Source organism: Sorghum bicolor, chromosome 1 (genome assembly GCF_000003195.3).
Source record: "Sorghum bicolor cultivar BTx623 chromosome 1, Sorghum_bicolor_NCBIv3, whole genome shotgun sequence".
In the NCBI taxonomy this organism is placed as follows: domain Eukaryota; kingdom Viridiplantae; phylum Streptophyta; class Magnoliopsida; order Poales; family Poaceae; genus Sorghum; species Sorghum bicolor.
The window spans coordinates 23,129,972-23,202,060 of record NC_012870.2 but is presented as its reverse complement, the minus strand read 5'-3'; the positions used below and the strand labels follow the sequence as shown (position 1 = coordinate 23,202,060).

General features: G+C 41.7%; 1 protein-coding gene across 1 annotated transcript; it reads right to left on the bottom strand.

The window, feature by feature from the left end:
- Positions 56,892-64,824, bottom strand: LOC8059300 (ethylene-responsive transcription factor ERF096). The gene is made up of 2 exons (XM_002464511.2): positions 64,424-64,824; positions 56,892-56,970 (listed from the first exon to the last, which is right to left on the bottom strand). The coding sequence occupies exons 1-2, from the start codon at positions 64,822-64,824 to the stop codon at positions 56,892-56,894; spliced, it is 480 nt and encodes a 159-aa protein (XP_002464556.2).

Genomic DNA, 72,089 nt, shown 5'->3' with positions numbered 1-72,089 from the left:
GAACTAAAAATGTTGCACATCTCACCATTGGAAGTTGATAATCACAATCATGTAATTATACAATATGCTGAGATAGACTGTCCTTCCACAGTGATCTGATCTGCCAAAGATTTTAATGCTACACTCATACTCATTGTCACCCATGTAATAATGAACAAATCTTATAGACAACAACTTTGACTTTCTCAATATGCCTAAGGCTAGAGATAAATGAATGAACTCTTGGTTATGTTGGTGTTTTCCTACCAACAGAGCCCATGCAGTTGATCTCTATCTTGTCTTTATGAGCATAACACACTTTGAGAAAAAGATGGAGGAATTTATCAATTCCTCAAATCATACAAGCGATGTCCCTGCTTACGAACATGCACACTGAGCAAGACGTTGGATGAACTAAGAACATAGGTGACATCATATCAAGAGGTAAGGTCATCGAAGTTTCCACCCTTGGGACTAGATGGTGCACCTAAGGAGCGAACATGATAAGAAGTCTTATTCGAAGGACTTAAAACTTTGGATCCTCGCCGGGAGGTAAACTCGGTAGTTATCTCTAACTTTTCAATATTGCATTAGTTTCAATTGCATAATTATATTTCCCTAGCATATTTACTTCTCTACATTAACACTTGCATTAGAAAATAAAATAAATATTTGTTTGTTTTACTGCATCATAATTCTTAAGCCCCATGTGAATAATTTGTGGCGTGTAAAAACCCACAAGACTATTCACTGTGGTGGCATAAAAATAAAAATAAATATGCATTCATCTCAATAGACACTCTTTACATCATAGAAAATACAAAAATACTGAGAAAGATATCCTAGCGAAACTCTGCTTAGAAGAACAAAAGAAACAATCTCAAAAGCTCTAGACAACTAAGTCTTGGATGGCCAACCACTAACGCCTAATCTGTTCCACAAGCTTTGTTGTCTATTTGAGTTTCATAGGATTTGAAGTACCATGAGGAGCTGACAAGCAAGTGGATGTTCTTTCCACTGTTGGAGCACTGTTTCCATGAGTCATCAACACCAATGCTCCACTACAGGAAGAACATCACCACCGCTAGTCCACAACCTCACAAGAACGAACGACTATGTCAACATCTAGCTTGGGGGAGTGCACCTCCATGTATCCAGCTAAGTATTCTCTTCCCTCCATTTTACTTTAGTCCTTGTTGAGTTTTCTTAATTAGTTATAATAATCTAAAACAAAATAAAAATGTGTGTTTAGTTTGCTTGATTTTGGGTTTAAAGAAGTTGTTAATAAAAAAAGACTCTATGAATAAAACCCTTGCATGGAAATGATGAATAGTTGCTCTACCATAATTCCTTTCAAGTACCTAGTTTTCAACCTCGAACTCTCCCAGGTATTAGACACAACTATTATGATCTAAGATTTGCTCTAAACGTGAAACTTGTGGGTAACATTGCTTGAACCTAAGTCTAGGTAGTTGGTGGATATGATATGGAAAGTTTTGAGCTACTGTTTATCTTGTCCTTTGAGTTGCTAGAGTTCTAGAGAATTTATCTTTGAAATAAAATAAAAATGCTGCATGATGAGTTCTTGTATGACGAGAGCTTGAATTCCTACCACAGCCATATATACATGCTTGTAGACTAGGAAAACTTCCACTCATATTTACTGCTTGTGAGAATTGAGTAGACTCAAATTGTGTTGACCCTTAGAGACTTGTCATGCGGTTAAAATCAAGATCACGTACACTCCACCCACATATGTTGCTTCTACACTGGAAGTACGCATCCACGTCCACTCCATCTAGATCCACCTAAAATTGTTCTACTCCTACACTGGGAGTGAACAACAAAAACAAACTTCCCATCCATACACCCATTTTATCCATTGCCATCCAAATAAAGCTCCCAATATTCCAGTTACTACTTCTCATCAATATATCCAAAGAGGCTTGTGAAAGGTCCAAATGGCTACAGGGGGGTGAATAGCCTATTTAAATTTTCTACAAACATCAACTAGAAAAGTTGATTAGTAAAACAAATGGTGAAGCTATTCTAGCACTAGCACAACTAAGCTATGCAAGCCACCTACACAAGTCTAGCAAGAAAGCTAAACACTAAGTTACTACAAGAAAGCACAACTAGAAGCTAGCTACACTCCTAAACAAGATAGCTAAGCTAAACAAGCTACACGACTAGCAAGGTATGCACATAAATAAAGGAGACGGGAGTGATTGTTATACCAACGTTGTAGAGTAGATATATAACCAATCAATCAATCACAATTACAAGAGAATCCTTGGCAAAAGATGACACAAGATTTTTTACCAAGGTTCACTTGCTTCCCGACAAGGTAGTCCTTGTTGTGGCGATACACCCACTTGATGGATCACGAGCTAATTGGTAATCCAAAGCCAAACCCTTAGCGGGTGCCACACATCCACTCACAATATGGGGATCCTCCAAGCCACGAGCAATCCACTAGAGTAGCCAATTGCAATCTCCTACGGGGAAGGCTCTAGAACCCCTCACAAATCACTTGGAGAGGCTCGAAACAATCTCCAATCACGAGCTCAACACCTCCGCTACTCCAAGCCATCTAGGGCATTGGGAAACACCCAAGAGTAACAACAAATCCATAGCAAACTCAAGGATCAAGTGCCACTAGATGCAACTCTCAATGCGATGCACTTGAATCTCACTCAATCTCACTAAGATTAGCAATCAAGCAAGGAGATGTGTGGAGGGAGTGTTCTCTAGCTCAATGTATGTCTCAAGTAATCAAATGTGCAAGAGAGAACCTCCCAAAGCCGACCATCTCCTATTTATAAGCCCCCTAAAGAGATAGAGTTGTTGGCTCTGTCACTAGGCTGAAATCGGGGGCACCGGACGCTCAGGAGGGAGCCACCAGATGCTTGAACCCCTGCATCTGGTGCTCTGGAGTTAGCCATGTGTCCACCTTTGAATCTCATGTGTCAATCTCTAACGGTCACCTGCGAACCACCGGATGTGACCAAGTGAGCACCGGATGCGTCCGGTACTCACCGGTCTCGTGCGCAGAGAGGTTGTCAAACTTACGATCTCACCGGACTCGGAGCACTCACCGGACTCATGCACAGAGAGGTCTGCAAACCGCACTAACACCAAACACTGAGCACCGGTGAAAGGTCCTAATATGGCTAGAGGGTGGTGAATAACTCACTAGAGCAAGAGGTTAGTGAACAACAAAGCGAAGCTTTTTGCTCTAGCTCTAAAGGGGTGTTTGCAAGCCACCTATCCAACAATTCTAGTTGATATAATCACTAGGCACACAAGAGCTATGTCACTACTTACACTAGAAAGCTACCTAAAGTTTCTATACAAGTAAGTAAGCTACTCTAGTTTGCGGTAATGTAAAAAGAGATGGTTTGATCTTTATACCACCGCGTAGAGGGGATGAACCAATCAATAATATGAAGTCCAATCACCGGGAGAAATCCAATGAACAATCACAATGGAGACACACAATTTTCTCCCGAGGTTCACGTGCTTGCCGGCACGCTACGTCCCTGTTGTGTCGACCAACACTTGGTGGTTCGGTGGCTAAGAGGTGTAGCACGAACCAAGTCCTCAATAGTTTACTGCAAGAACCTACCCACAAGTGAGGTAACTCAATGACATGAGCACTTTACTAGAGTTACCTTTCGGCTCTCCGCCGGGGAAGGTACAAGACCCCTCACAATCACTAGGAGATGGCCACAAACAACCACCAACTCGTGCCAATCCTCCTGCGCTGCTCTAAGCCGTCTAGGTGGCGGCAACCACCAAGAGTAACAAGAAAACCACAGCCAAATCGATCCCCAAGTGCCACTAGATGCAATCACTCAAGCAAATGCACTTGGAATCACTCCCAATCTCACAAAGATGAATAATCTATGAAGGAGATGAGTGGTAGGTGTTTGCTTAGGCTCACGAGGATGTCTAGTAGTCAAGAATGCCAAGAGAGTGAGCCCTAAGCCGGCCAACACGTATTTATAAGCCCCTCAAACAAATAGAGCCGTTGGCTCTTTCACTGGCGAAATATGGGGTCACTGGACGCTCAACAGGAGGCACCAGACGCTCAACCCCTGCGTCCGGTGCTCCGGAAACGGCCACGTGTCGCCTTTTGAATCTCATGCGTTGGAGTTTAACGGTAACCTACAAAGCACCGGACGCAGTCAAGTTGGCACCGGACGTGTCTGATGCACACCGGTCTTAAACACAGAGAGGTCTGCAAAACCCTAAGCCACCGTACGCACACGGTGCTTCCAGTCAGGTTTACTCGCAGAAGTCAGATAGCACCGGACGCATGAACAGGAGTCACCCTGCGTCCGATGTTCATCGTTCGGTGCTTAACCCTAGCACCACAGCACACCGGACGCACAGCCTCTGCGTCCGGTGCCTCAACGGCCAGTGTCCGGTGAGTGTTTCTCAGTGAGGAACACTCTCACGACTTCTCCGAATTTCCCATCGGTGCAATTGAAAATATGCACTTCATTTTCTCAAAAAGCACTGAATCCCGCCTCGTAAGCTCGGTGGGAGGGAGAGAGGAACCCATCATCTCTCTACCCTTCAAACTCCACCTCCTTCTCAAAGTGTGCCAACACCACAATGTGTAAACCAACATGTGAACGTGTGTTAGCATTTTCACAATCATTTTCTTCAAAGGAGTTAAGTTAGCTCACTAGGTTCTAAATGCATGCACATGAATAATGACATCTAGTGGCACTTGATAACCGCTTAGCCAAAGAATTCCCCTCTTTATAGTACGGCTATGTATCCTAATTGTGATCACACCCTCTATGGTGTCTTGATCACCAAAACCAAAACCCTAAGCAATACCTTTGCCTTGATCTCCATAGGGTTTTGTGTTTCTCTTTCTTCTTCTCCAAGTTGAGCACTTGATCATCTTGTGGTCATCACCATCATCACCATGATCATCACTTGCTCCATTACTTGGCATGTACCAACCTCATTAAGTCTACACACACTTAGTATAGTGGTTAGTACTAGGGTTTCATCAATTATCCAAAACCAAACTAGGGCTTTCAATCTCCGCCTTTTTGGTAATTGATGACAGCCCTTTTTACAAAGATTTTCAATAAAATTTTCTTGGATTCATGTTGCTTGCCCAAGCATTTTACCATGTGGAAAGATTATGGACAAGTTTCATAAACCCGAATTGGTAGCAATTGCTCCCCCTACATATGTGCTAAGAGTTTGGATTTGAAAGCTTGCACATATGCTTGAATAGGAAATATAGGAGTCAATTTCTACCAAATGATGCTAAGGTGTAAAGAATGGACCTTTGAAGTGTGATACCAATCGGAGTTGCCAATATACACCATCCTTAGCACCATTAGTAACTAGACATTCACAAAACTAGAACACCTCATGAAATCAACATTATAAGCAAGGTTCGAGTACCACTTGTGAAACAACTAAAAGTCTAGTTACACTACCTATGCATGCTAGTTCTTCATTTCATCAATCAAACCTATAACTAGCATACACCACACAAGCAAGGTATCAGAGAGAAAGCTTCTAAAGCTAATGCTAATGCAAGCAAACACATGTGATGCACATTCAAATGCAACATACAAGTTTATGAGCTTGCTCCCCCCTACTTATGTGCTTGAAAAATTTTAATTGACCCCCTTCTTTTATCATGTTTACTTCCCTATCTTTGTATTTCTTTGTGATTTCTATCCCCTTTAGCAAATCTTTGGGAAAATATCTCCCCCTTTGTCATCAAAGACCACAAAAGGTGAGCTCAAATTTTAGATAGGTTAGTGTGAAACCGTGTGAAGTGAGATCATTTTCCCAAATTGGTCCAATCTAGATTACTTGCCTAAGATATTTAACTCGGTTTGATCCAAGGACAAGCTTCTTCACACCTCCAAATAAGGGTTATCTTGTACCATGTTGAGTTAAACACTTATAGCTCATATTCTAGATCAAACACTAGGTTGCAAGCCCAAAAAACATGTCATATGCTACCACTAGATCAAGTCAAGCATAGAAGCAATTGTGGTACCATATAAGCATCAAATTCATTTGATTTTCTTGGATGATCCTAAGACATGTAAGAAATGACTAGATGCACTAAACAAGTCCTTAGCATAGGATGGATGACATGTCAACCAATTTTACCTTGCTTTGCTCGAAGGAGAGGGATGTCATATAATGGGGGTGCATCAACACATATTTGAGAAGTTAAGTATGTTCAATTCATTCCTTAGCTTGCAAAACCTCTTCTCATCAAGTGGCTTGGTGAATATATCGGCAAGTTGATCATCGGTGCCTATACTCTTAATGCAAATGTCCCCTTTTTGTTGGTGATCTCTTATGAAGTGATGGCAGACATCTATATGCTTTGTTCTTGAGTGTTGAACCGGATTGTTGGTGAGCTTCACGGCACTTTCATTGTCACATAGCAATGGCACTTGTTTGAAGTTTATTCTGAAGTCCTTCAAAGTTGCCTTCATCTGTAGGATTTGTGCACAACAACTACCGGCCGCAATGTATTCCGCTTCGACGGTTGATAGTGCAACACTATTTTGTTTCTTGGATGACCATGAGACAAGTGATCTTCCCAATAGTTGACATGTGTGTTGATATTTGGTAACGCCATCAGGAAATGATCCGCAAGCGCATGGATATCGGTGAGCATTTCACCCGGGAGGTTATCCAGAGTATCGTATTTATATTTTTACCACTGGGAGAAAGCGTGCATCTGACTAACCAAATCTATTGCTACTACCCTTTAGGCTACAAATAATGTGATTCGATGTGAGCGATGTATAGAGAAGACTACAACCGCACTCTCGTTCTAACCTTGGTAAGGTGATCTACTGTTCTAGTGGGGAGGCTCACGGAATCTAGACACCACAAAGGACGTTCGACCCGCACCTATAAACCCTACCCATCCTGCTAACGAGATGTGGGCTGCAAAGGTAACTTGGAAATGTCACGTTCCTCGCTACTACCACGGTCCAGCTAGTCACGGGATATCTATGAGTACCCTGGCCCAAACACCACGTTTACGCTAGCAGTGATTACTCTAAACTCAACCAGAAGAGATTAAAGTAAACTCATAAACCAAAGAACAATAAAACAAAGAACTTACTAGAATTTAGAAGTCGAAATACTGAAGAATCCTAGGAGCAAGCCTCGGGTTAGGAGACTTGATCCCGCAGGTACAACCTTGGAGTAGACACCGACAGGCCGGGCTTCCTCTGATCTACACCTCCACTCTATCTCTCTCAATCTAGAAGAACTTAGAAGAACTAATTTTAATCTCACATTGGATGCTAAGCCCTAATTCTCTATAGAGGAAAGGTTATCCTTCGAGGGCACCTCTCAACTCTATAATGATGTGTTAATGAATAATGGGATTGCTTCCTCCAGGGGCCAGGGGGTCTGCTTATATAGTCCCCTCAAATGAACGTGGGCCGTCGGATCAAACCGACATTGATTAAACGGTTATCCTTGATCCTTTAGGTCAGTAGAGCATAATCCGCGAGATTGATCGTGATTGGTGGAAACACCTGGGTGGGCACCCAAGGGGGGAGGGCGGGCGCCCTGCCCCCAGGCCCGTTCGGCCTCTCATTCGTTCCCGTGGCTTCTGGACTCTTTTAGATGATAGAAAATTGCGCGGCACATTAATATCTCTATGTAAACCCGATGTGTGGGCCTTTCCTCCATATTTTCTGATAACCCCCTGCAGAAATAGACAAACACCAAAACTTGTGGAATTCTGTCACATAAAACCCTAAGTCTAGGTGTTGGTTGTATTTGGATCCTTTTCTTTATTTATTTGATGATTATATTTGGTACTTAAGGACTGTCAACAACTCCCCCAAGCTTACCTCTTGCTCGTCCCTGAGCAAGGATAGACTCAAGAGTTTCTGCAGTGGTTTCATGCCTTAAAGGTGCACATGCATTCAAGCGAGATCTCATCTCTGAGTTAGAGTAAACTGTTAAGACTTAAAACTTACTCATTTTACCTTTGACCATGGGGCTTGCAACCGTCACTTGTGTCTTGAGCAGTTAAAAGATAGAACAGTCTAGTCAAGCGCCATGTCTCTTGTTCTTTGATCAACTATAGCTCTGGAGTTTTTGCAGATTTTCAAATAAAACTCAGAGATTCCTTGTATGATTCTCCCAAATCTCTCTTTTGTGGTATTTCTGGATCCTTTCCAAGGCAGTAATGGTATATGCCTTCTCTCAAAGTATGTGGTATTTTTGGTATGAGGCATAGTGATATTGCCTTCTCTCTCACCCTACTCTAATAAGGTTTTGATATCTGGAGCTCATAGGTGGGAGACAGATAATACATACTTACAAGACATTTATTGCATAATCAAACCATGGATCCAGAAGAACAAGTCAATAAGTCAAATCAAGATGTGCATGTGTGGCGAGTGAATAGTGTATGGTGATGATGGTGATAATAGTGGTGAAAGTCTAATTCTACTTTTGCTCTTTTTAGGGGATACATACCTTTCTTGCACTTTGAAGCTTTTTGAGGAGAATGAGATGCTCTATATTTTCTTTCTCTTTTCTCTCAGGTGGGTATCTTCTACCCCTAATTCTACTGTCGGACACTTGTCCATTTTTACCTCTCGTCTCACTTTTTCTTTTCTTCGAGGTTCCGGGCACTTCCCCCTTTTTATTTCCTCGTATTTTTTCTTCTTCTTTTTTTAGAGCACTCATCTCCTGAAATAATATAGCAAGTGGTAGTAACCAAGATAACTCGAGCATTTATTTCACAGGGAATAACAGGGATAGGAAAATATATTTGGCTATTCTCTTCTGGATAGGAGTAGAATACTTTTGGGTGGTTCTGGAGATGGAAATGAGTGGATATATGAGGATGCGTACTTTCAGAGTAGAAGCAGCATGTGTGAGTGAACGTGCCAGTGAATCTTGATTTTAACCCCATGACAAGCTCCTAAGGGTCTACAAAGCTTGACCACACTCAATGCTCATAAGCAGTAAAAAGTAAATGCATGGTTCATAGTCTAATAAGCATGTATATATGGCTGTGGTAGGATTTTAAACTCTCATCATACAGGGACTCATCATGCAACATTTTAAAGATTTTCAAAGATAAAATTTTCCAGAATTCTAGTATCTCTAGGAATAGATAAACAGCTGCTCAACCTTCCCATTTCGTATCCGTTAATGACTTAGACTTTAGATCAAGTACTCTTCCCACATGTTCAGGTTTAGAGCAGGTTTAAATTATAACAGTTATGCCTAAACTTGAGAGAGAGCTCAAACTTGAAAACTAGGTACATGGCAGAGCAACTATTTATCATATCCATATAAGAGTTTATCATTTAAGTTCAGTTTGGCCTAGACACTTTATTTATTTATTTAGCAAACTAAGCAAAGAGATATATATGCACAAAAAAATTTATTTGGGTTTTCATGATTATGCATCTTTTTATTATTTGAGTAAAGTATAAACGCGAGTAGAAACACTTAGCTAGATAAATGGGGGTGCTCTCCCCCAAGCTGGATTTTGACGTAATTTCTTCTGATGTAGCTAGCAGGTGACGGAGGTGTGTTTGAATGTCGGCAGCACCCTGACAACGATTACTATGTCCTCCGCCGGCTAGTCTTCTTTGATCCTTGAAATCTGTGGAGCTCAAATAGACAACAAAGCTTTGTGGAACTGGTTAAGTGTTAGCATAAATGTTACTCTCTTTGGTAGGATCACAATCTTAGTTTTATATTTTTATTTTTATAGAGCAGAAAAAATATTTATTTTATTTTTATGCCACCACAGTGAATGTACTTATGGGTTTTATGCCACTAGTATACTCACATGGGGCTTACTGTTTTTTAACATTTTTATTTTCTTTTCAAGATAGTATGAACCCGATTAACTAAACAAGCTATAAATAATTCAAGGGAAGGTGACAACTACCAAGTTTACCTCTTGGCACGGTGTTCGGTGTTTTTAAGTCCTCCGAACGGGACTCTTTGTGTTTTCAGTCGTCCTAGGATTCCAGCGGCGCCTCCTCTTCTAGGACAACTCTCTTCTCTATCCACACCTGATTTGGTGCTATGGTCTCCTCTGGACAATCCTGTTCAAGATGTATATCTTTGGACCTTATTACATCTCCTTTGTAGTTTGCCCATCTGTCCTTGATGATTTGCCTCCTCTGGTTTCGGTTGCGTCGCCTTCTTCTCATCCTGATCTGCTTAGAATCTTCAACTATATAGTTAGAATCATTAAAGTAGTGGCGTACCTTCTCAAAGGGGAAGTGCATGTGGACTTCTCCGGTTCCAATGATAGTTTTGATAGTGTTGAGGAACGGTCTTCCAAGGATGATGGGTGGATCGTAGTCGTCTTCTCCCATGTCAATGACTTGAAAATCATCTGGAGCTGAATGTATGTTGGTAGTAGGGGTATGGTTCCATGCAGGAGCTGATAAGTGACTGCAGCCATTATGTTGACATCAGATCCGGTGTCGTAGAGTGTCTTCTGAAAGGAGTATCCGTTGATTGTGCACTCGATGCTTGGAACACCAGGGTCGTCCTTCTTGATCAGGAAAGGCGACTTGAGTCGACGATCTTGACCTCTTTCGGCAAGGATCCAATGTTTTAAGTCTTCTGGACAAGACTTCTCATCGTGTTCATCCTTTAGGTGCATCATTTGATTAGGTGTGGGCCTTGACATCTGCACCTCTTACCCATGTTCTTCATTTGTCTAGCAGTTCGAGGTGCGGCATTGGCAGCATCCTGCTCAGTGTGTTTGTGCTCGTAGATCCAAGTCCTTCACTTGGTGGAATCTGGGAATTGTAAAACTCCTTCAGGTTTTGCTCGAAGTGTACCTGCTCATAAAGATAAGGCAAAGATCAAGTGCATGGGCCCTGTTGGTGGAAAACACCAACAGAACCAAAAGTGTATTTGTTCTTCTCTAACCTTAAGCATAGTGAGCAAGACAAAGTTAATGGATAATAAGATTATGAGTGTAGCATTTAAAACATTTGTCAGATCGTATTGCTCAACCTTATGGAAAGATAATCTATGTCTTTTTCTTTATATCTTCTCAAAGATTGAATGTGCAACATTTTAGCTTATATGATTAGGGGTGTGGGATCACGAAGGTAGTACTAAGAACAAAGATTAAAGGACTAAACATGTTGAATTAATTGGGTTGGTAAATTTAGAGTTATTAATCATACATGTTTGTTTCTTTATTTATGTGAATGCCAGAACCAAGGAGAAGCTTATAAAAGTGATAGTCACATATCTTAAGATGTTACTTTAATTAAAGAGTGATGGTACCATCTCACCTTGTGGGAGCTTCCCATTCATAGTGGTTGTGTATCTTGTTTATGTACTTTGTCTCCTTCCATGGATCATCTCTCTATGATGAATGAGCTATGTCCTCCTTGTGCAAATTGTTAAACTTCATGTGTCTACTTTGTCTCCAATGTGAGTTTGTATCTCAGGACTTCCCAGGTTGATATTGAAAGTTTTCCTATAGGGGTTAGTCCGACAAAATATACCATTGTCTACTCAAGTAGCTGTTGACGGTTCTTAAGTACTAAAATTAATAATCAAATAAACATGAAAAAGGATCAATATGAAACAAACATCTAGAATTAGGGTTTTATGTGACAGAATTCCACGAGCTTTGGTGTTTATCTATTTCTGCAGGGGGTTATCAGAGAATATGGAGAGAAGGCCCACATGTCATGTTTACAACGAGATAATTACGTGCCGCACAATTTTCCTCAATCTAGAAGAGTCCAGAAGCCACGAGAACGAACGAGAGCACGATCGGGCTCGGGGGCAGGGCGGCCGCCCACCCCCCTTGGGCGCCCGCCCAGGGTTGGAACCCAATTGGGACTCTGCTTCGGGACAACACTCCACCGACCTAAAGGATCAATCTAAACCATACAATCAATGTCGGTTTGATCTGACGGCCCAAATTCACTTGAAGGGACTATAAAACCAAGGCCTACCCCCCCTTGAGGAGAGAGGAGAAGAGAAGAAATCATTATTCAGAGGTAGCCATCAAAGTTAGGGTTTAGAGCTTCTCTCCCACAGAGAATTAGAATTAGCTACTCCCTAATCCTTCAAGTTTAGAGGTTTGATTAGATAGCAATTAGAGAAGTAGCGCACTACGCTCTGGATTCGGATCTTCGGTAATAAAGATTGGTATTATTCATATCTTTCTCTATTTCTTTGTTCTAATTGCATTATGTCTCTAATTATTATGTTCTTAGTTTGATCTATTTCTATATTTGATATAGTTATGATTCATAATGAGTTTATGTATAAGTTTGCAAAGCGCTTAGCTCTTAACGCGAGGGAGTTAGGTGATAGATCACATGTGAGCGTGGTGCTTAGATGTTATTTATCTGCAAATGTATCCTATTGGCCGGGTCGTGTGGTAGTTCGCGATAGTGACAGCTTCGTTGATTCTTATATAGTCCACCCTCCGTTGATAGGACAGGCAGAACCGGTATTGTGGAGTAAGTCATGCGATGCTCTGATTTACTTTATCAATGTTCCTTATACATGAATGAAGAGTCTTTTATGCTATACATAATCTTGTAGATAATTAGAGTAGATTATGACTTAGTAGTTAGTAGATAACTTAGAATTCATTCTCTAGCTAATCCGACATCACCTACATATATGAGGAGTAGTCTATTTTCTAATCGTTGTGTTATCTATCCCATAAACTTATAATTCATTATCATTATCTTTATGGTTTACCCCCTGCTTAAGTATGTGACTGTGTGACGAGTTTCTCATTAGTAATCATGTTCTTGCAAGTTTATCTCTAGTCTATGCCTTGATAGATTTTGCCCTTAATTTAATCTCCTTAGTTCTCCCGAGCAAAATTATAAATAATGATACCTGGAATACTTATCCTGGTGAAATGCTACAATGAGGTGTTTTATCTGTGCACTTGCGGATAGAATAGATTATTTTCTAGAGAGCCTTTACATTTATAAATACCTTTGTACACTCTGGCACCATGCTGGGGATGACAACCTAGTATCTAAGTAGTGTTAGCTAGTGTCAACAAGCATTTCTGGTGCCGTTGCCGGGGAGTCTCATGAATAAGTCATAAAGGGGAACAAAAGGGTAATACTTAGGAAGTCAGAAAATCAATCAAGGTTATTCATATAAAATATTAGACTAGACTATAGAGAAATAATTGCATAAAAACAGCTACTAAGTGAGAAATCATAACAAGGCACCTCTGCTTTGGCAGGTTCACCCTGTTGTTTTTCTATGTTTATATTTTTATAAAGGGAATATCAGGATTGACTTTGGGTGCATTCAACTCATCATCATCAGAACCAAAGCAATCAAGAGAAGAAGCTAGCTACCAATTGCTGAAGCTATGGCACAAAAGACCTTGCAAGAATTCTCTGCTCCAAGTCTTGAGAACATTCCAACTGGTCCAAGATTTGCAGTAGAAGAAGGAGTACCCGAGTTTGAGCTAAAGTCAAGCCTCATCAATTTGGTGCAAGCTACACAATTCAGTGGAAAGGCACATGAAGATGCTAGTACACACTTGCAGAATTTCTTAGAGATTGGAAGCACAATCCACATCAACGGAGTTGACAAAGACGTCATACTGCTTCGCCTTTTTCCATTTTCACTAGAAGGGAAAGCGAGGAAGTGGTTCTACACTCATCAAGATAACATCAACAACTGGACGAACTTGTCAGATGCCTTTCTATCAAAGTTTTTCCCTATAGGCAAAACAACTGCCTTAAGAGGAAATATTGTCAGTTTCCAACAGCAGAAGACAAAAGCCATTTTAGAAGCATGGGAGCATTTTCAAGGATACATATCAGATTGTCCTCACCATGGAATGGCCACATGGTTACTTATGCAGACCTTCTACCATGGATTAACCTAGAAGGCTCGTGAGTTCCTAGATGCATCTGCGAAAGGATCATTCTTGGAGCTTACAACTGGAAAAGCAGAGATACTTTTGGATAAGATAGCAGAAAACCAAAGCTGGTTCCAAGATAAAACTCAACAATGTCATCAAACTGAAGAAATACCAGAAGAAGTAAATGCATTATCAACTAAGATGGAAAATTTGCTCTATTGGATTGACCAGAGGGCCAAGTTCAAAGAAGATCAAAGGGCCATTGAGACAACATACAAATATCAACCAACTTTGAGTCAACCCAATAGCAAAGGTATGAATTCAGGTAATACTTTCAAGCAACTTTCACTAAAAGAGATAATTGCTCAACAAACCAAAATTAATGATGAAGTTAAACAAAGGCTAGATACAAATGAATCATCTCTAAAAGATATATACAATAAAATGGATTTTCTACTAACTGCCTTTGATGAGCAAAACACTCTTAATAAAAGGGTAGAGCTTAAATTAATAAAGATAGCTGCTGCACTGCCTGTTGCTACTAACCTTGAGCAGGTAAAGAATATAACTACTAGAGGAGGAAAAGCTACCAGAGATCCCCCATACCCAAAAGAGAAACAAAGAACAACAGCACCAGTGCAACCAGCAGTGATAGAAGAAGAAAGCCCAGTTGAAGCAGAAGATCTGCTCCAACCACCAAGAACTGGATAAATGAGGAAAGATTTTTACGACACCAACTATTTGCCATTTCCCAGAAGAAACAGAGGACTGCAGTCGGATGAGCAGTTTGGTAAGTTTGTAGAGGTCATTCAGAAATTATATGTCAACATACCTCTCCTCGATGCCATACAGGTACCTACATATGCAAAGTACATCAGAGATATTCTTAACAAGAAAAGACCACTGCCACCCACTGAGGTTATCAAGCTAACAGAAGAATGTAGTGCGGCCATCCTCAACAAACCACCAAAGAAGAAGGAAGATCCCGGATGTCCCACTATTGACTGCTCGATCGAAAATCAACACTTCAACAATGCACTTTGTGATCTCGGAGCAAGTGTCAGTGTAATGCCAGCATCAGTCTACAAGAAGCTTGAGCATGCAACCCTAGAACCAACATCAATGTGCCTACAACTAGCGGATCAATCGGTTCGACACCCGTTAGGCATCGCCGAGAACATTCCAGTCAAGATCAGAGATTTCCTGGTGCCAGTAGATTTTGTAGTACTAGACATGAGTCCTAACTCAAAAGTGTCCATCATCCTTCGAAGGCCATTTCTGAGCACTGCCAATGCCCACATTGATGTCGGGAAAGGAGAAATCAAGTTCAACATAAACAGACAAGAAGAACACTTCACATTCAAACCCAGACCAGAGAGAGACTCTACAATGAAGGAAGTTCATGAAGAACCACTGGAGACACCATCTCCGGAGGAAGGTAATTTAGAAGATTAAAATATTTGGAGGTCCAGCTTGGGGGACCTAAAAATCCCAAACCCTCACCGGGAGGTAAATCGGTATTTATCCGTATTATTAATTTTCTCATATTTTAATCCTTGCATAATTAATTCTTGCATTAGTCATATATATTCATAGCATAATTATAATAATAAAAAAGCCCCCATATAAATAATATTCATGGTGTGTAACAACCCATATTTATTAATTATTGTGGAGGCACAAAAATATTTTCCATTATCATTTTAAATAATTTTCATAGATTTTTCTGCAGTATATTTAATTATATTAATCTTCTAGAAGCATGACCCACACTCTTTGGGTCCCACATGTCATACACTTCACCTCACATACATCCCATCACATAATTTCATCCACCAATATGTTTCCACTCACCAGACATCTTTCCACCGTCCACCACCAACACAATATTATTCTGTGTGAGATCAAAGCAAGGAAGCAAGTGGAGGAGGCACACCCAGGATGGGCATCACAAGTGGGCGCCCGCCCACCTACCAAGGGCGCCTGCCCTGCCCCTCTTCCTCCTATAAATAGCCACCTTCTACCTCCATCCTCTCCACACAGGCACTCCAGAAAACCACACAAGTTTCAGTTTCCCGAGAAGGAGCTCTTGTAGTGAAGAGAAGAAAGTAGAGAGAAAGAGAAGAGTGGAAGAGAAGGTTGGGAGTTCTTGTGAGAGAGCGATTATCACCTAGCAAGTAGTGATCCCGTTGTCCAAACGGAAGTAAAAGTTGTTTAGGGGGAGGCTCTACCAAAATAGAAACTTGTCTTGAACGATTAACCCCTGGACTACTGACACTCCGGACAGCTGACCACTAACATTTTCTCTCACATTTTCCACTAGTTGTGTTTTTGCCAACTTTTGTTTGTAGGATGTTTAAGAAGGTGAAGAATGCAGGGAAGGCTCTCAAGAACATTGGTACAAGGAGTTCAGCTCGACACTCCTCACAGCCATCAGAGATGAGCGTCGATCCGACACCCACACAAGCTCCATCATCTTCATCTGGTTAGCAAGTTAAGGTCCTTCTCAAGATAGGAGACCTAGGACTGAAGACCCGAAGGGAGAAGGAAGTCTATCAGCAATTGAAGAACAAAGATTTCATTCACACCCCTACTCTTGATCCAATCTTACTACAAGAAACAGGTATGGATACTGAATTTGACTTAATTTTCCAGATGATAGGTTGGACAAATTTTTGGAATATAACTGAGCTGGGTTCTCGTCTTCTCACCCTCGAATTTCTTTGCACTTTACAATACTATGAGGGGGGAATTGTTTTTCAGATGTTCAAACAGGAGATTATGTTGTCTTGGAGAAAGCTGAGCGACCATCTTGGTTTCTCTTCAAGATGCATCCTGAACATTGACTCCAACTTACCTAACTTTGAGAGACACCAGTTTTGGAGAGAAATATCTAGAGATAATTTTTATAGTCAAGCCCGAACCAGTGACATAGAACACCCCACCCTTAGGATGTTCCACAAATGGCTTGGGTACAATCTTTTCTATCGTGATGATATTAGGAAAGTAAGAGTAGGAGATTTACAACTTTTATATGCTGCTATTAGTAAAGTACCCACCTCACCTGTTATACTATTAGTTTCTCATTGGCTTAGTGTACCTAGTCTTCAGGGACCAGTAGGATGTACTTCACTTATCACTCGTCTAGCCTTTAATCTTCACTTACTAGAAAACTCATCATTGGACTTCATAGATGAGTTAAGAATTTATCATGGCTATGACACATTTAGACAAGCTCGGATGTTAAAGAAAGAGGGGAATATAATGTATATGCTATATGATGATAAAGGCAAGATTCGGTTACCTAACCCGAACCTTGGCCTCTACGTTGTTCAAAACTTTTTGATTGAGATTGCAGCAACACCAGTGAACCAGAGAACTCCACAGCGAGTGGCATCTGAAAGGATGACCACTCACCGAGAACGCCCCTGGTATGGAGCTAACCCTGGACCAGAAGAAGCAGCACACCTCCATTATTGCGATTACAACCCTCGAGTCCTTCGAGACCCATGGGTTCGACATGCGCAACCACAAGAGCCAACAGAGGAGACATGGCCGGAGAGCCAAGATCACCAGTGGACAAACCCGCCTTTTCATACGGGCAGGTACTCCACTGATCCATATGGAGCTTCAGGATCCAGACCTCCACCCCAATTTGACGCAGGACGATACTCCGACGCCTCCTACGCTTTCACGAATGACTACTACCAAGAGGTCGGTGCTTTCTTCACTCGTACCGACAACACCCTCCTCAACATCCAGAACACGCAAGCAGAACATGGAAGACTTCTGGAAGAGCAACAAAAATGGAACCAGGACCATGCCGCTGCAGTACAAGAGCTAAGACAAGATACAACAACAATGAATGACAACATCACAACCATGATGCGGTTCTGGAACATCGGGTAAGACCGACGTCAACATCCAGCTTGGGGGAGTTCCTCCCCAATTTATCAAGTAAGTCTTTATTTGCTCTTCTTATTTATTCTATTTTGTCTAGTGTTTTATTTATCTTATAAAGAAAAAACTTAGAAAACCAAATAAATATTTTCTTGCTTTAATTTACTGCACTTTATAAACATGAAAACAAAATAAAAAGAGTGTGTAGATAAGTGTGCTTTATTTTCCTGCTAAGTTTAATCTCTAGAAAAATAAAAAGAAAAAAATGCATGATGGAAATAATGAACAGTTGCTCTGTTTACTTACTTTCAAGTACCTAGCTTTTATATTAGAGTTCTTCCAGGAATTACTAAAACTGAAATTACTATCTTTGGGAAGCATAAAACTAAAGTCTAGGTAAGAGAAAGGCATAATACAAAGTTTGAGCTGCTGTTTATCTTGTTCCTACTACACTAAGTTCTAGAGATTTATTTTGAAAAATTGCAAATCACATGATGAGTTCCTAGCATAACAAAACTACCTACCACAGCCATACTTACTATAACATCTTTTACTATATTTACATTGAGTTTGATCGAGCTGTGTAGACCCTTAGGAGCTTTTCATGTGGTTAAATTAAGATATTCACTTGCACACATCTACCACAGCATTCATCACCAATCATTAAAATTGCTAAAAATATTATCACTCACTGTCCCGAATATTGTTATTCTCTCTCTCTAAAAAAAGATTCAATGCAGAAGAGGCATGGGTTATGCAAAAATATACGAGGAAATAAAAAGGGGCAAGTGCCCAGAACCTCGAAAAAGAAAGAAAAAGAGTGAGACGAGAGGTAAAAATGGACAAGTGTCCGAAGTAGAATTAGGGGTACAAAGATGCCCACTTGAGCGGAAAAAATGGACAAGTGTCCGACAGTAGAATTAGGGGTATCTACTACCCACCTGAAAAAAACAAAGAAAAAAGATAGCCCATGTTCTCCCAAAGCAAAGATCAAAGAAGAGAAGAGATAGCAATATGAGGAGCAATGAAAACCAAGTTTTATTATCACTTATACATTTTTACCATCACTATCATTTACTCCATCACACATGCACATTTTGATTTAATTATATGCTGAGTTCCTTTGGATCCATAGCTCGATTAGACAACATATGTATGAGCTGTTTTTCACTCCTATGAGCTCCACTTAAATATTCCATTAGCTATAGGTAAGTGACATTTTGGTAAGGATCCACAAATACCACATATAGAGAGACTTGAGAGATCATTGTTGGGAACTCTGAGTTTTATTTTAAAAACTTATGAAAAACTCTGGAACAAAGGTGAAGTATAGACAGGAGGGATAGTGCTTGACTTAACTATTTTGTCTTTCGATTACTTAAGATTTAAGTGCAGGTACTAAACTCCATAACACTTCACTCTAATCTGGATGAATATTTTTTATGTAAAAGCATGTGTGCCTGTTAGGAAAGAAAACATCGAAGCAACTTCTGATTCGTCTAAGTTTAGCTATTTGCTCAGGGACGAGCAAAGGGTAAGCTTGGGGGAGTTTGTTGACGGTCCTTAAGTACTAAAATTAATAATCAAATAAACATGAAAAAGGATCAATATGAAACAAACATCTAGAATTAGGGTTTTATCTAACAGAATTCCACGAGCTTTGGTGTTTATCTATTTCTGCAGGGGGTTATCAGAGAATATGGAGAGAAGGCCCACATGTCATGTTTACAACGAGATAATTACGTGCCGCGCAATTTTCCTCAATCTAGAAGAGTCCAGAAGCCACGGAACGAACGAGAGCACGATCGGGCTCGGGGGCAGGGCGGCCGCCCACCCCCCTTGGGCGCCCGCCCAGGGTTGGAACCCAATCGGGACTCTGCTTCGGGACAACACTCTACCGACCTAAAGGATCAATCTAAACCATACAATCAATGTCGGTTTGATTTGACGGCCCAAATTCACTTGAAGGGACTATAAAACCAAGGCCTACCCCCCCTTGAGGAGAGAGGAGAAGAGAAGAAATCATTATTCAGAGGTAGCCATCAAAGTTAGGGTTTAGAGCTTCTCTCCCACAGAGAATTAGAATTAGCTACTCCCTAATCCTTCAAGTTTAGAGGTTTGATTAGATAGCAATTAGAGAAGTAGAGCACTACGCTCTGGATTCGGATCTTTGGTAATAAAGATTGGTATTATTCATATCTTTCTCTAATTCTTTGTTCTAATTGCATTATGTCTCTAATTATTATGTTCTTAGTTTGCTCTAGTTCTATATTTGATATAGTTATGATTGACAATGAGTTTATGTATAAGTTTGCAAAGCGCTTAGCTCTTGATGCGAGGGAGTTAGGTGATAGATCACATGTGAGCGTGGTGCTTAGATGTTATTTATCTGCAAATGTATCCTATTGGTCGGGTCGTGTGGTAGTTCGCGATAGTGACAGCTTCGTTGATTCTTATATAGTCCACCCTCCGTTGATAGAACAGGCAGAACCGGTATTGTGGAGTAAGTCATGCGATGCTCTGATTTACTTTATCAATGTTCCTTATACATGAATGAAGTGTCTTTTATGCTATACATGATCTTGTAGATAATTAGAGTAGATTATGACTTAGTAGTTAGTAGATAACTTATAATTCATTCTCTTGCTAATCCGACATCACCTACATATATGAGGAGTAGTCTATTTTCTAATCGTTGTGTTATCTATCCCATAAACTTATAATTCATTATCATTATCTTTATGGTTTACGCCCTGCTTAAGTATGTGACTGTGTGACGAGTTTCTCATTAGTAATCATGTTCTTGCAAGTTTATCTCTAGTCTATGCCTTGATAGATTTTGCCCTTAATTTAATCTCCTTAGTTCTCCCGAGCAAAATTATAAATAACGATACCTGGAATACTTATCCTAGTGAAATGCTACAATGAGGTGTTTTATCTGTGCGCTTGCGGATAGAATAGATTATTTTCTAGAGAGCCTTTACATTTATAAATACCTTTGTGCACTCTGGCACCATGCTGGGGATGACAACCTACTATCTAAGTAGTGTTAGCTAGTGTCAACAGTAGTTTTTTTAGTTCAGTAACCAAACTAGACTCCATGTCTAATCAGATTAAGGAAGGCTATTTAACGTAAGCACCACGCTTAATTTAAAAGCCAATAGAAGTATGTGCAGTACTTCCAAACTAACACTTACTAGGATAAACAAAGGTAGCGTGATGGCATTTATAGAGATCTACTCAAGTGGAGGTGAAGTAGTGTGATTAGTATTTAACGAATTGAGCATGTCTCAAAGGTAGGGCCAACCAACATAGCAACATGGCAAAGGATGTTTTTATGTAAGGTATTTCCCCTAAGCTTGAATTTTGCAAAATTTAGGATTGGATGAATTTAATTCAATGTTGTATGATGATTGGTTGGACATACTTTGTGCTTGTCATTCCTCGGATCTTCTTGCTCCAATCCTACAAAGGTTAGTGACACAAATACCTGAAGGAATATTTCTACAATTATCTTTATATGCTCAATACACAAGGCAATGTTGCAAATAATTAAAAGTTCATGTTACGATCTGATAAGTGCTTATTTTAGGACACTAAGCTTATCCTTGGGAAACCATCAATTTATGTCGGTGAAGTGGTTTCCCCTCCAACGCTGACCTATATCGAGATTAACTCAACGAGATCTGCAATATTTATTATAGACATATACATCGACAACCGCCCTTTTAAAGTTTTTATAAATAGAAAGGAAGAGGGGGTTGGAGATATCAAATGTGGTAAGGTAGGAGAGACCAATTGATTGGGGAGATGTTTTATATGAGCAAGGACTTGGTGAGGTATTTATGAAATAACTTCCATGCTCACTGTTGTTTCTCTCAATCTTAAACTCCAAGGATGATTCTTCATGAATGCTTAAAATTCCTCTAGGATTGTCTCTCAAGTTTGTTTTATCCATCCATTCAATGGTGATAGCACATGGATTTTTAATGTCCTCTAGCCATTGATGTTGCTCTTCTCGATCCTCCTTGTGGTCTTGGTGACTCTTATGCATGGGATGTCTAGAGAGATTCATAGGATCATCGGGAGGTTCAAGAGAAAGAGCATAGTAGAAATTATTAGGCTCAAGGATGGGTTTAAAGATAGGTTCGAATGAGTCACCAAAAGTGGGCGTAGAAGGGGAGAAGTTGAGATTGTCTTCTAAATGGCTTCGCTCTCCTTCTATTGCATCACTTAAGATGCCATCCTTGAGTCTTTCTAGATGTCCATCAAAGGGATTGGATTTGAGATGCTTTCTAAGAGATCCCTTCTTAGGAAGGTTCAGACTATATGCACTCAAAGGTCTCTTATGAAGCAGGAAGTTTAAGCTCATCCCAAAATGAATTTCCAAAGGTAGAATTTCTTCTTCCCTTAGATGATTTTGGAGCACTACTAGTTTGAGTTGGATAGCCGAATCATGGGATTGAAATGTTTGGAAATCGGGTATTGAAACTTCCTTTCCTCGTCTGTGAGATGATTCCTTCTCTATCTCTAGGATTTTTTTATGAAGACTAATGCAAGAAGGATGTCCATGAATGAAGACATACCTTGCTTTACTAATAGATAAAGAAAGAAAAACTCTACCAAAGGTTATATGATTAAGACCAATGTGAAAATATCGAGGAAAAACATGGTCTTGTAGGGCTAGGTTTAAACTAGAATTTATAGAAAGATTAAAAGATTCCCTAGGTGTAGCTAAAAGTTCATTATCTTCTTGATTAAAAGATAGGACCTCGGCTATAGAAAAGGGTTGGTTTTGACCTATTGCAATCAACTCCGAACACAGATCATAATTAGGGGCAAAGAAAGGGCTTGTTGACTCCCATGATCTATGGCTGGTCTCCGAAGGTGCAAAAAATTCAATAATAGGTATGGAATTTGAGTTATCCATAAAGATGGAAAAAATAAAAAGATAAAAGAATAAAAGAATAAAAGTATAATACAAGATAATAGCAAGACTTAAAGTTATCTCAGCAAACCGTCTTTCTCCCCGGCAACGACACCAAAAATGCTTGTTGATATTTGGTAACGCCATGAGGAAATGATCCACAAGTGCACGGATATCGGTGAGCATTTCACCTGGGAGGTTATCTAGAGTATCGTATTTATATTTTTATCATTGGGAGAAAGCGTGCATCTGACAAACCAAATCTATTGCTACTACCCTTTAGGCTACAAACAATGTGATTCGATGTGAGCGATGTATAGAGAAGACTACAACCGCACTCTCGTTCTAACCTTGGTAAGGATGATCTACTGTTCTAGTGGGGAGGCTCACGGAATCTAGACACCACAAAGGGTGTTCGACCCGCACCTATAAACCCTAACCATCCTGCTAACGAGATGTGGGCTGCAAAGGTAACTCGGAAATGTCACGTTCCTCGCTACTACCACGGTCCAGCTAGTCAGGGGATATCTATGAGTACCCTAGCCCAAACACCACGTTTACGCTAGTAGTGATTACTCTAAACTCAACTGGAAGAGATTAAAGTAAACTCATAAACCAAAGAACAATAAAACAAAGAACTTACTAGAATTTAGAAGTCGAAATACCGAAGAATCCTAGGAGCAAGCCTCGGGTTAGGAGACTTGATCCCGCAGGTACAACCTCAGAGTAGACATCGACAGGCCAGGCTTCCTCCGATCTACACCTCCACTCTATCTCTCTCAATCTAGAAGAACTTAGAAGAACTAATTCTAATCTCACATTGGATGCTAAGCCCTAATTCTCTATAGAGGAAAGGTTATCCTTCGAGGGCACCTCTCAACTCTATAATGATGTGTTAATGAATAATGGGATTGCTTCCTCCAGGGGCCAGGGGGTCTACTTATATAGTCCCCTCAAATGAACGTGGGCCGTCAGATCAAACCGACATTGATTGAACGGTTATCCTTGATCCTTTAGGTCGGTAGAGCATAATCCACGAGATTGATCGTGATTGGTGGAAACACCTGGGCGGGCGCCCTGCCCTGCCCTCAGGCCCGTTCGGCCTCCCATTCATTCCCGTGACTTCTGGACTCTTCTAGATGATAGAAAATTGCGCGGCAAGTTAATATCTCTATGTAAACCCGACGTGTGGGCCTTTCCTCCATATTTCCTGATAACCCCCTGCAGAAATAGACAAACACCAAAACTCATGGAATTCTGTCAGATAAAACCCTAAGTCTGGGTGTTGGTTGCATTTGGATCCTTTTCTTTATTTATTTGATGATTATATTTGGTACTTAAGGACCGTCAACAATGTGCCCGATGTGCTTCTTCTCTCAACTTTGCATCCCGCATAGTCCGAGTCGGAATATCCAACAAGTTCAAACTTTGCACCTTTGGGATACCACAAACCAACATTTTGTCTATGCTTCAACTACCTCAATATTCTCTTTGTTGCCTTCAAATGACTTTCTCTTGCACTACAAGAAATACCCTTATACATGATGGTTTATTTTCGTCATAGACAAGTGAAAACGCGTCACAGTTAACTCACCATGACGATTGCAAAAAACGTCATGTATCCCGCGTCATACATTTACTAGACCAAGATAAGCCGTCACAGATTTGTATTTGTGATCGTCATGAAATCCCTAAAAGCCCATTCAGCCCAAGCTAGGCCCGCTAGGGTGTGATGAAATAGACCGTCATAACCATCTGCCATGTAGGATGTTTTTCGTCACTGATTTGAGTTGCCATGTAAGCGCCCATTTGTTCACCAAAATTGACCATCACAGATTATATAATGAAAATCACATAAAGCCCAATGATTTGATTAAGTCATAGTACATTAACACAACATGTTCTGATCATCATAAAACTTAAGGAAACACAAAAATAGGTCATTGTCAACCTTCACATCTATTACCACAACATTATGGACACCCTACTCATAAGCTTGAATATTTTTTCTGTATAGTGGCACTCCTTCAAAAGATCCACTGCACTAGGTTCCTAGTCTTTATACTTGTCTCCCTGAAAATACACATGTGCACAGATTAACTCAAATGTATGCAAAGTAAATCGTAGGCAAGGAACAAGGCGTCTAAGTCATGTACAATAAGAATAGAAAAGGAACAACCATATATTCAACTGTGTAAACAATGACCTATACAATTCCATATGCCATGGATATATCCTAGTTTTAAGTTCAATGATAACAAATATTTCAGACATATATGTCTATATCACTTAATATAACTCAGCCTAGTGCTAAAGAAAACTAGATAGTGAATCTACCAGCTTATGTTCATCACAGGCTTTCTAAAACACAGATAGTGTATCTACTAAAAGGATTATTCCAGGAAACTGAAAATCACCATTTGAAACAGAGTATATTACAATGGCATTCTGGACAGTCGAACACTCCATCAAAAATCCATTCATCAGGTTCCTAGTCTTTCTACTTGTCTCCCTGAAAATGACACATATGCAGGAAAATTGCATTGAGTGTATGAGCAGAGAAAGAGGATTTTTCTACTTAACACTACATCATTAGACTACTGTAATTCAGAAACTTTTATAGATTCAATGACTGAAATTTTCAGTGACTGAAATTTAATTCATTGGACAGTCAGAAGCTGACTGTGTGCATAATCTCCAAACACGGCATGTCATCAAATTAGATTGGGAAAGGATTCCATTCCTATATTTTAGACTAGTTGCGGCTCTAAATTGCTGACAACCACAATGACAATATGTGCAAGTTACAGACATTGCAAAACTGAGTGATCCTCTATTTGACAGTCACTATTTATTTGTTCCAAGTTCTCAGATAGGTTCAATGTAATTTAGAACTAATTTAGCTAAGAACAGAGACAGAATCCAACCATGGTGTTAAGATTGTAAAGTTTCTGGATCGCCTCCTGAACATTACTTGACCATACTGCCCTCTTAATCTCCATTCATTCCATTATTGTTGCTAGGTCAATCTCCGCTGCAAAAAAAAATCCACAAAGTTCAACAACAGAGGATAGAAAGGGCTACCTCCTAGATCCGCATCTAGTGGAGGGGGCATAGCTCAAGCTCCATAACCAAGGGCTGGGAGGCACCATCGCAGAGGGGTAAAGGCCTGAGCTTCTCATCCGATGGAGCGAAGATGGATGGGGAGCCGCTACAGGAGGGGCTCTGCAACCGGAGTGGGACCGAAGCGCCGCATGTGGTGGAGGAGAAGGATCTTGAGCTCTACAGCCAAAGGAGACGGGAGTTGCCGTTGCCGGAGGGGGCCGCTGCTGGAGGCCCCAGATGCCGCATCTGTGGTGGATGGAAGCTAGAGGGTGCGGCCGTGGTGGTGGCCGCGCCAATGTGCTGATGAGAGAGAGACTGAACCAGGAAACCCTAAGTTGTTGTATATATACTTGATACATATAATGGGCCGGTTGTGGATGTCCACACGAGCCCATAGATGATCCATGACATTTTCTAAATACGTCACCCAAAAACCGTCATGTAAAGGCAAATTTTTTGTAGTGTTGGTGAGGCTTGGAATCTTGCACATATGCATACACTAAACATGACATCCGGTCTTGATGCGGTCACATAGAGTAACCTTTCAATCATGGACCGATACAACTTTTGATCCACCATATTTCCACTTGTATCACTATCTAGGCTTCCATTTGTTCCCATTGGAGTACTAATTGATTTTGCATCATCCATACCAAACTTCTTGAGCATGTCTTTTATGTACATGCTTTGACTCACAAATGTGCCATTCTTCAGTTGCTTGATTTGAAGACCAAGGAAGTAGCTAAGCTCTCCAATCATTGACATCTCAAACTCATTAGCCATCATGTTGCCAAACTCCTCACAAAATTCTTGATTGGTTGATCCAAATATGATATCATCAACATAGATTTGCAACATAAACAAGTCTTTGCCAATCTTCTTAGTGAAGAGAGTGGTGTCAACCTTGCCCATCTTGAAACCTTTAGAGAGTAAGAAATCTCTCAATCTCTCATAGCATGCTCTTGGTGCTTGCTTCAAATCATACAATGTCTTTCTTAGCTTGTAAACATGGTTGGGTTTCTTGTCATCTTCAAATCCGGGAGGTTGCTCAACATAAACTGCTTCATTGATATAGCCATTGAGAAATGCACTCTTTACATCCATTTGGTATAATTTGATGTTATGTGCACAAGCATAGGCCAATAAGATCCTAATTGCTTCCAATCTTGCAACCGGGGCATATGTTTCACCAAAGTCAAGACCTTCAACTTGAGTATAGCCTTGTGCTACCAATCTTGCTTTGTTCCTTACAACTATCCCATCTTGATCTTGCTTGTTGCGAAAGACCCATCTAGTACCAATGACATTATGATCACTAGGCCTCTCAACTAACTCCCATACTTGATTTCTCTTGAAATTGTTAAGCTCTTCATGCATAGCATTAACCCAATCAACATCTCTCAATGCTTCATCAATCTTCTTTGGCTCAATGTGAGATACAAAGGAGAAATGCTCACAAAATGATGCTAATCTTGATCTAGTTTGCACTCCTCTTTGAATATCACCAATGATATGATCCAATGGATGATCTCTTGCAATGTTTGTTGGTTGGAGTATTTGCACTTGATTGCTTGCACTTGGTTGATCATGAGATGATGTACTAGCTTGTTGATATTGCACTTGTGTACCACTTGTACTAGCTTGATTTTGATCATGAGAACCACTAGCTTGCACATTAGAGGTAGGTAGCATTTGATCTTTGTCATCTTCAACATCAATCACCTCTCTAGGACTTAAATCACCAATGTCCATATTCTTCATTGCATCAGCCAATTGAGTGCCTCTCACATCATCTAGATTCTCATCTTCCTCTTGAGAGCCATTGGTTTCATCAAACTCAACATCATGCACCTCCTCAAGAGTGCCACTAGCCAAATTCCAAACTCTATAAGCTTTGCTAGTAGTGGAGTAACGAAGCAAAAAGCATTCATCACATTTCTTTTCAAAATTACTCAATCTAGTGCCCTTCTTCAATATGTAGCATTTGCAATCAAAAACCCGAAAGTATGCAATGTTGGGCTTTCTTCCATTCAAGAGCTCATATGGTGTCTTCTCCATCATTGGGTGATAATAGAGTTGGTTGCTATAGTAGCATGCCGTGTTGATTGCTTCGGCCCAAAAAGAATGACTCACATTATACTCACTCAACATTGATCTTGCCATGTCAATCAAGGTTTTATTCTTCCTCTCAACAAGACCATTTGATTGTGGAGTGTACTTGGCCGAGAATTGATGCCTAATGCCAAATTCATCACAAAACTCATCAACTCTTGTATTCTTGAATTCACTTCTATTGTCACTTCTCACTTTCTTAATGGTTGTTTCAAACTCATTGTGTATTATCTTGACAAATGATTTGAAGGTTGCAAAAGCATCACTCTTGTCACTAAGAAAGAATACCCATGTATATCTTGTGAAATCATCCACTATCACAAATCCATATTTGTTTCCACCAATGCTTGTGTATGTGGTTGGTCCAAATAGATCCATGTGCAACAACTCAAATGCCTTGCATGTACTCGTGATGCTTTTCTTTGGATGAGTGTTGCCAACTTGTTTTCCGGCTTGACATGCACTACAAAGCTTATCTTTCTCAAATGTGACATCTTTCAAGCCTCTAACAAGATCATGCTTCACTAACTTGTTCAATTGTCTCATACCAACATGACCAAGCCTTCTATGCCATAACCAACCCGTACTAGATTTAGTGAGCAAGCATGTTGACAATTGAGCTTCACTAGCATTGAAATCAACCAAGTATAGATTCTCATATCTAAAGCCTTTGAATATCAAGTTTGAGCCATCTACACTTATGATCTCTACATCATCAACTCCAAATATGCATTTGAAACCAAGATCACAAAGTTGAGCTACGGATAGTAATTTGAAGTTCAAGCTCTCTACTAGTAGCACATTGGAAATGCTCAAGTCATTGGATATAGCAATTTTACCAAGCCCTTTGACCTTGCCTTTGCCATTGTCACCAAATGTGATACTATCAACACCATTGTCATCATTTGGATTGATTGAATTGAACATTCTTGCATCACTGGTCATGTGTTGTGTGCACCCACTATCAAACACCCAATGCCTTCCTCCGGCTTTATAATTTACCTACAAAACAAATCAATGTTTCTTAGGTACCCATACTTGTTTGGGTCCTTGGAGGTTAGTGACTAAGCTCTTTGGTACCCAAATGGCCTTCTTCTTTGGACCCACAATTGGTGTACCAACAAACTTAGCATGCACACCCTTCTCACCCTTGGTAAGTATATGACAAGAATCAAAAGGAATGTAAGGTACATTAGCATTTTTCTTGTTCTTATTCATTTTGTTGCAATTAAGCTCTAGGTGCCCAACTTGCTTGCATTTGTTGCAATACCGACCATTGCTCTTCACAAAGCTAGGCTTGTGAGTTGCAAAGGCTTTCTTGCCCTTCTTGGGGGTATAGCCTAATCCCTCTTTGTTGAGAGAAAACCTTTGGCTACCCAAGCACTTTAGCAAGCGGGCCTCACCACCATAGGCCATGCCTAGGGCGTGAGTGAGCTCATCCACCTCTCTTTTGAGAGTCTCATTCTCAACCTTTAGTGAAGCATCACAAGTGACACTAACACTAGAAGTAGAGGTAGAGTTGGTGGTGGTGGATGAAGACCTACAAGAAGAGTTAGTGGCAACAATAATAGATGTGTTGGGTGATTCTTTAATTAAGTCACATTTTGTGCCCACATCACATGATACAACAACCTTTTCCTTGTTCTCTTCTAACAACAAGGAGTGAGCTTTCTCAAGCTTGGTGTGAGCCTTGCCAAGCTTCCCATGGGCTTCCACTAGCCTCTCATGATTAGCATTGAGCTCATCAAAGGATTGCTCAAGAGCTTTTAACTTCTTGGCCAACTCTTTGCACTTCTTGTTTTTAGAGTGAATAAGTGAATTGGCTTGTTCTAGCATGTCCATGAGTTGTTCATTAGTGAATTCATTTTCATCATCACTATCACTATCATGTTCATGATCATGTTCACTTTCACTTTCACTCTCATCATATTGTACCTTGTGGCCCTTGGCCATGAAGCATGAAGGAGTGTCGAAGAGTGATGGCTTGTTGATAGCAATGCTTGCAAGCACCTTCTTCTTGGATGCCTTGTCATCATCACTAGAATCATCATTCGAAGAAGCATCACTATCCCATGTCACAACATAGGATCCACCCTTCTTCTTCTTCTTCTTGAAGACCATCTTCTTCTCCTTCTTTTCTTTCTTCTCCTTCTTGTTCTTCTTGTCATGCTCATCATTGCCACAATATAATCGAGGCTCTTGCACTTGTAGCATAGCCTCACATGCTCCTTGTTCTTGAAGTGATCTCTTCTCTTTCTTATGTGATAGCCCTTCTTCTTCATCATCTTGCCAAACTTGCGGACGAAGAGTGCTAGTGCTTCATCATCACTATCATCATTGGAGCACTCCTCATCGCTTGATTCTTCCTTCTTAGCCTTGCCCTTGTTCTTGCTCTTGGATGAAGAGCTAGCTTTGAATACTACACTCTTCTTCTTCTTGTCATCATCATCCTTCTTCATGACCTCATCATCATCATCATTGTCATTGTATTGATCTTCGGTCATGACATCACCAAGTACCTCATTGGGAAATACACCCGTCAATTCACCTCTAAAGATGATTGTTCTCAATGTCTTGAACCTCTTGGGGAAGCACATTAAGAACTTGTGAATGAAGTCCTCATCCTTTACTTTCTCACCAAGGCCCTTGAGATCATTGATGATGACTTTGAGCCTATGGAACATCTCTGGTATTGATTCATCATCCTTCATCTTGAAGTTTGAAAGCTTGTCCTTGAGCATGTACAACTTGGCACTTTTTACCGTTGTAGTTCCCTCATATGTTTCTTCGAGCCTTGTCCACACTTCACTAGCCTTCTCAAGATCTTTGACTTTCTCAAACACCTTCGAATCAATGCCATTGTATATTGTGTTGAGAGCCATAGTATTGCATTGCTTGTTTGCTCTCTCATTGTCGGTGGGGTTAGCCGGATCAAGAATCACAAAGTCATTTTCGATGACTTCCCACACTCTATCATTTATTGATCCAAGATACATCTTCATTTTTCTTTTCCAATAGTCAAAGGAACTTGTGCCATCAAAGAACGGTGGTTTGCCCCCAACATGGTTCAACACTATTTGAACCTCGTCCTCACTAGGACACCGCAAGAACCTACCCATAAGTGAGGTAACTCAATGACACGAGCACTTTACTAGAGTTACCTTTCGGCTCTCCACCGGGGAAGGTACAAGACCCCTCACAATCATCGGGAGATGGCCACGAACAATCACCAACTCGTGCCAATCCTCCTCCGCTGCTACAAGCCGACTAGGTGGCGGTAACCACCAAAAGTAACAAGAAAACCGTAGCCAAATCGATCCCCAAGTGCCACTAGATGCAATCACTCAAGCAAATGCACTAGGAATCACTCCCAATCTCACAAAGATGAATAATCTATGAAGGAGATGAGTGGGAGGTGTTTGCCTAGGCTCACAAGGATGTCTAGTAGTCAAGAATGCCAAGGGAGTGAGCCCTAAGCCGGCCAACACGTATTTATAAGCCCCTCAAACAAATAGAGCTGTTGGCTCTTTCACTGGGCGAAATACAGGGTCACCGGACAAAGCACCGGATGCTCCAGAAACAGCCATGTGTCGCCTTTTGAATCTCATGTGTCGGAGTCTAACGGTAACCTACAAAGCACCGGACGCGGTCAAGTTGGCACCGGACGCGTCCGATGCACACCGGTCTTAAACACAGAGAGGTCTGCAAAACCCTGAGTCACCGGACGCACACCACTGGTCAGGTTTACTCGCAGAAGTCAGATAGCACCAGACGCATGAACAGGAGTCACCCTGCGTCCGATGTTCATCGTCTGGTGCTTAACCCTAGCACCACAGCACACCGGACGCACAGCCTCTGCGTCCGGTGCCTCAACGGCCAGCGTCTGGTGAGTGTTTCTCAGCGAGGAACACTCTTGCGACTTCTCCGAATTTTCCACCGGTGCAATAGAAAATATGCACTTCATTTTCTCAAAAAGCACCGAATCCCACCTCGCAAGCTCGGTAGGAGGGAGAGAGGAACCCATCCTCTCTCTACCCTTCAAACTCCACCTCCTTCTCAAAGTGTGCCAACACCACAATGTGTAAACCAACATGTGCACGTGTGTTAGCATTTTCACAATCATTTTCTTCAAAGGAGTTAAGTTAGCTCACTAGGTTCTAAATGCATGCACATGAATAATGACATCTAGTGGCACTTGATAACCACTTAGCCAAAGAATTTCCCTCTTTATAGTACGGCTATCTATCCTAAATGTGATCACACCCTCTATGGTGTCTAGATCACTAAAACCAAAACCTTAAGTAATACCTTTGCCTTGATCTCCATAGGGTTTTGTTTTTCACTTTCTTCTTCTCCAAGTTGAGCACTTGATCATCTTGTGGTCATCACCATCATCACCATGATCATCACTTGCTACATTACTTGGCATGTACCAACCTCATTAACTCTACACACACTTAGTATAGAGGTTAGTACTAGGGTTTCATCAATTATCCAAAACCAAACTAGGGCTTTCAACCGGACCCACTCTGGTGCGTCCGATGCCTTGTCAGAAAACCTCAGCTGAAGAGAGGCCACACCAGACGCATGAATAGGGAATACCCTGCGTCCGGTATAGTGCATCTGGTGCTTAACCCTAACCGGGCCAAGCACTGATAGCACACCGGATGCTAGGGTCAGCGTCTGGTGCCTCCACGCACTGCGTCTCGTGAGTGTTTCTCAGTGAGAAACATGCCCGTGACTTCCCCAAATTTCCCACCGGTGCAATAGAAAATATACACTTAATTTTCTCAAAAGCGGGAGGGAGAGAGGAACCCAAACCCCTCTCAACCCAAGGAACTCCACCTCCTTTGTAAATGTGCTAACACCAACAAGTGTCCATCAACAAAGTGCATGTGTGTCAGCTTTTCACAAACATTTTCCCCACTTCTCTATTCAACTTAGACCGGCAAAAGCAAAACCCTATGTTTATACCTTTGCCTTGATCACTTTCCTCCTCGTCTATCACCATGATCTCCACTTCATGCTTCATCCCACTGTGATCATGTGGCCACCTTTCCATGCCACCATACACCTTCATCATATGTGTTGCTATGCCTAACTCAAATCACTTAAACACGAGGCATTAGCAACTTAGTGTCATTAATTACCAAAACCAAACTTGGGATTTCAATCTCCCCCTTTTTGGTAATTGATGACAACCATCACAAAGATATGAAATGAAATCATAATGAACTTGAATTGCTTGTCCAAAGCATTTTATCATGAAACAAGATTGGACAAACACTTCAATTTCACTTTTGGTAGTACTAGCTCCCCCAACATATATGCTTCCATGAGTTTGGTTCAATCTTGCACATATGCATGAATTGGAATTTTGGGAGAGTTATTTCTACCAAAATGATGCTAAGGTATATAGATTGGACCGTTGAAGCGTGATACAATCAAAGTTGCCAATATACCATCCTTAGCACCAATGTAGCTAGACATACATCAAAAACTCAAGATACCTCATGAGATCACATTATATGTCTAGATACCACAAGTAAATAAATACTCTATACTAGAATTCAAAACATCATTCAAGTTCTATTTCTAGCAAGCACCAATCAAACAAGAATAGTGAATTTAAACTTGCAATGCAACACCTCATTATGTTAGTGCACATTCAAATGAAACAAATAGTTCATGAGCTTGCTCCCCCTATTTGTGTGCTCAAGTTTAAAAAACTTTTCTCTTCTTTTCTCTACATATCTTTGTTTCTCTCCCCCTTTTTGACTTTATCTTTGTTTCTCTCCACCTTTGTCATCAATGACCACAAAGGTTTAAATTTTAGTGAGAATTAAGTCAATCAATACGAAGGTCAAATTATGGTTCAATCTAGATCACTTGCCTAGAACATGTAATTCGGTTTGATCCAAGGACAACCTTTTTCACACCTCATAAAATATAAGGGTTATCTTGACCATGTTGAATTACACATCATAAGCTCATATTCTAGATTCAACACTAGGCTTGCAAGCTACAAACATGTCATATGCCACCACTAGATCAATCAATCATAGAAGCAATAGTGGTACCATACATACATCAAATCATTTTGATTTTCATGAATGAGCCTATTGTCATGCAAACATGTCTAAATGCTCTAAACATGTCCTTAGCAAAGTATGAATGCTAAGTCAACTAACTTTACCTTGCTGTGTTGGAGGAGAGGCATGTCATATAGAAATGTAGGGGTGCACTCATCTCAAGTCATTCAAGGTAGCTTTCATCCAAAGCAATTGTGCACAACAACTACCGGCACTAATGTATTTGGCCTCGGCGGTTGATAGTGCAACACTATTTAGTTTCTTTGATGACCATGAAACTAGAGACCTCCCTAGCAATTGACAAGTGCCACTTGTGCTCATTCTATCAATCTTGCATCCACCATAGTCGAAGTCTGAATATCCAATCAACTCAAAGTTAGACCCTTTGGGATACCATAATCCAACATCATGAGTGCCCTTGAGATACCTCAAAATTCTTTTGGTTGCCTTTAAGTGACTTTATCTAGGTGAAGCTTGGTATCTTGCATATTTGCACACACTAAACATCACATCCGGCCTTGATGCGGTGACATAGAGCAAACTTCCAATCATGGACCGATATAAATTTTGATCTACCATGTTTCCACTTGCATCACTACCTAATTGATCATTTGTGCCCATAGATGTGCTCATTGGTTTAGCTTCTTGCCACCCAAACTTCTTGTTCATGTCCTTGATGTACTTTCCTTGACTTACAAAAGTGCCATTCTTCATTTGCTTGATTTGAAGACCAAGGAAGTAACTAAGCTCTCCTATCATGGACATCTCAAACTCATTTGCCATCATTTTTCAAACTCTTCACAAAAGTCTTGATTGGTTGATCCAAAGATGATATCATCAACATAGATTTTCAATACAAATAGGTCATTGCCTAGTTTCTTGGTGAAGAGGGTAGTGTCAACCTTTCCCATCTTGAACCCTTTAGAGAGAAGGAAATTTCTCAATCTCTCATACCATGCTCTAGGTGCTTGCTTCAAACTATACAATGCCTTCTTGAGCTTGTAAACATGGTTGGGTTTCTTGTCATCTTCAGAACTGGGAGGTTGTTCAACATAAACCAACTCATTGATGTATCCATTAAGAAATGCACTCTTCACATCTATTTGATAGAGCTTGATGTTGTGGGCACATGCATAGGCTAATAATATTCTAATTGCCTCCAATTTTGCAACCGGTGCATATGTTTCTCCAAAGTCAAGACCTTCAACTTGAGTGTAGCCTTGTGCTACTAATCTTGCTTTGTTTCTCACAACTACACCATCTTGATCTTGCTTGTTTCTAAAGACCCACTTGGTACCAATCACATTGTAGTTCTTTGGCCTCTCAACAAGCTCCCATACTTGATTTCTTGTGAAGTTATTCAATTCTTCATGCATGGCATTCACCCAATTGGAATCTTTCAATGCATCTTCTATCTTCTTTGGTCCCTCAAATGAGACAAATGAGTAGTGCTCACAAAAGGATGCTAGCCTTGATCTTGTTTGCACACCACTTTGAATACCACCAATGACTTGATCTAATGGATGATCCCTTGCTATGCTTATAGGTTGGAGTATTGGGAGTTGATTGCTTCCACTAGCTTGACTTTGATTTTGATCATCATTATGAGAGCCATTAGTACTAGTTTGATTTGAATCAATTTGCACTTCTTGATTGATTATGTGAATGTCACCATTATCATCAACTTGCCTTGGCCTTATGTCACCAACATCTATGTTCTTTATTGCATTTGCCAATTGATCTCCTCTCACATTATCAAGATTTTGAGCTTTATTTTGAGATCCCTCGGTTTCATCAAACTCAACATCATGGACTTCTTCTAATGTGCCACTTGCCAAGTTCCAAACTCTATATGCCTTGCTTGTGGTGGAATAACCAAGTAAGAACTCTTCATCACATTTCTTCTCAAACTTGCTCAATCTAGTGCCTTTATTGAGAATGTAACATTTGCAACCAAACACTCTAAAGTATGCAATGTTGGCAGTAGAGACGGTTGCTGCAATAGCTCATATGGTGTCTTCCATTCAATAGCTCATATGGTGTCTTCCCAAGCTTCCCATGGCAGTAGAGACGGTTGCTGCAATAGCAAACTGTGTTGATAGCTTCACTCCAAAATGAATGGCTAACATTGTATTCACTAAGCATTGATCTAGCCATATCAATCAAGGTTCTGTTCGTCCTTTCAACTACACCATTGGATTGAGCAGTGTATGTTGGAGAGAATTGATGTCCAATGCCAAGATCATCACACAATTCCTCAATTCTTGTGTTCTTGAATTCACTACCATTGTCACTTCTAATCTTTTTGATAGTGGTCTCAAATTCATTTTGCACTCTTTTGACAAAAGACTTGAATAGATCACAAATATCACTCTTGTCATAGAGGAAGAACACCTAAGTGTATCTAGTGTAGTCAACAACTATCACAAAACCATACTTGTTGCCACCAATGCTAGTGTATGTTGTTGGTCCAAATAAATCCATGTGCAATAACTCAAATGCCTTTGATGTGCTCATTTCACTTTTCTTAGGATGTGCATTTCCAACTTGCTTTCCGGCTTGACAAGCACTACATGGTTTATCCTTCTCAAAAGTAAAATCCTTCAAGCCTCTAACTAAGTTATTCCTCCATAGTTTGTTCAATTGTTTCATTCCAACATGACCAAGCCTTCTATGCCACAACCAACCCAAACTTGATTTGCTAATTAGGCAAGATGTCAATTGAGTGTCACTATCATTGAAATCAACTAAGTATAAGCTACCATGCCTAAATCCTTTGAATATCAAGTTTGATCCATCAACACTAACCACCTCAACATCATCACTACCAAAGATGCACTTGAAACCAAGGTCAAAAAGTTGTGCAATGGACAAGAGATTGAAATCAAGGCTCTCAACTAGCAACACATTTGATATGCTCATGTCATTTGAGATAGCAATTTTACCAAGCCCCTTGACCTTGCCTTTCTTGTTGTTGCCGATGGTGATTGAATCAAAGCCACCATTTTCACTAGTATCAATTGATTTGAACATACAAGACTCTCCAGTCATATGTTGAGTGCACCCACTATCAAGCACCCAATGTCTTCCTCCGGCTTTGTAACTGACATACAAGACAAGATCAATTCCTTTTAGGTACCCAAAATTGATTGGGTCCTCCAAGGTTAGCAACTAAGCTCTTTGGTACCCAAATGGCTTTCTTATTTGAGCCCATTCATGGTGCACCAATGAACTTAGCATGAACACCTTTTGTATCCTTGGTAAGCATATAGAAAGAACTAAGCTTAATTGAGAATACATTAGCTTTGGGTTTCTTGTTCATGCATTGTTGCTATAGGTGACCAACTTGCTTGCAAGATTTGCAATACCGGCCATTGTTCTTCACAAAACGTGTCTTGTGAGGAGCAAAGGCAGCCTTGCCTTTCTTGGGGTTACAGCCCAATCCCTCTTTATAGAGAGAAGCTCTTTGGCTACCCAAGCACATAAGCAAGCGGTCCTCACCACCATAAGCCTTGGCTAAGGTGTGATTGAGCTCTTTCACCTCCTTTTTGAGAATTTTATTTTCAACTTTTAGTGTGGTGTCACAAGTGAAGCCATCACTACTAGATGAGGATGATGTAGATGTGCTACATGAAGGGTTAGTAGAAGCAACAATAATAGGCACTCAACATATCACATGTTATGCCTATGTTACAAGTTTGAGCCTTTTCAATCTTAGTTGGCATGGATTCACATTTGTCAACTAGAGAGGACATTGAGCTTCTTCAAGCTTAGTGTGAGCCTTTTGAAGCTTCTTATGGTCTTCCTTTAGACTCTCATAAGATGCTCTAAGCTCATCAAGTTCTTGCTCAAGGGTTTTCTTATCCTTAAGCAAGGCCTTGCATTCCTTTCTAGATTTTTTAAAGTGTTGGGTGCAATCCTCTAGCATAGTGATTAGTTCATCTTTAGTTGGTTCATCATCATCACTATCACTATCATGGTCACTCTCATCATCGGATGATACCTTAGTGGCCTTAGCCATAAAGCATGATGGAGTGTCGAAGATGGAGCTCTTTCCTTGAATTGCAATGCTAGCATGCCCCTTCTTCTTGGTGCTCTCATCATCACTTGAGGAGTCATCACTATCCCAAGTTGCAACATGGGCATCACCCTTCTTCTTGTTTGAGCCTTCCTTCTTTTCTTGCTTGGTTGACTCTGTTGACTGGTTGACTCCAAACCTAGTACTCATAGCGATAATCCTCATTCTAGTCATCTTCATTATCATATCCTGAGGTGTGGGGAAATTGCAAGAGTGAGCACATATCGTACTCAACAAGTATAACCAGGGGTTCATGAGGCTCAAACAGCTGACACTGGTTTGACTGCATTTAGCTTTTAATAGTTGATAGCATGTTTAATCATTGTGTACAAATGTCAAGGTAGCATAATAAATCCCATAACCACATGATCAATGTACACAAGAATAAAGAATAACACATATAAACAACATAATAAACCATCTTTTATCATCATTAGTCATGTTCATCAGAGTCCGTCTATTCCGTCAGTTTTCCGAGCCGCCCGTATCCGTGGGCACGGCTAGTATACCAGATTTAACACTCTGTAGAGGTTGTACATCTTTACCCATGAGTCGTGATTTACCCTTTCGCCCGAGGTTGCAAGTCTCTTAACCCCCTTCCTAGGGAGGTCGGCAGGGATCACTATGAAGCCTTTCAAAGGTTTCGTCTAACAAGTTAGGGCCATTAGATTCACTCGGCAGGCAGATATAGAGCCCCCCTTCCATGGCACATAACTCGCAGCTTATACACATGGACAGAGGCCACACTATACCCAACGTGTCTAGCCATTCTTACGCCATTTAAGGTAACCGCTAACAAGCTAGAAAAAGGTCCTCATACTGAGCTAAAACCAGAGCCATGTAGCCCTCATGGTTGTACGAATTGTCCCAGCTTTTCCCAAGGGATAAGTCCTTATGGAGGGTCAAGATCAATCTAGCAAAAGCCAGAGTTCTTTCCACCCTTTATGTTCAAGTTGCTAGAAAGCTTATTTTATTGTTTATTGCATATCCAAATATTCATGTTACAAGATCATGGATTATAATCAAGCACCAGCAAGAACTACCCAAATGCATATCCAAATAGGTAACAAGGAATTCAGGATAACAATCATCTATGATTTTGCTAAGGTCATCAAGGTGGACACATGCATATGATAAATATTGTATTAATTGTGTATAGGTAACAAGTATGATCCCCAGTTATACTTGCCTTGATCAAAGCTCTCCTGAGCCCGCTGGTCTTCAAAAGCTTGATCTTGATCGCCAACGTATCGCTCACCGTCTATTCCCAACATCAATCAACAACACGCAATCCAATGTAGACAATCATACACGAAGCAAACAAACTATAATTAGAACATTACACCAAACAGTAGTAAAACAAAGATAAAAGTTTATGAAAATATTCTACGCAGCGCTACGATCACACAAACGTAAAGTTCATGAAAATCAGATTTAAAACGTAGAAGATATGAATTTTCCAAGATTTCCTATAGAGAAATAATTAATAAATGCTACTGCAGAAATAAAAAGTTTCAAAACAGTAAACTAATACTTCTAACATGTAGAGCTCGTTGAAGCGAATCTAACGAAATTTGGATGGACAAAAACGGAGTTAAAACGGATATTTTATGAGCAAAATACTTTCAGTGGCAAATCTGTAAATACGTGAAAACGGATTTTGAATCAGTCGGCAAGAATACGCTTTCTAACTCGGAACACGGAAACTTCCGCAGGGCGCCAAGGACCGCGGGTTAGAAAACAAGGTTTCTCAGGGTTTCTTTAACAAAAATACCCCCCGAAGGGGTATCTTCTATTCTGAGCCGTAGATCGCGATTTGAACGGCTCAGAGGGATCGAGTCTAATTCCGGCCGGCCGGCCGCCGGAACGCCGATCCGACGCGGCGGCGCCATGCCGGAGCATCGCCGGAGATGTGAAACGCGCACTACGGTGGGCCAAACTCCAAACCAAGGGCACAGGGACGAAGCGGGGACTCACGCGAACTCACCTAGGGGTCTTCGGGGCTCGGATTGATCTCGGGGAGAGTGCGCCGCGTGCAATGGCGGACGAGAGCTCTCCTAGGTGCTCGGTGAGGCCGCACGGGCTTCTGGAATTGAGAGAGGACACGGGAAGAAGCTCCACCTTGCTGCGAAGCTCGGCACCCAGATTGTCGACGATCTTTGCGCAGAAGAAGATGACGACCACGGCAATGGCGCGATCCGCTCCACGGTGAGATCCCGACGGAGGCTTACGGCGTCGGCTAGGGCTCCTGCCGTGGCTTGGAAAGAGAAAACAGAGTAGAGAAGAAACCGCAGGGCTTTAGAAGGGTTGGGGTGATCAAATCCCGAAGGATTCGGGATTTCCTGCTAGGGGAAATCGGGGCCACCTCGGTTACGGTCGGCATGAAGAAGAACAGTGCGCTGACATGGAGACCCGGGCTGTCAGCGAGAAGAGAGAAGAGGGGAGGGGGTGCGCGCCTGGGCTGAGAGGGAAGTGGGCCGGGGTGGGGGATTGGGCCACGCGAGGGGAGTTGGGCTGGGCGCTGGATTCTAGGGAGATGACCTCCCCTTTCCTTTTTTTCTTTTCCAAAAGCTTTTCCAAACCAATTTTGCAAACAGGATTTGAATCAAATAGAATTCAAACCAAAAGCAAACAATACCAAAAAAAATATGCTTCAGAATGAATGCTTAAACAAGTTTCTATCTCTATGTTAAATTTTAAATTTCATCAAAATTTATTTATTTACTACATTAAATGCTCACAAAAATACTTAAATAACTCAATTTAACTCCTATTAATTGGAAACCAAATTTTGGGTGTTACAAACTCTACCCCCCTTAAAAGAATCTCGTCCTCGAGATTGAGCGAAACTTACTCAAACAAATATGAATATGATTTTCTCAGATCATCCCCTCTTTCCCAAGTTGCCTCTGCTTGTGAATACCGATTCCATTGTACTTTGCACATTTTGATGACCCGACTTCTGGTGACTCTCTCAGCTGTCTCCAAAATCTTGACCGGATATTCTTCATAAGTGAGATCACCTTTAACCGAAAGCTCTTCCAATGGTATTTGTTCCTCAGGTACACGCAAGCACTTCTTAAGTTGTGACACATGGAACACATCATGCACACCAGATAGACTTTCAGGCAATTCCAACTGATAAGCTACTTCTCCACACCTTTGCAAAACTTTAAACAGACCGACATACCTTGGAGCTAGCTTTCCTTTCATATTAAACCTCTTCACACTCCGCATAGGTGACACTTTCAAATAAACATAATCACCTTCCTCGAAAGCTAGTTCTCTCCTGCGTGTATCTGCATAACTTTTCTGACGAGACTGAGCAACTCTCAGATTATCCCGGATAGTTCGCACTTGTTGTTCTGCATGTCTAAGCACATCTGTGCCAAACACCTGAGTCTCCCCGGTTTGATTCCAAAACAAAGATATTCTACACCTACGACCATACAATGCCTCGAATGGTGCCATCTTAAGACTTTGCTGATAACTGTTGTTGTAAGAAAACTTTGCATATGGCAAACTCTTATCCCAACTGGTCCCATACTGCAAAGCACAGGCTCTTAACATATCCTCTAGTATCTGATTGATCCTCTCAGTCTGTCCATCTGTCTGTGGATGATATGCTGTACTAAAATTCAACTTTGTCCCCAAGGAATCATGCACTGCTTTCCAGAAAGTAGAGGTAAACTGAGTGCCTCTATCAGATACAATCTTCTTAGGCACTCCATGCAAACAAACTATCCGCTCCATATACAACTCCGCTAGTCGAGCTATTGAATCAGTGGTTTTGACCGGCAAGAAGTGAGCAACTTTAGTCAATCGATCCACTATTACCCATATTGAATCATCTCCTCTCTGTGTACGAGGTAAACCCACTATGAAATCCATGCCTACTTCTTCCCACTTCCATTCAGGAATCTTCATTGGTTGCAACAGTCCAGCTGGCCTCTGATGTTCAGCTTTCACTCGCTGACAAGTATCACACAAAGCAACATACTCAGCTACATCTCTCTTCAATCCATACCACTAATACTTCTGTTTCAGATCTAGATACATCTTAGTGCTACCAGGATGAATGGAATATGCTAACTCATGGGCCTCTCTCAGAATCATATCACGAATAGTCTTCACTTCAGGAACACATATCCTTTTTCCAAACCACAGCACACCATTGTCATCTATTCTGAATCCTGGTGCTTTGCCTATTACCACATTCTGTGCTATCTCCTTTAGTTTCTCATCTTCCAACTGTCCTTTCAATATCTCTTCCTCTAGAGTAGGAGTGACCTCAATTTCCATAGCATTTACTACAATTCCCAAATTCAAATATGCAAATTCAGCACACAACTCCTCAGATTCAGGTGTCGCCCGAAGCTCATTAGCGTATTTCTTTCTGCTAAGTGCATCAGCTACGACGTTCACCTTTCTAGGATGACAATGCACTTCCAAATCATAATCCTTTATCAGTTCCAACCATCTTCGTTGCCTCAAGTTCAGGTCTGTCTGGGTGAAGATATACTTCAAACTCTTATGATCAGTGTATATGTCATTCTTATGCCCAATCAAATAGTGTCTCCAAATCTTCAATGCATGAACCACAGCTACCAACTCTAGATCATGAGTAGGATAATTCAGTTCATGTTTCCTCAACTGTCTAGATGAATAAGCAACAACTCTACCTTCTTGCATAAGAACACAACCCAAACCCAGACGAGAAGCATCACAATAGATAGAGAAACTCTTACTCAGATCTGGCAATACCAACATAGGTGCGGTAGTCAATCTCTTCTTAAACTCCTCAAAACTAGCTTGACACTTATCAGACCATACAAACTTAGCATTCTTCTCCAACAGAGCAGTCATAGGCTTTGCAAGTTTTGAGAATCCTTCAATGAATCTACGATAGTAACCAGCTAGACCAAGAAAACTGCGAATTTCACTTACATCTGTAGGTGGTTTCCAATTCAGCACATCTTTCACCTTACTAGGATCCACTGCAATACCACCATTAGAGACAACATGACCGAGAAAAGAAACTTCCTCCAACCAAAACTCACATTTACTACGCTTAGCATACAGCTTATGTTCTCTAAGTTTCTGTAAGACCAATCTTAGATGTTCAGCATGTTCTTCCTTGGTTTTAGAGAATACCAGAATATCATCAATAAAGACCACCACAAACTTATCAAGATACTCCATAAATACTTTATTCATCATGTACATAAAGTAAGCTGGTGCATTGGTCAAACCAAAAGACATAACTGTATACTCATACAACCCATACCTTGTTGTGAAAGCTGTCTTTGGTATATCTGAATTCCGAATCTTCAATTGATGATAACCAGAACGCAAATCAATCTTAGAGAACACACAAGCACCTCTTAACTGGTCAAATAAGTCATCAATCCTAGGCAAGGGATACTTATTCTTGATAGTAACCTCATTGAGTGATCGATAATCAACACACATCCTCTGACTACCATCTTTCTTATCAACAAAGATAACTGGAGCACCCCATGGTGAAGAACTAGGACGAATGAACCCTTCATCTTGCAATTCCATTATTTGTTTCTTAAGTTCTTCTAGTTCATTAACCCCCATTCTATATGGTCTTTTAGCTATAGGTGCAGTACCAGGTAGTAATTCAATTATAAACTCGATGTCCCGGTCAGGTGGCATACCCGGCAATTCATCTGGAAATACATCTGGAAATTCATTCACAACACGGTCCTGAGGGTTGGCATCTTCATCCAACTGGTTCACTATGGCTGTCTTTTGTTTTTGCACCTCGACCTTGAGTCGGTCTCCAGTTGGTGTTGTTAGTTCCATTACCTTGCCTTCACACTTAATCTTTACATCCTGTTGCATCATCCAATCTGTACCCAAAATAAGATCAACTCCAGCTGTCCTCAGCACTATGGGGCTCACTTTAAAGTCTACCCCCCTTAGAGTCAAATTAATTGGAAAGCAACAATGTGTAGCTGGTATAGTTCCTTCTGGTGAATTTACAGTTATAGCGCTTTTCATGACACGAGCAGGTATATTATGTGTCTTAATGAAAACTTGTGAAATGAATGTATGCGAAGCTCCAGAATCAAAAAGAATGGTAGCGGGAGTGGAATGGACCTCAAATATACCAATCATAACTTTAGTTTCCCCCATAGCTGTCCCTGCAGTCACATGATTCACTCTTCCAGTGTTGGATGTTCGGTTGTTCTCCTGGTTGCTATTTTGCCCTTAGGAGTTCTGTGGGTTGAAGTTATCTGGACAATCATAAGACATATGTCCCTCTTTTCCACAGCGAAAACACCTGTCAGGAGTGTTGGGAGCCCTGCTCTTCCTAGGGGTGACATTAGGATTCCTTGATTGAGATGTCCGTCGACCATCTTGCTGCTGATAAGAGTTACGCTGCTGAAAATGAAAGCGCTGATTCCCACTCTGCTGTTGATTCTGGTATTGTTGAGGATACTGATCATGGTTCCACTGATAACTCTGATGGAAACCTTGTTGAGAGCCCAAGCATGGGTAGTTATTACTACCTGAACTTTGTCTTTGCATTCTCCTCTTCCGATCCTGACTCTTGCGCATATCATCGAGCACAATGGCACGGTTCACCAGAGCGTGGAAAGTAGGGTAAGTGTTTCCAGCCAACTGCAATCTGAGATCATAGTAAAGGCCTTTCATAAACAGTCGTTGCTTATCAACATCTTCCCTGACCTCATTCGGAGCATAGCGAGCCAGTTGCTCAAAAGCATCATGATACTCTGCAACAGTCATAGAACCCATTCTAAGAGATCTAAATTTCTCTTGCTTTATCTCTATCATCCCTTCATTGATGTGACGTGCCTTAAAATCTCTGCATAATTCTTGCCAAGTGACGGCAGGAGCATTATTAGGACGAGCAGCTTGGTATGATTCCCACCAAATCTGAGCTGCTCCCTGCAGCTGCCCAGAAGCGTATAACACCTTCTCCAGATCATTACACTGAGCTATGTTCAACTGTCTTTCCACAGCTCGCAACCAATCATATGCTTCCATAGGGTCAGCAGAAAGAGTGAACACTAGGGGTCGTCCTTTCATAAACTCGCCGCGTTTATCCCTCACATAGACAGGTGGTGGTGGAGCTGCAGGCTGGTGCTGAAGATGTTGTAGGAATGCATGCATCATCTCGTTCTGTGTATGCATAAGTTCCTCCACTGAGATTGGGGCATTAGCACCCCTACCACGGCCTCTACATCTGCCTCTACCTCTTGCTGCCATCTGCATTCCAAGGTACAAAAACATATCTTAGTAACGTCCCACATGACAATTACAAGAGTTAACGGAATCTGGAATTTTCTGGGTAACATCCAACATCAGCAGTTCAGAAAATCTGTCATATCTCGAGTTCCAGAATTCAAAAGGATACATTCTGTACACCGTTGGAAAGATAAAGAAATTTTCTACAACTTTCATTTAGATCATATTACCAGATTCCAAAGTTAGGTTAATCAAAAACTGGGTACAACCGAAACTGTTCCAGAATTCCAGACTGCGCAGAAACCTCATCTTTGAACAGCCATAACTCACAGCTCATAACAGATAATAATGTCATTCTTGAGGCATTGGAAAGATATGAAAGTCCAATTGTTCCCAGAAAAATTTGATGAACATTGCACGAACAGATTTTGAGATGTACCAGATTTATTGCATACTGCTCCAGAAAACAGCAAAGGACAGAAACAGAATTTTACCAACCCCAACTATTTAGTTCATTAGTCCTTATGCCTTAGGCCTATAGACTAAATGAAATTGTAGAGAAAATCCATAAGATCATTACACTCATTACAAAGATCCAAATGAAGCATAGGCATAATAACAAACCAAACCAAGCATCAAAGGTTCACACTTCAAGCATTGACTCAACTTGCGGTACTAACGTTCTCTTCCTATTAAAGGTAAAGATCCTATAACTCCTATTCAATGACGTTAGAAGGTGATAAGAAAAGTTCTAAAAGCATATTCAAAACAAGGAGTGGGGATGAGAACAAGTCTTTAACATAAGCAACAAGGTGAAGATGAATAGGATATAGTGTAGAAGAAAATATCAAGGTTTATAGAGCAAGGACTTTATAGCAATTTCAAAACCTTAAGACGGCCAATTTCTAACTAGGCTTGCGTCCGACAGTCAACAAAGCTTTGATACCAATTTGTCACACCCATATTTTAAGAACAAAATAGGATGCATAAAAGACTCATATGTGCCCCAGGAATAGTCGCACACATAAGTAGACAAATCTCCAATGTACCATTGCAGTGTTTATTACATAGCGGAACATAATAAATCACATAGTCTTACACAAAAATAATATGAGATAAACAACGCTCTCGACGGAAGCTCCACACAGGGACACTGTTGACTGGTTGACTCCAAACCTAGTACTCATAGCGATAGTCCTCATTCTAGTCATCTTCATTATCATATCCTGAGGTTTGGGGAAATTGCAAGAGTGAGCACATATCGTACTCAACAAGTATAACCAGGGGTTCATGAGGCTCAAACAGCTGACACTGGTTTGACTGCATTTAGCTTTTAATAGTTGATAGCATGTTTAATCATTGGGTAGCAAATGTCAAGGTAGCATAATAAATCCCATAACCACATGATCACTGTACACAAGAATAAAGAATAACACATATAAACAACATAATAAACCATCTTTTATCATCATTAGTCATGTTCATCAGAGTCCGTCTATTCCGTCAGTTTTTCGGGCTGCCCGTATCCGTGGGCACGGCTAGTATACCAGATTTAACACTCTGCAGAGGTTGTACATCTTTACCCATGAGTCGTGATTTACCCTTTCGCCCGAGATTGCAAGTCTCTTAACCCCCTTCCTAGGGAGGTCGGCAGGGATCACTATGAAGCCTTTCAAAGGTTTCGTCTAACAAGTTAGGGCCATTAGATTCACTCGGCAGGCAGATATAGAGCCCCCCTTCCATGGCACATAACTCGCAGCCTATACACATGGACAGAGGCCACACTATACCCAACGTGTCTAGCCATTCTTACGCCATTTAAGGTAACCGCTAACAAGCTAGAAAAAGGTCCTCATACTGAGCTAAAACCAGAGCCATGTAGCCCTCATGGTTGTACGAATTGTCCCAGCTTTTGCCAAGGGATAAGTCCTTATGGAGGGTCAAGATCAATCTAGCAAAAGCCAGAGTTCTTTCCACCCTTTATGTTCAAGTTGCTAGAAAGCTTATTTTATTGTTTATTGCATATCCAAATATTCATGTTACAAGATCATGGATTATAATCAAGCACTAGCAAGAACTACACAAATGCATATCCAAATAGGTAACAAGGAATTCAGGATAACAATCATCTATGATTTTGCTAAGGTCATCAAGGTGGACACATGCATATGATAAATATTGTATTAATTGTGTATAGGTAACAAGGATGATCCCCAGTTATACTTGCCTTGATCAAAGCTCTCCTGAGCCTGCTGGTCTTCAAAGGCTTGATCTTGATCGCCAACGTATCGCTCACCGTCTATTCCCAACATCAATCAACAACACGCAATCCAATGTAGACAATCATACACGAAACAAACAAACTATAATTAGAACATTAAACCAAACAGTAGTAAAACAAAGATAAAAGTTTATGAAAATATTCTACGCAGCGCTACGATCACACAAACGTAAAGTTGATGAAAATCAGATTTAAAACGTAGAAGATATGAATTTTCCAATATTTCCTATAGAGAAATAATTAATTAAATGCTACTGCAGAAATAAAAAGTTTCAAAACAGTAAACTAATACTTCTAACATGTAGAGCTCGTTGAAGCAAATCTAACGAAATTTGGATGGACAAAAACGGAGTTAAAACGGATATTTTATGAGCAAAATACTTTCAGTGGCAAATCTGTAAATACGTGAAAACGGATTTTGAATCAGTCGGCAAGAATACGCTTTCTAACTCGGAACACGGAAACTTCCGCAGGGCGCCAAGGAACGCGGGTTAGAAAACAAGGTTTCTCAGGGTTTCTTTAACAAAAATACCCCCCGAAGGGGTATCTTCTATTCTGAGCCGTAGATCGCGATTTGAACGGCTCAGAGGGATCGAGTCTAATTCCGGCCGGCCGGCCGCCGGAACGCCGATCCGACGCGGCGGCGCCATGCCGGAGCATCGCCGGAGATGTGAAACGCGCGCTACTGTGGGCCAAACTCCAAACCAAGGGCACAGGGACGAAGCGGGGACTCACGCGAACTCACCTAGGGGTCTTCGGGGCTCGGATTGATCTCGGGGAGAGTGCGCCGCGTGCAATGGCGGACGAGAGCTCTCCTAGGTGCTCGGTGAGGCCGCACGGGCTTCTGGAATTGAGAGAGGACACGGGAAGAAGCTCCACCTTGCTGCGAAGCTCGGCACCCAGATTGTCGACGATCTTTGCGCAGAAGAAGATGACGACCACGGCAATGGCGCGATCCGCTCCACGGTGAGATCCCGACGGCGGCTTACGGCGTCGGCTAGGGCTCCTGTCGTGGCTTGGAAAGAGAAAACAGAGTAGAGAAGAAACCGCAGGGCTTTAGAAGGGTTGGGGCGATCAAATCCTGAAGGATTCGGGATTTCCTCCTAGGGGAAATCGGGGCCAGCTCGGTTACGGTCGGCATGAAGAAGAACAGTGCGCTGACATGGAGACCCGGGCTGTCAACGAGAAGAGAGAAGAGGGGAGGGGGTGCGCGCCTGGGCTGAGAGGGAAGTGGGCCGGGGTGGGGGATTGGGCCACGCGAGGGGAGTTGGGCTGGTTGCTGGATTCCTCGGAGATGACCTCCCCTTTCCTTTTTTTCTTTTCCAAAAGCTTTTCCAAACCAATTTTGCAAACAGGATTTGAATCAAATAGAATTCAAACCAAAAGCAAACAATACCAAAAAAAATATGCTTCAGAATGAATGCTTAAACAAGTTTCTATCTCTATGTTAAATTTTAAATTTCATCAAAATTTATTTATTTACTACATTAAATGCTCACAAAAATACTTAAATAACTCAATTTAACTCCTATTAATTGGAAACCAAATTTTGGGTGTTACAATCACTATCACAAGTGCTTGCTTCTTCTTCACTTGATGATTCTATCTTGGCTTTGCCCTTGGATGAGGAGGCCTTGAATGCCACACTCTTCTTCTTCTCATCATCCTTCTTTTCACCTTCCTGCTTCCTTTTCTTGACTAACTCATCCTTCTCATCATCTTCTCTATAAGCATCATCGGTCATCACTTCTTGGAACACTTGTTGGGGAGTTGATTTACTAAGTGTTGTCTTGACTAGCACGGTGATCAATGTGTCAAATCTCTTGGGCAAGCTTCTCGAGAACTTCATAGAGAATTGACTATCTTTCACTTCTTCCCCAAGTGCCTTGAGCTCATTCATAATGACTTGCAACCGGTGAAACATCTCTGCCACACTTTTATCTTCTTGCATCTTGAAGCTAGAGAACTTCCCTTGGAGAATATAAACTTTGGCGGTCTTGGTGCCTTTGGTGCCTTCAAATGTTTCTTCTAGCTTTGCCCATGCATCATGAGCAATCTTAATGTTCTTGATTTGCTCAAAGGTCTTGTCATCAAGAGCTTCATGAAGAGCACTTATTGCAATGTCATTGCATTGTAGCTTCTTCTCTTCAACCGGTGTTGGTGCATTTTCATTTGCTACCTCAAATATTGTTTCGGTCACCTTCCAAACTTCTCTATTGATTGACTTGAGATGGGCGGTCATCTTGACCTTCCAATATGCATAATTTGTGCCATCAAAGTAAGGTGCCTTCTTGGTATTGTTGATATGCAAACTAAGAGCCATTTCTTCACCGAAGGTTGTTAAGCCTCAAATAAACGGTGCCTCGGCTCCGATACCACTTGAAAGGTCCAAATGGCTAGAGGGGGGTGAATAGCCTATTTAAATTTTCTACAAACTTCAACTAGACAAGTTGATTAGTAAAACAAATGGTGAAGCTATTCTAGCACTAGCACAACTAAGCTATGCAAGCCACCTACACAAGTCTAGCAAGAAAGCTAAACACTAAGTTACAACAAGAAAGCACAACTAGAAGCTAGCTACACTCCTAAACAAGATAGCTAAGCTAAACAAGCTACACGACTAGCAAGGTATGCACATAATTAATGGAGAGGGGAGTGATTGTTATACCAATGTTGTAGAGTAGATATATAACCAATCAATCAATCACAATTACAAGAGAATCCTTCGCAAAAGATGACACAAGATTTTTTACCAAGATTCACTTGCTTCCCGGCAAGGTAGTTCTCGTTGTGGCGACACACCCACTTGATGGATCACGAGCTAATTGGCAATCCAAAGCCAAACCCTCAGTGGGCACATCCACTCACAAGATGGGGATCCTTCAAGCCACGAGCAATCCACTAGAGTAGCAAATTGCAATCTCCCGCGGGGAAGGCTCAAGAACCCCTCACAAATCACTTGGTGAGGCTCGAAACAATCTCCAATCATGAGCTCAACACCTCCGCTGCTCCAAGCTATCTAGGGCGTTAGAAAACACCCAAGAGTAACAAGAAATCCGCAGCAAACTCAAGGATCAAGTGCCACTAGATGCAACTCTCAATGTAATGCACTTGAATCTCACTCAATCTCACTAAGATTAGCGATCAAGCAAGGAGATGAGTGGAGGGAGTATTCTGTAGCTCAATGTATGTCTCAAGTAATCAAATGTGCAAGAGAGAACCTCACAAAGCCAGCCATCTCCTATTTATAAGCCTCCCCAAAGAGATAGAGTCGTTGGCTCTGTCACTAGGCTGAAATCGGGGGCACCAGACGCTCGGCAGGGAGCCACCAAACACTTGACCCCCTACGTCTGGTGCTCTGGAGTTAGCCATGTGTCCACCTTTGAATCTCATGCGTCAATCTCTAACGGTCACCTGTGGACCACCGGATGTGACCAAGTGAGCACCGGATGCGTCCGGTACTCACCGGTCTCGTGCACAGAGAGGTTGTCAAACTTACGATCTCACCGGACTCGGAGCACTCACGGGACTCATGCACAGAGAGGTCTGCAAACCTCACTAACACCGAACGCTGAGCACGGAACCCACTCTGGTGCGTCTGGTGCCTTGTCAGAAAACCTCAGCTGAAGACATGACACACCGGACGCATGAACAGGGAATACCCTACGTCCGGTATAGTGCGTCTGGTGCTTAACCCTAACCCGGCCAAGCATTGACAGCACACCGGATGCTAGGGTCAGCATCCGGTGCCTCCACACACTGTGTCTAGTGAGTGTTTCTCAGTGAGAAACATGCCCGCGACTTCCCAAAATTTCCCACCGGCGCAATAGAAAATATACACTTAATTTTCTCAAAAGCGTCGAATCCCGCCTCGCAAGCTTGGCGGGAGGGAGAGAGGAACCCAAACCCCTCTCAACCCTAGGAACTCCACCTCCTTTGCAAATGTGCTAACACCCACAAGTGTCCATCACCAAAGTGCATGTGTATTAGCTTTTCACAAACATTTTCCTAAAGGAGTTAGGTTAGCACTTTGCTAGATCCTAATGCATATGCTCAAGATATGGACCTAGTAGCACTTGATTTGGGAGATAACCGTGATTTCCCCTCTTTATAGTCAGCTATCTATACTAAATCTGGTCAATCACTTCCCTATTCAACTTAGACCGGCAAAAGCAAAACCCTATGTTTATACCTTTGCCTTGATCACTTTCCTCCTCATCTATCACCATGATCTCCACTTCATGCTTCATCCCATTGTGATCATGTGGCCACCTTTCCATGCCACAGCCTCACCTTCATCACATGTGTTGCTATGCCTAACTCAAATCACTTAAACACAAGGCATTAGCAACTTGGTGTCATTAATTACCAAAACCAAACTTGGAATTTCAGCTTGGGTGCTCATTAAAAAAGAAGAGAAATAAAGAAAGAGGACAAATGTCCTAATGGAAAAAAGAGCAAAAAGAAAAAAAAGAAGAGATTGTGAGCAACCAAGGTTCTCCTAGAATCTTCAAATTCAAAAGAGAGGTATGTATTTTCAAGGAGCAAAAGTAGAATTAGGCTTTCACCATTACCATCATATACACCGCTTCATAACCACTCACACCCACCTTCACCACCATCCACCATATCCCACACACATGCACATCTTGATTTGATTGTATGACTTGTTTCTCTGGATCCATTGTTTAAATTTACAATAAGTGTTTGCAAGTATGTATGATCTGTCTCCCCACCTATGAGCTCCACATAAGCTTATTAGTTATAGGGCGTCACAGAGAGGGCACAATGTTACTATGCCTAATGCCAAAAATACCATATACCTTGAGAGATGAGAGAAGGCATACACCATTAATGCCTTGGTAAGGATCCATAAATACCACAAATGAGAGACTTGAGAGGGTCATAAAAAAGAGATCTCTGAGTTTTATTTGAAAATCCATAAAAACACCAGAATGAAGGTTGATCGATGAGCTAGAGACATAGTGCCTGACTTAACCGTTCTATCTTTCAACTGCTCAAGACCCAAGTGATAGATACAAGCCCTATGGTGGAAGGTAATATGGGTAAGTTTAATGTCAGAATAGTTTACTCTAATCTAAAGAGAATTCTTCTTTGAACGCATGTGTACTTTTGAGGCGTGAAAGCATTGCAGCAACTCCTGATCCATCACTGAGTTTATCTTTGCTCAGGGACGAGCAAAGGGTAAGTTTGGGGGAGCTTGTTGATAGTAGATAAGTACCATTTTTATATCAACAAGAGAATAGAGAAAGGGCTTAAAAGCAATCACCAACATAGATATAGGGGGTACACTGACAGAATTCTATGAGTTTTGGTGAATGTCTATTTCTACAGGGGCTGATCAGAAAAGAGCTAAGGGAGACCCACATGTCAGGTTTACATAGAGAGAAACGAGCCAACACGTGAAAAGATATGATCTAGAAGGTTCGGGAAGGCACCAGAACAAAGGAGAATGAAACCTGACACTAGGCCAGGGTGGCCAAGCAGGGCGGGCGCCCTGGTGGGAACACCTGTCAGCCTTAGCTTCGACGTCGATGCTAAATCACCTTTAAGGATTAATGTCCTCCGTTAACAAAGGTTGGTTTGATCCGAGGGCAGCAGTTCATCCCACATCCCTATATAAGGAGGGGTAGACCCTAGGGTTTGAGGCACCCATTATTCAGATTATTCATTCTTCATCCTCTAGAGAAAAGCTAGGGTTTGGGCTTGAGAGGTGTCCCTTGAATGGATAACCTTTCGCCCTTAGAGTAGATCTAGTCTTCTAGATAGTAGAGAGATGGAGAGCGAGGGAGGAGTTTGGAGGATGCGCCGGCCTGTCGGTGCCTCTTCATCAACTTGTACTTGGATGGGATCGGGCTCTGTCCGGTCCTAAGATGGCTCAGGCTTGGGTCATCAACTTCTTATTCAAGTAAGATTCTTGTTTATATTATTCTTCTGGTTTACAAGTCTCTTTTGAGTGCTTTAATCTAGTGCACTAGGTTAGAGTGTAATCATAGTCTAAGCGTGGCACTTAGACTAGGGTTACTCGTAGATGTAACCTATATTCCGGATCGGTGGTAGATCATGAATGTGACATTCGTTGAGTCCTTTGTAGTTCACCTCCCGTCTGTAGGTCTAGCAGGAAGGTCTTTCAGACCTTATTACATGGTAGATTCGTACTCTGTTTGAGGTCTTCCATAGTAATTTCCCCAGTTGAATAGTAGAAGACATGGACTACCCAAGTTATAAGTAGAAACCCATGATTGAGTTATCCTCTCTATACTCCGATTATCGACCCCATACTAGATTGATCTTCCTTTACCTTTTATCTTGTTACCACTTAGATTTTATCCCTAGTATTGTTTATATCCTTTTCACTCACCCTTTTCGGTTAAGTTAGAACTCATAGTTGACTCACACGCTTCTCTGTGGATACAATATTTAAAACCCTCCAGGTGAAAGCTACAATGGTATCCGTGCACTTGCGGATCTTATCTGTGCACGTCTTAAAAATACCAACACTATCCTCCAGACTTAAACATGTCAGAGCTGGCCTAAAATCTTGGAGCAAAAATCTATCTAATCTTAACAAACTCATCTACAATTGCAAGTGGGTTTTGTTACTCTTTGATGGTTTAGAAGATCAACGAAACCTCACAAGAATGGAATGAAATTTCAGAATACTCGTGAAAAAGCATCTATCAGAACTTCTTGAATCCAAGAGAATTTATTGGAGACAACGTAGTAAAATGAGATGGGTCAAGCTGGGTGATGAGAATACTGAACTCTTCCATAGCATTGCCACCATCACCCATAAGAGATTTCATCGTGACCCTCAGTGATAATGATGGTAACCAAGTTTCTGATCATGATCAGAAAGCAAACCTCTTATGGTCCTCCTTCAAGGACAGACTTGGAACCAATGATTTCTCCAGCATATCTTATGATCTAGGATCTATCCTTCATGATCATGATCTAGAAAGCATTGACAGTGATTTCAATCAGGCAGAAATTAATCTTGTTATAAGAACCCTCCCTAACAACCATGCACCTGGTCCAGATGGGTTTAGTGGTCTCTTTATTAAAAAATGCTGGTCCATAATACAAGAAGATTTCACCAGACTACTGAGAGATTTTAGCACTGATAATGTTGACATTGGTAGTATCAACTCTTCAATCATTGCTCTCATACCCAAGAAAGATAACCCTGAAAAGGTTTATGGCTTTAGACCAATTTCACTACTCAATTATAGTCTCAAATGCATCACAAAGATTTTGTCCAATAGATTTCAGAGGGTAATCCTAGATCTTGTACATCAAAACCAATATAGTTTCATAAAAGGCAGAACCATTCAAGATTTCCTAGCTTGGGCCTTCTAGTTTCTTCACCTCTGTCGTCATTCCAAAAAAGAAATAGTAATCCTAAAACTCAATTTTGAGAAGGCTTTTGACAAGGTTGAACACCAAGTCATCCTTGAAGTCATGAAGCACAAAGGCTTCCCAACAAAATGGATAAAATAGATTGAGAATATCCTGGTCTTAGGAACATCCTCCATCCTGCTTAATGGTATTCGTGAGAAAATATTCAAATGTAAAAGAGGTGTGAGACAAGGTGACCCCCTCTCCCCCCTGCCCTTTGTCCTTGCTGCTAACCTTTTACAAAGTATTGTTAATAAAGCCTGGTTAATGGGAGTGTTGACACATCCCATCTCTCATAACTTTGGGGGTGATTTTCCTATACTACAGTATGCTGATGACACACTGCTTATTTTGCCTAGAGATGCTAAGACCTCTTCAACATGAAAGGTATACTAAGATCCTTCTCCGACTCAACTGGCCTGCAGTGAACTTCAATAAATCCTTCTTGGTACCCATCAATATGTCAAACAGCAAGGCTCAACTTCTAGCCAATACCGTTGGATGCCAGCTGGGATCTATGCCCTTTACATACCTGGGTCTCCCCTGGGCACTACTAAACCATCAATTCAAGACTTCAGCCCCCTCCTCAACAGAATTGAAAGGAGAATGTCTGGTTTCAGTAGGCTCTTATCTTATGATGGAAGATTAATTTTGGTTACTTTTGTTCTCTCTGTTCTACCCACATTCTATATGTGTAGTCTCAAAATCCCTCCACAGGTGGTTAGACAAATTGATATATACAGGAAACACTATCTTTGGAGCAAGGGGGATATCAATAGAAAAGCCTCCTGCCTAGTAGCATGGGAGACAGCCTGTAAACCCAAAAGTCAAGGAGGGCCTGGTATGATAGATATTGAAAAGAAAAATGATGCACTCCTGATGAAACATTTGAACAGTTTCTACAATCATCATGACCTCCCCTAGGTGAATTTGACCTGGTCCAAACTTTACTCCAATAGTCAAACACCCCCACAGGCAAGATGCCCAGTTGGATCCTTCTGGTGGAAAGATTTGCTCAAGTTATTTACTCCATTCAAAAGCCTCATAAAATGTGATCCTAGCAGAGGAAATACTGACCTATTTTGGTCAGGATCATGGAGCCCCTTACCTCTAAAAGAGAAGTACCCCCAACTATTCTCTTTCACTAAAAAACCAAAGTGCTCCATCAGATACTTTTTAGACAATGAGTTGGAAGTTAACTTCAGTCTACCTCTCTCAAACAAGCCACTGAGCAGCTAGCCATGCTTCCGGAAACTGAATTGGATAGACCCTGGGATGAAAGCACTACTAATATCTGGAGCTATTCCTCTGGAAATGCAATCTTTAGCAGCAAAGCAACCTACAAGCTTTTGATAGAAGATACAGAGGCCTCTCCCCTTTTTCATGGGTCTGAAAATCATGTAATCTTGGAAAACACAAATTCTTCTTTTGGCTCCTACTTCGAGACAGATTGAACACAAGAAACTGTTGAGAAGAAAGCACATGCATCTGGACGATTATAGTTGTGTGTTATGCAACACATGTTGTGAAGAAACTAGTTTTCACCTTTTCTTTGAATGCACCTTTAGTCAAGCATGCTGGAGCTCCATCCCAATTAGCTGCTGGAATCTTAACTTGCCTCCACTGGATATGATGGTGAATGCTAGGGATCAGTTTGGAAGCCAAATCTTCAGAGAAGTAGTTATCACTGCTTGCTGGGCAATATGGACTCTGACAAACTCCATAATCTTCGATAATGGACAGTGTAGCGTCCCCATTTGGAGAAGAAAATTCAAAGAAGAATTGGACCTGGTGTGCATCAAGGCCAATGAGAAACACGACGGACTCCTTTAACCCTGTGGCGAGACAAGTTCCATCTATAGCTTTGTTGTACTTTTTCTTTTGGGCCTGGTTTCCCTGTACTTTTCCTTTCTGTTCTTTTTTCCTTTGTTCTTCCTTTGTACAGAACATTCTTTCATTTATTTGAAATAAAATAATAGGTAGGGGATTCCCCTACTGTTCTCTTTTAAAAAAACTATACACACACCACACATCCTTCCAGAGATCGATGAAATCCCACAGGATTTTATTTGCAAGCAGCTGGGCACATTAGCATGTGGCTTCACAACAGCAAGTACATTCAGTACCTGTAGGATTATTTTTGGGGATAAATCCCCTAGTGAGACACCCAGGTCCAATCCAGGGATCAAACATGGGAGGTTAGGGCTCGCACCTGGAGTCGGTACCACTATACACACCCGTTCTCGTTTATAAACTGATCTATTTAACTTGCAAAGTATATTTTCTTTTTCTCCAAAACTTTTTGTTTATAACATATATATTTCCTCCTCCACATGTCCATTAACAAAAGCAATTTTTACATCCATTTGGTTGTTAAAGTTCATAATAGGTAAATAATAAAGCACATACTAATAATACGAATAGAATAGAACGAAGTAAGAAAAGTTTCCACAAAATCAACATATTCCCTTATATTTTTAAACATGCCCTGCTGCATTAAATTTCTATTTAAAAATCGATTTGCATCATATAGCCTTGCAGTTATTTGGTAAAGGAACAAGTGCCCAAACTTTTGTCTTCATCATTGAATTTTGTTCTTCCCGAATTGCTTCCGCCTTTATAGTTTGGAATCAAGGAAAACTAATCAATTTTTTTATGTGTTTGGATCTTCATCTAAATCTAAAATTTTAGAGTGCACTTTTCACCGTAACATATAGGGCATGTTTGAACCCCACCAGTTTTTAAGAATCTGGCTTTCAAAAACTGACTAGGATCCAAACATGTCAGCTTTTCCTAGTTTTTTAGTCAGTCTCAATAGAGTTTCATTAGAGTTTCATGCATATTAAATATGTTGATGTGACACTGTATCAATTAAGATAGATATGATAAGAATTTCATGGGAGTAGAGACCCATGAAACTCTTCTGCACTGAATATAGATGTGTTGGAAACTATGTCATGAAAAGGATATGGACTTATGCTGGTTTTGTCAGATTTTAAAAAACCAGGGTATCTGGCTTTTGTCAGTTTCTTGTGATCCAAAGAGCAATAAATAAAGTCAGATCTTTAAACAACAAAGAATCCAAAAACTAAAGGAACTAAACACCCTACCGGTTTTTGTTTTTCTCGGAATCCATATTTTAGAGGCTAGAGGTAAAGGCTGGTTTTACAAATCGGAAAGTGATCTAAACAGGGCCATAGCACTCGTAAAAAAATCAGTGAAGGGCCTGCCCCTTCGTCTTCTTGATCTGCCTGCCCATTCGTTCCGTTCCAGCACTGCACTCCGCATATGCAAAGCCGCTTCCCCTTCGCCTGCTGCGATGGCCATTGATGAGGACACACGTGTGATCCATTGAAGGAGTCAGGATACAGTTCGGCCACGAATTGATCCGCCGATAAGGGCATGCGCATGGGTTCCGAACCTTCCGGAAGCCACGATCATATCATCAAGAAGGGTGTGGAACCGTTGGTCACTGGTGGATCTAGCTAGGCATCTAGCTGTGTCGTGGTCTCTCTGGCGACATGGATGAACCATTAGCCTTCTGTGCGTCATCTAGGTAGGCTCCTTCTGCTTCCATCTCTCGACACCACGAGGACCTTTAACATCAGTGATGACGCAGGAAGCAAAGGCATAAACGATGCAACATGCCTTCAAGTTCGCACTTTGCCATAGGTGCCCCTTATTTTCTCTCCCCTTACGAAGGGGGCAAGCGAGTCGATGGCGGTAGGCAAGGTAATGGGCTTGGGAGCAGCAGGCTCGGCGACGTACAACGTTTGTTTTGGGAGCAGTGGCAGCGGTAGCGGATTGGGAGACGGCTTGATGGCTTCGCTTGGCTAAAAAGATATGAAAGTATTGTTCTCTGATTTGTTATGAAAAAAAAACACCAATGACACCGGTTAATTCAGCACATAATAAGTTCAAGCGAACAAGCAGATAAACACTCTTGCCTTCTAAGCTTGATATAGAGCCATGATTAAGACAAAGGACCGGAAATAGAGAATAACAAAACTGCCGCCTATTTAATAATTTTCAGATTAATATCAAAATATAAATCATGACAATGTCATAAATTAGCATGTAGATCCCTAACATACTAGTTAGATTGCACAATATTAGCAACGATATAACAAAGATATTTATAATCAACACAACAGGCAAACGACGACAATAGATTGGATTACATGCAGTGTACCTTTCTTTTATATGGGAAGATGGCGTTGGTGGTGATGGAGATGCAGAGGAGACATGGTTGGTGTGAAGTCATCGCTGCGCAGTAGAGGAAGAGCTCAGAGTAGCTGACGATGAATATATATACTGCTATCTGCTTTACGACTCGTCATGGAAATTGGGAGCAATCACGCGGTACTCTAAATCGTTTAGAGCAAGTATTATAGTAGGCTGTAAGCTGGCTAAATGCTGAGGTGGAGGAGAGAGAAGAAGAAGCAGGCTGTAAGCTTACAGCCAGCTTATGCACAAGAACCAAGAAACCTTGTGAGAGAGATAAGTGGGCCATGTATTAATAGTGAATAGCTAACTATTGTATAAGTGGGCTGGGAGAAGGCTACAAGAAATCTTACAGCCAACAAATTGACTGTATTATTAAACTTACTCTTAGGACTCCTATCTAAAACTTAAAGGCTAAGAAACCAAAACTAAAAATAGCAAAAAGAGGTCATGCCCCCACAAGACGAGGAGTCCAATTTTGGTGGACTATTCACGCAGGTGCCGCATGCTCATGCCTTCGTCTTGCCCCACAAGGCGAGCGAGCACGTGTAGGCATCCTTTCTCCTCCTCACTCTTGACTAGAGGAAGCGAGGAAGACTTTCATATTTAAGCATGCCAACCTCCACCTCCCTAAGCATGGTGAACTAAAGGTTCTCACTTTCTCTCTTTTGCTCACATGAATGAGCCTTTGAGATTTCTCTAAGAATTATAAGAATTCTTATTTGGGCCCTAAGCCCACAAACATTCTAACACTGCCTATCTATCTATATGTCTAATTGTAGTCTATATCTCTTATAAACATAACCCCCGGTACATGTTTTATCTAGACCTAAGCATTTTGAGCACTGTCCGTGAGCCTGGCGCTAGCCCACTTGGTTTTGGTCCACCCACGAACCTTAGTGAACAGTGCCTGGGTAAATCTTGTTATCCAAGAAAAATTTCTCGTCCAGAGCTTGACCAAAAATATTTATTTTATCTGTTTTACACTATAAAATGCACCGGCGGTCCGTCTAGGCCTAGGCCCGCCCTAATCCAGCCCAAAAAAAAGGCCTGCTCGTCCATGGGAATGTCATAGGCAGCATTATTTTAGCCCGAAATAACTATGTTTTCTTTGGCCCGGTCTGCAAAATGCTCAGATCTAGTTCTATTTAACACCATAGCAAGCAACATCATCAATCTGTCCCATCAGAACCAGCCACCCCTCCACCGCATCATTTAAAAGGTCCGTCTATGTTAATGGATTTACAATTGTCTATTTGGTGCCTCCGAAAATAGTTTGTCCGCCTTCGAAAATCGCTTCATATTTTAGGAGCATGTAGATTTTGTGCCCGCCTCCTTGGCTCGGAGAGTCTGTCTCCTAAAATCATTTTTCTAATAGTAAAGATTAGTTGAAATGGGAGTTCACATAATCATACAAGAATTTCACAGGTCAAATTAACTTTACTGAAAAAAAACACAAGAAGAAAAGGATTCCAGGTATTACAAACGAGGCCTAGGCGCCTAGCTAAAAGCACAAGAGAAAAAGTCCAGCCACCCCCACATGCACTTCTAAAAGAAACTGTATTCGGAGGACCATCCAGTGTTCCCCTTTCCCAGTGAGAACAGTCAAAGACATCCAGAGATAGAGAGGTGTAGCTCGTGATACTGTTGACCAGTCGGCTAGCGCGCGGCAGGTCGTTTGACGAGTATGGACACACACCTGGACATGAATATTTCAATCCACACTACTGCCACTGCCGCCTCCTGTGAGCGACGTGAGAGCGAGGCTCCACCGCCTTCAACTCTAGCTATACTACCTGCTCCTGTCGTACTCTACCCGGAGGGAGTAGCTAGTACTGCCAAGGTACTACTTTTCTTGCAGAGCCAAGTCAACCCATGTAGCCCATGCATGAGCAAGGGAGGACAGCCAAACCATAATGTTCAGCCATCTAGTTCATGTGCGTCAACTTGCTCCGAGGTTGACGCTAGGTTGAGTTGACCTTTGTCTCTTAATTTAGGATCCATCTGGAGTATGAAAACACAGGCAGACATAGTTCTTGGCCTTGTTTAGTTCACCCCGAAATCCAAAAAGTTTTCAAGATTTCCCGTCACATCGAATTTTACGGCACATGCATGAAGCATTAAATATAGACGAAAATAAAAACTAATTACACAGTTTGTTTGTAAATCGCGAGACGAATCTTTTGATGCTAGTTAGTTCATGATTTAACAATATTTGTCAAATAAAAACGAAAGTGCTACAATAGCGAAATCCGAAATTTTTTGAGAACTATACAAAGATCGGAGAGGATCTTCTTCGAGCGACGACGGATGCGTGCTCATAAAAAGGGAGGCAAGCAGCAGTCACGTCAGACCAATGAACAGTAAACATACATGTTTCGATGAAAAGATAAAAGGAGTTGTTACATTTTAGACAGAATATTATTTTGTTATTTTAAATTTTTTTCATATGTATTTCGAGCATTTAACATGTGAATATTATATAATTCCTTCTATTCTTTGAAAAGATAGTAATACTAGCACGACGGGCGCGCTACGCTGTTTTTAGAAGGGGGGGGGGATCCGTGTGAAGAACCCAAAAAAAGAGAAAAACAAAAAAAATCTGTGAAAAGAAGAAAAGGTAAAAACAAAAGAGGAAAATGAACCGTGGCTGTCGCCCCGAGAGGTCAGGAATTCCCCGCGTACGTGTTAAAAGAGTAGTTATACTAGCATCAATGTATATATATATATATATATATATATATATATATATATATATATATATTATATATAAGTATGATTTTTTAGAAGTTTACAAGATTCCACAGAAAAGACGATTTGCACTAATATTTTGTCAAAAGTACTGCTAGTGCACGAAAAGTTTAACGAAAGATCGTGCAAATGCATATGCATGCATGCCAACCCAATAAAATAACGGAAATAATACTAATAGGGCGTCCGATGCGGACGGACGGACCAGACCAAGCACACACGTACGCAACGCTTTGCTTTCTCCGCTAGTTACGGTCTTCATCTCTTCCTCCGCCGAACGCTCCCTTCACTTGCTCTGCTCGCATCCCTTGCGGCACTCGCTTTCTTCTCTACGTCGCTTCCTGCTCGTTGGCCGTGCCGTCGCTGAGACTGAGAGGTATCGCAGCCACACGTCCGCGGGCTCGCAACGCATCCCAGCACCACCTGTGCTCCCTCCTCCTTTCCTCGCGCCATCGCGCCCTCCATGCACCCCCACTGCCCCTGCGACCTGGCTTCAAGCACACCACCGGAGACGAGGACGACGGCGGCTCCAACGAGATAGGTTGCGAAAGGATCTAGATCTGAGGCCTCCTATTCCTCTTCTGAATCTAGATCTGAGCTCTCCCCTCTCATTCTCCTCTAGATCTGGCATTTCTCCTTCTACTCGTCCTCCTCCCCCTCCTCTCCCATCTAGATCCATGGGATATGGCGGTGGCTAGGGTTCCAGCGAGCTCTTGGGGTTCGGATCTCGCCGTGTTGCAGCGGTTTCCTCTGAATGTTGCAGAAGTGTTTCAGTTGATGTTGCAGTAGTACTGCTTTCAGATTGCAGTATGTTTTCAGTTAATTCAATCTACATGTTTGCAGTAGTTGTTGCATGTTGCTGCAGCAGTTGTTTGGTGTTGTTGTAACAATATGTTCATGGTGTTTTAGCATGATGTTTCAACTTTTTTTTTTGTTGTAAAAATATGTTCAAGGTGTTTCAACATCTTCATCCCAATGTTGCAGCAGTTGTCCCTTTTTTGTTTTGTTGCAATACATATATTCATGGTGTTTCAACTACTTCTACCTATTGTTGGAGTAGTTTTTTCGCTGTTGTTGCAATGACATGTTCATGGTGTTTCAGCTGCTTCATCCTCTGTTGCAGCGGCAATGGGGGAGGGGCGAGCTAGGAGACGGGTTGTAAGGTCAAGCTAGCGGCGGGAGGAGGTATTGGAGGCCGGTGAGGTTGGAGTGGGCGGATCCCGTGCACAGGGTGGTCGTAGGCGGGTTTCGTGCACGGGAAGCAGAGGAAGGGCTGTTCCAATCTCTACTTTTATCTTCGTGCGGACGGACGATAATCTCTGCTTTCTTCTCTGTGCGGGGTAAGAGGGGTCGCGATTCAATCTAGGAAGGCAAGGACAATTTTTAGTCTCTATTTTTTTTCTTTCTGGGCAAGATAGGTGGAGGGACTGCGATTCGGCGCTCGCTCGGTGGGCAAGGTAGGTGGGGAGACTGCGATTTACCGCTCGCCCGCTGTCCGGATGCTAGCACCCGGATCGGACGTCCGGACGCTAGCACTACCGATAAAATAAACATATAAATTTGTCCATCACGTGTTGCATATGAACCAATGCTAGTTCGTATCAAGAAGGAGGAGTATTACAGTTCATGCACGTACTTTGGAACGTAATAAACTATAAGATAGTCCACGCGTTGCCGTGTGGATTGTGAAGAATTTAGAATAAAAAATTGAGTAAAGATGATATATATGGATAACTTGCAATTAAGATGTTAGAGGTTAGTAGGATGACATAGCTATATATTTGTAGGAGATGATGTAGATAGTGGGGGGTGATGACTGATGATTTGCATGTTGAGATGGACTTCTAAATGAAGATTAACGTTATAAGAGATACAGATATATAGATTTACTAGAAGATCGAAGAATACCAGTTGTTTTGCTATACATTGTCGCGCACATTGATATAACACACTCGATGCATTACATTCACGGACCAACAAATGTGGCTGTGTGCATTCACCATTATTCCATGTAGACATAATACTACATGCATAAAGCATGGCCATCATCTGGCTAAAACCCTGCAGAACCCAACACTACACTCCTTTATGCATGGCATATGTCCTGTCCAAAGCAATGCAGCCTTTGTTATTGAGCACCAAACAAAAGCATTTTATTTAGTATGACCATGTGTATAAAATGAGGTGGTGCTCACCCCGATGATATATATAGCTGTTCTGTAATGAAAATCCATGAGTATGTTATATGTGGCGCGCATATATTTTATTTAGTGATATGTGGTCCATGTGCGCATTTTATTATATGTTCTTGTTTAGGTCATTTCCGCTCTCGTCATAAGCTCGCCTGCATGCAAGCACATCAGAGACGGCCGGTGCACGTAGACGTACGCAAGCCTCTCACTTACGGCCGTACTTGCCATCGTCTAGGAGGTCCTCAAGGATCTTGTCGTCCAGGCACTCCAGCTCGATCTTCTCCCCGTCCCCGCGGCCCCTCCCCGTCGCCCTCAACGAGGCGGCGGCGGGGGCAGCAGCAGCAGCAGCAGACGACGACGACGACGACCCTCCGGCGCCCCTCCTGGTAGCCCCAGCGATCTCGCCGGGGAAGTTGAGCACGGCGGTGGCGCCACGCTGGGCGAACGCCGCCCGGTCGTACGCCCGCGCGGCCTCCTCGGCCGTGTCGAACGTGCCGAGCCAGACCCTAGCCCCACCGCGCTCCGGGTCGCGGATCTCGGCGGCAAACTTGCCCCATGGACGCTTCCGGACGCCGCGGTACTTGGTGCCGCCACCACCGGCGGCGTCCTTGCCGCCCTCCATGGATCCCGGCCGGCGGCCCTCGGTGAGCTAGCTAGCGGTGGCAGCAGTGATCTATCGAGCGGCACGTACGCCGGTGTAGTAGCTAACTACCGACCGAGTGCTCTGTGGCTCTACGCATGTGTTGCGGGCTATTTATAGAGAGAGGGTATATATACGAAAGTGTGCTGTCGTCTAAGTGGCATACGCATATAGTATCTACGTAGGTAGATTACTAGCATGTACGTACGTATACTGACTCGATCATCACTACAATATATGCAGCGCAGAGAGCATATATATACGTATGCATACGTAGGTATAGACGTGTGTGAAGCGCTGAGTTCAGACGACAGCCGGCACAAAAGCAGAATGCAGAGTGCCCTAGCGTCGAAATCAAGAGTCGGCTGCGCTCCACGGTACAAAATACTCCTAGCTTGCTAAAATAACAAGCTACGCACCCTCTCTCTGCAGAAAGGCAATAAAAAGAAAAAAAATTAGGAATAATTGGGTCGTTGAAAGTTCAACTTCAACCTGCTCACTGAGATTCGCGCCACGGGATTGCATGAATCAGTGATATATTCGGGATATATACATCCTCCTTGGCACAAGAGTAACTTTAGCGAGGCTACTCTATTTTCTGAGGCTGAGACAATAAAAAAAATAATTCGTACTCCAATAGAGTGAGTCATAACAAGGCCCCTAAATTCTAGCTAGCTACAAGCAGGCAAGCTACTTTTTTCCAGCGAGAGGGGATCTCTCAACTTTTCCAATCCAACTAATTTGCGAACGTTCACCCGATTCAAGTTCATCGGACAATACGCCCCACCACTTTTCTTTCTTAGGAAAAAAATAAATTTCCATCATATTCCCTTTTCGGACGGTGCCGCACGCGCCTCAGCACATTAATTCTCACTCTGTTGGCTTGGCTAAAAAGCCATGACTGAAAATACTATCCACTGATTTGTTATAAGAGAAAAACACTACTAAATAGCTAACAGATTTAAAAATAAGTTCAAACGAACAAATCTCTTTCGACGCACAACTCTACTATTTATCGAGCCAACGACAACTAGATTCAAAACCAGCGGTCAATCCAAGAGCTTCTTGGTGACTTTCTTTTTTTTTAGAAAGTTACAAAGGTATACAGATGACTTATGTGCATAATGTTTACATGACAATTTATCATCACAATATCTCATCATGACTTTTCAACTTTTGTTTTTGATAAAAAATGTTTTCACAACTTTTTATTTTTGAAAAGCGTTGACACCTCTGGGTGCACGCAGAAAAGATCCGCAAGCATACGGATATTATAGTAGCATTTTACCTGAAGTATTCTAAATATATATTGTGTCCACAAAGAAACATGTGAGACTAGATACGATCTAACTTAACTAAAGATAGCAATAGGGTTAGGATAAATAAGAGTGTAGAGATGACTTATATGATTTTTGACTTCCAACCTAAGTTAGCATTGTATTCTAGTGAGTAAAGTCTACTATCGGTCTCTAAACTTATACTGTCATATCATCTCGGTCCCTAAACTCGCAAATTGACTGTTTAGGTCCTCGAACTTGTTCATCTGTATCATCTCGATCCCTAAACTTGTTCACTTGTGTCATCCCAGTTCCTAAACTTAAAAATCACTCGTTTAAGTCCTCAAATTCATCCAGTTGCGTCATCTTGGTCCCTAAACTTTGTTTTGAGTCTCATTTGGGTCCAAACAAAGTGATCTAAAAACTATATATTAAAAAATGATTCATAACTTTTTCATATGAACTCAAATGAAGACAAATTTTATATTAAAGTTGTAGCCCTCAATGTGATCTATAACTTCGTAGTTGAAAAGTTTTTTATTTGAAGTTGTTTAGTGTAGAAAAATTTAATCTTAAATTTTAAATTTCAAAATCTACAAACTTATAAAAAATATTTTGAGACCCTAAATGATTTTAATTTAAAAACTTTTCAACTACAAAGATGTAAATCATGGCGCTGGCTACAATTTAAATATAAAGTTTATCTTTATTTGAGTTCATATAAAAAAGTTGAGTTATTTTTTATATAGAGCTTTTAGATTCACCCTGTTTTCATCTAGATGAGACTTAAAAACAAGTTTAGGGATTGGGATGACACAGCTAAATAAGTTTGAGGACCTATATGGGAGATTTACAAGTTTAAGGACTAGGATGACACAACCGAACAAGTTTAGGTATCTAAATGGTCGTTTTGCGAGTTTAGGGACTGGGATGACACACCCAAACAAGTTTAGGGACCGATGATAGACTTTACTCTATTCTAGTATTCACCATGGGACATTAATTAGGAATAGTATAGCAAAATATACTTCTTCTGTCACAACCAGATCATACTAGTCCTACGTACTCGAGATGGATTACAAAGGACCAATGTGGGTGTCACTCACGTGGCCTACCACACTTGCGGCATGCAAGGTGCATCCACAAGTAACCAATAGTCTAAGCACCTCGCTTACACTAATGATTACTACTTTACTCCCCTTAGCAACGAATAAAGCACTCAAATGAGTTGTGGCCCTGATAAAACACCAAACCACAAAGCTACTTTAAATTAGAAACGAATTACCAGAGTTATCTCAAATGCAGACTCGAATAGATCCTAAATCTGCCAAGGTACAAATCATAGAAGTAGCACCGACAAGCCAGTACTTTCTCCAAACTCTTCCCTCATTCGCTAACTCACTATTTTCTATGTACAAAGAATAGATTCTACTAGAGGACTACTCTTCTCTTCAAGTAGGAGGATTCCTTATGTGTTATTGTGGGTATAAAGAAGAAATATAAATAGATTAGAATGTTAATCTCTAAGAATCAGGAGCGTGTTGCCACGGAAATTGCTGATCATTTTGAATAAAATTACTTATACAAAGGGATCAACAATTATAAGTTAATGTTAGTGGATGAGTGGCATGTTGATGTGGACAACTAAATGCATGTTAGTGGATGATGTGTCTTACTGACTGGATCATAATTGTAAATGCTATTTGGTCATAAATGCATCAGAAAGTGGACTGATTAGGTGGACAACTTGTGTGTTTACAGAAATAGCTAGTGGGGTTTAGCTTTATAGAGTTTATAGATTATGATCTATGATCCTGAAGGGATTGAGGTTGGCTTTTTGGAGGAGTTCCAGGGGCTCCTTTTATAGGGGCAGATGGAGTAGGGAGCAAGCCAGCGCCACATCATTGATCCATGTCAACTCCCTCGATCACCGTTGGATAAACCAAATTTAAATCACCTTATAGAATCAATGGTGCATATCTTAGAAACATGTACAAGGTGGCAGAGGCCGTAGGCCACCATGGTAGGTTGACCAACCTATATACGGGATCAGCCCACCCCCCTCTCATGTCAGGTGGGCCTCTCCCTCTGACAGTGGGTAATATACTCCGTCTTGATTGGGTTTTCACATGATTGTACATTTGTTCACATCAGTTTGTATGTTGATGTGTATGACTAAAAGCCCTAGTTTAGTTTGGTTTTGGCTAATTGATAAAACCTTAGGACTAATCCTAGTGCTAAGTGTGTAGAGATTAAAGGATGGTCCCATGCCAAGTGGTGGAGCCTAGAAATGATCATGTGATGATTGTGATGATCACTAGGTGATCAAGTGCTCAACTTGAAAAAGGAAGGAAGAGAAAAATAAAATTCTATGGAGATCAAGGCAAAGGTATAAGATAGGGTCTTTGGTTTTGCACAAAAGACACCACAGAGGGTGAGTGATTCAAGACACCATACATGATGCCATTAGCTTTTGTGAGATTATCCTTGTCCTGTTGAATGTGGAATAAATAGGGCAACATCGACCATTTAACCTTCCAGCACATTTCCATAAGAAATAAAATAGAAGAAAAGAATCATCATGAGCCAAGGGTGCCCGTTCATTCTTGAACAATCAACATCTCCACCCTGTCATCTCATAGGTAAGAGAAGGTCACCGTCAACAAAAAATGAAACCATCACATGTGACGGAATAAATACATTGCATCGCTCATAATTCCTTCATAAATTGTGGGTGTTGATGAAATCGATCAAGGTATGAGAGAGAACCAACCCAAAAATATCTTTTCCATTGTTATTTTCTTTTTACCACTGCATGTTAATTTAATTCATCATATATATATATATATATATAGTGCTTTATTGGGTGGCTCCTAGACATCAAGCTGAATTCTTTATTTTACAGGAAACTTATGGGCCACCAAACAAATAGACCCAGCTATCAAGTGGATCTAGAGATCTTTTGCCAGCCCAAACATAAAGTCTTTTGTTGGTTGCTTCTAAATGATAGATTAAGCATGATGAACCTCCTTAAAAGGAAAAAAATGACCCTAGACTCATATACTTGTGAAACCTGTCTTACTGGAGAAGAAGAAACTGTGCAGCACCTCTTCTGGGGCTGCCCCTTTGCTCAACAGTGTTGGGGTATGCTCAACCTGCAAACAATTCAAACAGGAGGAACTTCTGAAAATGTTCTAGCCATCAAAGATCAAATGAACAATCAATTCTTCATGATCGCTATCATTCGTATGTGTTGGACTATTTGGAGGGCAAGAAACGAACTCATTCAAGTGAAGGAGAACCTATCAGAATCATTTGATCAATGAATTCAAAACCTGTGATTGATCATTACATTAGTTTTATTTTCTTTGTTTCTTTTTTGTCTCTTGATTTCCACTTTTTCTTCCCCCCTACTTGTATTCTCTTATGGCTACTTTGGTTACTTTTCACCAAGTTTTAAATAAATTTCTGCAGGGGCCACAGCCTTCTCTCAAAAAAGAAAAAGAAAAGAAAAGAAGAGGACACATACAGGCGAACCTTCCTAAGCTTTCGCCCCCGACACGGCCGCGCCCTGGGCGGCGGCGGCTCATCCGCGGCGAGCAGGCGTGGTGAAGCCAAGTAAGCGGGAGAGATGGTGTAGGTGCTGCCGTCAATATTGTTGGTCGCCGCTCCGCCCTCCAACGGCCGCAGCGTTTGGCACTGGTCGACGACGAACCTGAGGATGCGGGTGAAAGCGCCTGTCGATCGGGTGAAGCCGTAAACGCAGGCACGGTGATCAGGAAGGCGAATCGATGGAAGTGCAAACCCACGCATCTTCAGTTGAGGTACGCGTCAAAATCTTTCTTTCGCCTGGTCTTCCTGTTTAGTTCCTCTAGTCTATGGCGCTGCCTGGCCTTTCCTTCAACCCGGGTCTGGCCACCCAAGAGCGCATCCGTCATCGTTTCGCTTCCCCGGTCACTCATCACTCCCTTGATCACTTCTCTTTTTATCCTTGTTGCGGCGTTCAGCCGTTGCAAATTCAAGCTGTCAACTGAAACGGCTGAGTCTCTGCTCCAAGCATCTCTGGGTGGCTCGGCGCCCCACTTTTTTGTTTCTAGACTTGGAGAACAAACTTTCAAATTCGCGGTTTCCTCTAGAAAAGTTGGTCTGTTCATTGCATCTTTGCAGTTTTTCTCCTGTGACACTTTCAAGGTTTTCTTCTTCCTCTGGGGAAATGGAGGTCCAAACTGGAAACTAGAATATTTGCGCTATCTCTAGGAGGAAGACAGCTCCTGGTCTGAACCTAAAAAAAGAAGAATTAACGTTCAGGATGCAAGTCATCTCCCTCCCATGTCTTTTACCCCATCGGTTCTCCTCTCGGGCTCAAACGCGGTTCCTCTTGGTCTTAGCAATCATGGTGCCAATGTTGCCCTTGCTGATCGGCCGCCTTACACCGACATGACCGGCTCAGAAGGACGACATATCCTAACCGGAGCTAACGCGACCGTCCTTGGCCGCGGAAGAACTGTCCGCCAACCAGAGATTTCATATGCTGACAAGGCAAGGGCTACTGTCAGTAATGACAGGCCGCAGGCCCAGGCCTCTGCCTCATCCTCCTTCCCCAGGCGTCCTCCTCATCTCAGTCTGCCAAAGGTGGTCGCCTAGGAACAAACGAGACACTACCTTCGTTGTCTCGCTAATGATCATCACCGAGTCAACTGTACCCAGCCTACCAAATGCCATGCTTGCCACTCAACCGGTCATGTTGCTGCCCGTTGTCCATCTCAAACCTCCTAGCAGACAGCAAAATATGCCAGTGGCCTATCGCGCGCCCTTGCTATATCGCAAGAAGGTCTGGCAGCGCGTGGAACAGCCCGCCCACCTGTCCGTGCGGGGTACCAAGGCCAAGACCAATGTTAAAAGCCCCGTTTCCGGGAGGGCCATGAATAATGATATTGATAATAGTTATATGGGCCGCAAGCCCAATAGCGCGGTCATAGCACAAGAGCTCTAGGAATGAGACTTTATTACTCCGCCTAACCCAAGCTCCTGGACTCTATTTCCCTCGAACCATCTGTCTTCCTCAGGTACTGGTGCTATAGTAGCTCAAGGAAACCACAACCCCCAACAGTCCCACTACCAGCTTCCGGACCTCAATGGACTGGTAGCGGCGGAGGAAGAAATGGCATTCCAGTGAGCGGACCCTGAACCGTTCCTCCCCGAGCACCTGGAGGCGCTTCACGTGCCAAACAGAAGATTCATGACGCGTGCGGTGGCACCGTACCGGCCGCAGCTCAGGAACGAGAATCTGGCGATCGTCACCATCAATCGGCTACCCACTAACCCCATGCTCTTCGCCAATGTCCGTAGTGTGATCAGAGATTTCTTCCATGAAGTAGTCCCGATGCAGTACCTGAGTATTGAGAAAACAAGTTTGGGTCAGGCAATGGTTAGGCTAACTTATGCTCATGCTCGAGATACCCTAATCCAGAATAGTCCACATGTCTTCGATAATGTACTGCTCACCTTCACCAAGCATGACTGCGGTAGGAATTGGCGCACTGCCGAGTTCAATCATGAGTGCTGGATTCTACTGCTAGATTTCCCTAGAGACTATATTGCAGAGAGAATCATTCACCAGTCGTTAGGAGATTTCGCTAGAGTCCTGGATCTACAGGTTCAACATGGGACAGAAGTCTCCATCATTCTAAAGGCCAGAGTCAGGGATGTCACCCGAAGTACCTCAATTTGTAGTAATAGAAGATCCAGATGTAGTGGGGGTGAATCTTTCACAATACAGTGTGAAGTGGTTTGGAAACAAGATTGCTTATGAAATGCCACCACCGCAAGATCAGATCCCAGAGAATAACATCCTAGAGCATGACATGCCCTTCGACTTCATTGGATTAGCACAACCCATAAATGGAATAGCACAGGCCGATGGGTGGGAACCCTAGCCTGATCAGGAAGATGAAGTGAACCAGGAAGCAG

Bases quoted from the DNA above. Each gene is read 5' to 3' on its own strand.
- LOC8059300 (XM_002464511.2), bottom strand. From the start codon at position 64,824: ATGGAGGGCGGCAAGGACGCCGCCGGTGGTGGCGGCACCAAGTACCGC. The intron at 56,971-64,423 runs GTACGGCCGTAA...TTCTGTACAAAG, and splicing joins GACCTCCTAGACGATGGCAA to GAAGAACAAAGGAAAAAAGA.